At 46.4% G+C, this 72,089-nt stretch overlaps 7 non-coding genes across 7 annotated transcripts; all 7 read right to left on the reverse strand.

Moving 5' to 3' along the window:
- Positions 1-16,745: 16,745 nt before the first annotated feature.
- Positions 16,746-16,820, reverse strand: Trnas-gga. Its single transcript has one exon. It is a non-coding gene; the product is annotated as a tRNA-Ser (tRNA).
- A 5,342-nt stretch (positions 16,821-22,162) lies between these two features.
- On the reverse strand, positions 22,163-22,237 carry Trnas-cga. Its single transcript has one exon. It is a non-coding gene; the product is annotated as a tRNA-Ser (tRNA).
- Positions 22,238-23,968: 1,731 nt separating this feature from the next.
- Positions 23,969-24,043, reverse strand: Trnas-cga. Its single transcript has one exon. It is a non-coding gene; the product is annotated as a tRNA-Ser (tRNA).
- A 5,042-nt stretch (positions 24,044-29,085) lies between these two features.
- Positions 29,086-29,160, reverse strand: Trnas-cga. The gene has a single exon. It is a non-coding gene; the product is annotated as a tRNA-Ser (tRNA).
- A 1,130-nt stretch (positions 29,161-30,290) lies between these two features.
- Trnal-caa lies at positions 30,291-30,365 on the reverse strand. The gene has a single exon. It is a non-coding gene; the product is annotated as a tRNA-Leu (tRNA).
- Positions 30,366-32,697: 2,332 nt separating this feature from the next.
- On the reverse strand, positions 32,698-32,772 carry Trnal-caa. Its single transcript has one exon. It is a non-coding gene; the product is annotated as a tRNA-Leu (tRNA).
- Positions 32,773-33,902: 1,130 nt separating this feature from the next.
- On the reverse strand, positions 33,903-33,977 carry Trnas-cga. Its single transcript has one exon. It is a non-coding gene; the product is annotated as a tRNA-Ser (tRNA).
- Positions 33,978-72,089: the final 38,112 nt, after the last annotated feature.

Below are 72,089 nucleotides of genomic sequence, written 5' to 3' on the forward strand. Positions count from 1 at the left end.
AAAAGCTTGCCTACAGGTCTGTCTTGGTGGTATTTTTGCAATGCATCTCACTGCCCTTTTCTGAATTGTGAATATTCTTTTTAGGTAGCCAGCTTGTGCATTTCCCCATATATGAACCGAATAAGACAAATGTGGGAAGACAAGTCCATAATACATTGATCTGAGGACTTTATCATCCACAGTCTTAGCTGTTTTATGCATGATGAAGATCTGTTTGTTTATCTTTTTACACAGTGCATCTATGTGCTCCCCCCATGCCAAATGTTTGTCTATTATAGTTCCTAGAAAATTTGTGCTGGTTACTTCTTTAATAGTGTTTCCATTTATATTAACATTTATATTATAATTTTCACTATGCTTGGTCTGAAATACTACATTCATTGTTTTAGACTGATTCATAAACAGGTTGTTTTGTGTTAAATATTTATTTGCATTTTCAATAGTCAGGAGTGCTTCCTTCTCAAGCTCCTCCTTTGTGTCAGCTGTGCAAATGATTGTTGTGTCATCAGCATACATAATAAGTTTCTGATTTATATAGTTGGGGAAGTCATTTACATAGAGTATAAATAGTATTGGCCCAAGCACAGACCCTTGCGGCACACCGTGTTTAACTGTTTGTAATTCTGATATGTAGTTTGTTATGTTTCCCCCACTAGTATGTCTGATTTCTGTACATTGTTTCCTATTTGTAATGTATGATTTAAGTATGTCATAGCATTTTCCTCTAATTCCATACTGATATAATTTCATCATTAATTTTGAGTGGTTCACACAATCAAATGCCTTAGATAGGTCCATAAAAATCCCGCAAGTCTTTTGTTGCCTGTCAAGTAAATTAAGAATGTGCTCAATTATATCTGTTGATGCTGTTTCTGTTGACTTCCCTTCTCTGAAACCATGTTGTGATGAATGCAGTATACTGTACTTTGTTATAAAACTTACAATTCTATTCTTTATTATCATTTCATAGATTTTAGCAAATGTTGAGATCAATGATATTGGCCTGTAATTTCCTAATTCATCCCTGTTCCCTTTCTTAAATATTGGCTTCACTTTACTTACTTTCAGTGAATCTGGAAATATACCTTCTTCTATCGCAGCATTCAGCATGTGTGTCAATGGTTTTAATATACATTCTCTGCATTCCTTTATGAGATGTGATGTGACACCATCCAAGCCAATAGAAGGTTTAATTTTAAGTTGTTTTATTAGGTTTGACACTTCTGCATCTGTTGTAGGTATGAAAACCATAGTATGATTTGTATGTGGGGGGTTTAACAATTTACTTACTGCATTTGTTTTATTTTGACTTATTAATTCGTCTGCTACAGTAATATAATATCTGTTAAAAGTATTGGCTACTTCTAGAGGGTTTGCGTTGCTTTTCCCACTCATCAGTGGGCAGATGTCCTCTGCCCGATTTGCTACTTTTCCTCTCTCTCCATTAATGAACGACCATAAACCTTTTGAGTAGTTCTTTCCCTTATCTATAGACATCCTGATGAATGATGCTTTAGTTTCTCTGATAAAACTACAGTACTCTTTCTTTTTTATTTTATACAGTGTGTTGTAGGCCTCATTATTTTTTTGTTTGGAGAGGTCATAATACACTCTCAGATTATTTCTGGCATGGATTACTTCTCCAGTCACCCAGCTTTTCTTTTTTTGTTGCTGTTTGACAAGCCTTTTACTAACAGGACATGTAACATCATAATAATAATTGAATAAAGAATAAAACTGGTTCCATTTGGTGTTTGCATCTTTAGCTGCATATATTGTTTCCCAGTTTTCTGCCTCTGTAATTGTAATTTATAGATATTAAGCTGAATTGACAGCCTTTAGATTTATGTACGAGGGTTATTCCAAAAGTAAGGTCCGATTGATTGCCAAATTGAAACCACAGTGAACATCAGAAATGTTTTACTTGTAACAATTAGCTACACCTTTCAGCTACTTCTCTACGTAGTCGCCGTTCTGACTTAGACTTTTGTCATAGCGTTGTACCAACTTTTCAATAGCCTCATCATAGAAGGCAGCCGCCAGTGCTTTCCGCCAATTCTCCACGCTGGCCTACACCTCGTTGTCTGTGTCAAAATGTTGTCTTCAAAGACAGCGGTTCATGTGACCAGAGATGAAACTCAGGGGGAGACAATTGCAGACTGTATTGTGGGTAATCTAACATTTCCATTTGAAAACGATGCAGGAGCATCTTCATTGACCAGAGATGAAACTCAGGGGGAGACAATTGCGGACTGTATTGTGGGTAATCTAACATTTCCATTTGAAAACGATGCAGGAGCATCTTCATTGCCCCTGCAGAATGCGGCTGAGAATTGTCGTGAAGACGAAACAGCACGACAGTTATGTAATGTTGGCTGCATAGCTTCAGGCGAAATTTCTCACCAGGCCCTCGTACTTGGCGGCAGACACTATTTTCTAGACATCTTTACGCACTCACTGCGAGCTCAGAAATGAGAAGAGCGACGTGATGCTAACTGGGGTTATACTAGAGACACTACCCAACACATCTGTGCAAAGCTTTATCGGATTTTCATAGTCGTTTCCATTTCGCGACCGATCGGACCTTACTTTTGGAATAACCCTCGTATTATGAAACTGAAATTTAGTCGATATCTTTTTGTACTCATGTGGATGGTCTCACTTCTCCTTATTGAAAGACAATTGCCACTCTTTGAACCATACAAATATCTTGTCTAAATCATTTTGCAATTAGGTTTGGTCACCTGATGACTTTACATGACTTTAAATGATGGCATCATCTGCTAACCTTGATAAAACCCAACAACTTTTACTGAGTTATTGCCTATGTGATTTTATTTTCCCATTAAAATTCTTAGGTACTTATATTGCCTCAAAACTCTATTTGGAGGAACATGTCGAGGTATGCCACTCAGGATATTTTTTCACATACATGATTATCTTGAAACTAGAGAGGAAGTGAGCTTGGGGTACCTTAGGGTGACATAATTTGGGCTATTCCAGTCACATACGTCATATGGTCTGATTATATAGGGGCACTCCCCTCACATCAAGAACATCTTGAAATTACACACACACACACACACACACACACACACACACACACACACACACACACACACACACACAAAAAAACCTTATGCATAATATGTAAAAGAAGTCATAGGGAGCACTGTTGTCATGTCATGCTCTTTTTCACAGACTCAGAATACTCACAATTACATATTTGTGTGTCTGTACTCTATACTAAAAATAATATTTCAGAATTTATTGCCAGAGGCAAAATCTATGAAAACAACACCAGAGTTAATGGTAATTTAGACATACCACGCCACAGATTAGCAAGAACAAGAAATTCCCACAAAGTAAATCCGCTCAGAATGTTCAAAAAACTGCCAATTCATGTTCAGTCTACAGATATATATATATTTTTTAACTTAAGCAGTACAGCTGGCTGTCAGATCATCCATTTTATGACATTAAATAATTCTTTGAGGTGCCTGAGAAGGATGTTGTTGTTGTTGTTGTGGTCTTCAGTCCTGAGACTGGTTTGATGCAGCTCTCCATGCTACTCTATCCTGTGCAAGCCTCTTCATCTCCCAGTACCTACTGCAACCTACATCCTTCTGAATCTGCTTAGTGTATTCATCTCTTGGTCTCCCTCTACGATTTTTACCCTCCACGCTGGCCTCCAATACTAAATTGGTGATCCCTTGATGCCTCAGAACATGTTCTACCAACCGATCCCTTCTTCTGGTCAAGTTGTGCCACAAACTTCTCTTCTCCCCAATCCTATTCAATACTTCCTCATTAGTTATGTGATCTACCCATCTAATCTTCAGCATTCTTCTGTAGCACCACATTTTGAAAGCTTCTATTCTCTTCTTGTCCAAACTACTTATCGTCCATGTTTCACTTCCATACATGGCTACGCTCCATACAAATACTTTCAGAAATGACTTCCTGACACTTAAGTCTATACTCGATGTTAACAAATTTCTCTTCTTCAGAAACGTACCTTGTAATTGGAGTAGGTTTAATAATGAATAGGAAAATAGGAATGCGCCGGCCGAAGTGGCCGTGCGGTTAAAGGCGCTGCAGTCTGGAACCGCAAGACCGCTACGGTCGCAGGTTCGAATCCTGCCTCGGGCATGGATGTTTGTGATGTCCTTAGGTTAGTTAGGTTTAACTAGTTCTAAGTTCTAGGGGACTAATGACCTCAGCAGTTGAGTCCCATAGTGCTCAGAGCCATTTGAACCATTTGAAAATAGGAATGCGGGTAAGCTACTACAAACAGCATAGTGAATGCATTATTGTGGCCAAGATAGATACGAAGCCCACACCTACTACAGTACTACAGTAGTACTGAGAAGGATATTAACATTTAAAAGTTTTCTGTAGTTAATATATTTATTGTGTGCTTTCGTTAATAGTGTGTAATTACATAACGTATACAATACACTGTGTACAGGGTATACTATATTACTGTAGAGCTTAGTGTATTAACTATTAGAATCTATCCTAGTGTAATCTGGTACACTGCCATGCTTAAAATGCATACTGTAATTTATTGACATTAATTTATTTTATTAATATGTATATGATACTACATCCTATATGACAAAGCCAATATCATCGTAAAATGATCTATGGTGAATAAATTTCTTGATTCCTGAACAATGTAAGAGGACTGCTCAGACTGTCTCCTAAATCATTTGTGTAGAACAGTGAAGGGCCTATAACACTCCCTTGGAGATCACCAGATGTTACTTCTCTTTTACTTGATGACTTTGCATAAATTGCTATGATCTATGACCTCTCTGATAGCAAATGGTAAATGCAGCACACAACTAAAAGAATAGCATGGCTGTGTATTATCGAGAAGTCGCGTATGAGGAGTAGTCTTCAAATGTAAATCTAAAAATACTGAATCAGTTTGAGATCCCCTGTCGATAGCACTCATTACTTTCTGAAATCAAAACACTAGTTGTGTTACACAAGCAAGATATTTTCTGAGTTCATGCTGACTGGGTGTTAACATATCATTTTCCTTGAGATAATTCACGATGTACAAACATAGTTGAGGTCCCAAAATCCTCCTGCAAATCTCCATTAGCGATGTGGATGTGTAATAGAATGAATTACTCCTGTTTCCTTTATTGGGTACTGGTGTGCCTTGTGCAACTTTACACTCTTTACACATGGATCTTTCAAAGAGTGAACGGTTGTATCTGAAACGAACCTGACTGGTATATAATATCGACCAGAGGCCTTGCTTTTATCAAGTGATGTAAGCTACTTCTCAACACAGAGGATACCTGTTACTAAGACAGTCATGTAGGCTGTCATTCTTGATTTTAATACTGGAATATCTACTTGGTTTTCCTAAATTCTTTCAATAAAGGAAACTATGTTTGGTAACTCAGCTTTAGTGGCACTTCACCAGTAGCATCTCCTTTTTTATTATGCAGTGAAGGTATTGATTGTGTCTTGGTGTTGTTGTACTTTATATACAACCAGAAACTCTTTGGACTCTCCCAGATTTCATGGCAGGTTTGTAGACGCTATTAAAAGGCTCTCACACTGAAGGTTGTGTTAAATTTCCAGCTTTTGTAAGACTTTTTTTTGCCAGTGTTGGGATTTTACATTCTTTTACATTTGGCATGCCTTTCTTCATAATTTCTGTAACAGCGTTCTGACCTGTTCTGTGTACCATGTGGGATCTCTTATTAATTTATTTGGTATACATCACTCAACTGCCATTGATTCTATTTATTTTATTCGAAGCAATGTTTGGTCTAGGCTTATATAGTCAGATCAGAGGGAGTGGAGTCTGTCTCTTAGAGAGGCATCAAGCGGATTTTTATTTGCTTTTCTAAATATATATACTTTTGTTTAGTTTTGATGGGTTTGATTTGATTTGGTTTATTTCATGTTCTATAGGTCCGACTGTGTTGGATACACAAGGACGTGGAACGAATCAGTTTTTTACAAATACAATCTGATAATCTTATAGCACATACAGAAATTTGAGTACATAATTGTATAAAAATTTATACAGTAAATTCTTTGGGCCGCAATACAGAAAATGAAAATATATATTTTCTTAGAATCATTAAAACACTACAGAAAACAGATACAGAGCGCACACAGATACAGATCTGTCAACTTGTATAATATAATATTAAAATATTACAATTTATTTAGTTAAAAATTCATCTAGACTGTAAAAAGCTTTTTCTAGCAGAAATATTTTTAGTGTTTTCTTAAACTTACTCTTGTTATGTATCTCTGTCTTTATTTAGGGAGGAAGAGAATTGAAGAGTTTTGCTCCAGTGTAGTGGACACCCTTTAGTGCCAAGCTCAAATTTCTAAGTTCACTGTGTATGTCATTCTTCCTCCATGTGTTATGCTCATGATAATTACTGTTTGGTTGAAATATCTCTATATTTTTACAAACAAAACACATGAGAGAAAAAATATATTGGCATGTAGTTGTGTATATTTTAAGTTTACGAAAACTATTTCTACACGAGTCTCTTGGGTGCAATCCACATATAATTCTTAAAGCTCACTTCTGTGCAATGAACACTTTCCTTGCTAATGGCTGGTTACCCCAAAAAATAATTCCGTACTCAATGAGAGAATGAAAATAGCCATAGTATGCCACTTTTGCAGTGTTAGGTTCAACACATGTAGTGACAACCCGTAAAGCATAGGTAGCAGAGCTAAGCCTCATACAGAGATCAATAATATGTGAAGACCAGTTCATTTTCTTGTCACTGTGATCTCCAAGAAATTTTTTTGTTTCCATTCTAACTATTGTTTGATTACCACATGTCACACTTCTCTCTCTCTCTCTCTCTCTCTCTCTCTCTCTCTGTTTTTGTACAAAATTGAATAAAGCTGGTCTTACTGAGAGTATGTGATTAATGAGTTCCTCAAGATTGTATTCTGTTCTACTGCTCATAAAAATTGTGGTATCATCAGCAAATAATGTAAATTTACATGCAGGCTTGTACATGATGGTAGATCATTTATAAAACATCGGGAATAATAGTGGCCCAAGAATTGAGCCATGAGGCACCCAACATGTAATGGAACTACGTTCAGAATCAGAGAAAGTGTCACATACTCCACCCGAGCTATTCAAGACAACTTTTAGTTTTCTGTCTTGGAGGTACGACTGTAGCCAATTGCCTGCAACACCACTTATTCCTACTAATTTTGCTTTTTGCAAGAAAATCTGGTGATGAACACAGTTAAACGCTTTGGATAAATCACAGAAGACACCAAGTGCGAGCATTTTTTCATTAAGGGTTTCTAGGACTTCATTTGCAAGTGCCTAGACTGCGTCTTCTGTTGAACGGCCCTTTTGAAAGCCAAATTGGCTTTTGCTGAGAACTCCATTCTTCATGAGATGATCAGTAATTCTTACATGTATTAGCTTTTCTAGAATTTTGGAGAAAGCTGTCAGCAAAGAGATAGGTCGATAGTTAGTTAGTTCAGCTTTATCGCCCTTTTTGTACAGGGGCTTCACAATGGCATACTTAAGTCTACTGTGAACAACACCTTTCTGAAGGGAAGCATTGAAAATATGACAGAGAATGTCCCTTATCCACACGCAAGAATGTTTCAATAAATTACTAGATATATTATCAACCCCTGCAGAGTTCGTACTTTTTAGAGACATGATGATTTTTTGAATTTCTTCTACAGTGACAGGATTAAGGTGCATTTCTGAAATTGTGTTTGAATATACTGCTTGACAAAGAGTTACAGCTTCATCAACATTGGGCTTGCAACCAATCTGTTGAGTTACTGATAGGAAGTGTTTATTACAAATCTCAGCCACTGTTTTGGGGTTATCTGCTAGGGTACCTTCATATCTGATATTATACATCTTCTTTACTTATTGTATCTCTTCCTGTTTCTTTTTTTACAATGCTCCAAATTGTTTTTATTTTATTATTAGAATTATCTGTTTTTTTCTCATAATAAAGGGCTTTCGATTTCTGTATTAGTTTCTTCAAAATTTTACAGTATAATTTATAGTGTTCCCATTTTTCTACATCTTTACAGAATCTTATTTGCAGCATAAGTTTGCCATTTGGTTTTAAATGACTGTTTTATACCTTTTGTAATCCAAGGTTACTTACAGAATTGGAAGCACTGTTTCTGACCCATTTCTTGGGAAATATTTCTTCAAAAAGAGCACAGAATTCATTTATAAAACAGTTAAATTTAGAGTCAACATCATCATGGCTATATATTAAAGACCAATCCATTTGCTGCAACCTGTGGTTGAAAGTTCCTTTTGCCCCTTCATTTATTACTCTTATGAATTTCCATTGAGGAAATTCTTTTTTGAACAGATTATTGTCATAAAGAGTGAGAATTTGTCCATCATGATTTGAAAGCTCACTTATAACCTGCCTGAAAATATAATTCTGATGTCTATTTACATCTAAAAAATGTTGTCTATCATAGTTTGGCACTTGGATGTAATTCTTGTTGGGAAGTTTATTACTGATGTCAGATTATGTAAGGTAATCACAATCTCAAAGTCTATTTTATTCTTATTTTCTGTCATAAAGTTTATATTGAAATCACCTAAAACTACAATATCCTCTGCTTTTGAAAGTAACCCTGACAGAAGCAGTTCCATTGAATGCAGAAAAGTTTTTATGTCACCTGAAGGTGCCCTGTAGACAGCCAACACTATTATTGGGTAGAATTTAGTTATTATTTCTGTGGCACATGCCTCAAATTGTTGTTCCACACAATATATTTTAATATCTATAGCTTTGTATGCTACACTATCCTTAACATAAATTGCTACTCCACCTTTATCTTTACTTTCCCTACAGTAGTATGTTACTAAACTATAACTTACTATGGATGGCAAGGCACATTTATCAGTAATATGGTGCTCAGTTAAGCACAAAATCTGGGCATTATTTATACTGTCCTTTTCACTAATGTTAATAAGAAGTTGATCTGTTTTGTTTAAGAGGCCCCTTATATTTTGATGAAAGAAAGAGATGCCTTCCTCTTGCTTTTTTATTCTATTAGTGCTATTACCTGACTGAGAATCCATTAGAGTCTGTCTTGAGACAGGAGAGAGGAGACTTGACACTACCTTCTGTTTCCAGAATGAGATTTTCACTCTGCAGCGGAGTGTGTGCTGATATGAAACTTCCTGGCAGATTAAAACTGTGTGCCCGACCGAGACTCGAACTCGGGACCTTTGCCTTTCGCGGGCAAGTGCTGTACCAACTGAGCTACCGAAGCACGACTCACGCCCGGTACTCACAGCTTTACTTCTGCCAGTACCTCGTCTCCTACCTTCCAAACTTTACAGAAGCTCTCCTGCGAACCTTGCAGAACTAGCACTCCTGAAAGAAAGGATATTGCGGAGACATGGCTTAGCCACAGCCTGGGGGATGTTTCCAGAATGAGATTTTCACTCTGCAGCGGAGTGTGCGCTGATATGAAACTTCCTGGCAGATTAAAACTGTGTGCCCGACCGAGACTCGAACTCGGGACCTTTGCCTTTCGCGGGCAAGTGCTCTACCAACTGAGCTACCGAAGCACGACTCACGCCCGGTACTCACAGCTTTACTTCTGCCAGTACCTCGTCTCCTACCTTCCAAACTTTACAGAAGCTCTCCTGCGAACCTTGCAGAACTAGCACTCCTGAAAGAAAGGATATTGCGGAGACATGGCTTAGCCACAGCCTGGGGGATGTTTCCAGAATGAGATTTTCACACTGCAGCGGAGTGTGCGCTGATATGAAACTTCCTGGCAGATTAAAACTGTGTGCCCGACCGAGACTCGAACTCGGGACCTTTGCCTTTCGCGGGCAAGTGCTCTACCAACTGAGCTACCGAAGCACGACTCACGCCCGGTACTCACAGCTTTACTTCTGCCAGTACCTCGTCTCCTACCTTCCAAACTTTACAGAAGCTCTCCTGCGAACCTTGCAGAACTAGCACTCCTGAAAGAAAGGATATTGCGGAGACATGGCTTAGCCACAGCCTGGGGGATGTTTCCAGAATGAGATTTTCACTCTGCAGCGGAGTGTGCGCTGATATGAAACTTCCTGGCAGATTAAAACTGTGTGCCCGACCGAGACTCGAACTCGGGACCTTTGCCTTTCGCGGGCAAGTGCTCTACCAACTGAGCTACCGAAGCACGACTCACGCCCGGTACTCACAGCTTTACTTCTGCCAGTACCTCGTCTCCTACCGTCCAAACTTTACAGAAGCTCTCCTGCGAACCTTGCAGAACTAGCACTCCTGAAAGAAAGGATATTGCGGAGACATGGCTTAGCCACAGCCTGGGGGATGTTTCCAGAATGAGATTTTCACTCTGCAGCGGAGTGTGCGCTGATATGAAACTTCCTGGCAGATTAAAACTGTGTGCCCGACTGAGACTTGAACTCGGGACCTTTGCCTTTCGCGGGCAAGTGCTCCACCAACTGAGCTACCGAAGCACGACTCACGCCCGGTACTCACAGCTTTACTTCTGCCAGTACCTCGTCTCCTACCTTCCAAACTTTACAGAAGCTCTCCTGCGAACCTTTCAGAACTAGCACTCCTGAAAGAAAGGATATTGCGGAGACATGGCTTAGCCACAGCCTGGGGGATGTTTCCAGAATGAGATTTTCACTCTGCAGCGGAGTGTGCGCTGATATGAAACTTCCTGGCAGATTAAAACTGTGTGCCCGACCGAGACTCGAACTCGGGACCTTTGCCTTTCGCGGGCAAGTGCTCTACCAACTGAGCTACCGAAGCACGACTCACACCCGGTACTCACAGCTTTACTTCTGCCAGTACCTCGTCTCCTACCTTCCAAACTTTACAGAAGCTCTCCTGCAAACCTTGCAGAACTAGCACTCCTGAAAGAAAGGATATTGCGGAGACATGGCTTAGCCACAGCCTGGGGGATGTTTCCAGAATGAGATTTTCACTCTGCAGCGGAGTGTGCGCTGATATGAAACTTCCTGGCAGATTAAAACTGTGTGCCCGACCGAGACTCGAACTCGGGACCTTTGCCTTTCGCGGGCAAGTGCTCTACCAACTGAGCTACCGAAGCACGACTCACGCCCGGTACTCACAGCTTTACTTCTGCCAGTACCTCGTCTCCTACCTTCCAAACTTTACAGAAGCTCTCCTGCGAACCTTGCAGAACTAGCACTCCTGAAAGAAGGGATATTGTGGAGACATGGCTTAGCCACAGCCTGGGGGATGTTTCCAGAATGAGATTTTCACTCTGCAGCGGAGTGTGCGCTGATATGAAACTTCCTGGCAGATTAAAACTGTGTGCCCGACCGAGACTCGAACTCGGGACCTTTGCCTTTCGCGGGCAAGTGCTCTACCAACTGAGCTACCGAAGCACGACTCACGCCCGGTACTCACAGCTTTACTTCTGCCAGTACCTCGTCTCCTACCTTCCAAACTTTACAGAAGCTCTCCTGCGAACCTTGCAGAACTAGCACTCCTGGAAGAAAGGATATTGCGGAGACATGGCTTAGCCACAGCCTGGGGGATGTTTCCAGAATGAGATTTTCACTCTGCAGCGGAGTGTGCGCTGATATGAAACTTCCTGGCAGATTAAAACTGTGTGCCCGACCGAGACTCGAACTCGGGACCTTTGCCTTTCGCGGGCAAGTGCTCTACCAACTGAGCTACCGAAGCACGACTCACGCCCGGTACTCACAGCTTTACTTCTGCCAGTACCTCGTCTCCTACCTTCCAAACTTTACAGAAGCTCTCCTGCGAACCTTGCAGAACTAGCACTCCTGAAAGAAAGGATATTGCGGAGACATGGCTTAGCCACAGCCTGGGGGATGTTTCCAGAATGAGATTTTCACACTGCAGCGGAGTGTGCGCTGATATGAAACTTCCTGGCAGATTAAAACTGTGTGCCCGACCGAGACTCGAACTCGGGACCTTTGCCTTTCGCGGGCAAGTGCTCTACCAACTGAGCTACCGAAGCACGACTCACGCCCGGTACTCACAGCTTTACTTCTGCCAGTACCTCGTCTCCTACCTTCCAAACTTTACAGAAGCTCTCCTGCGAACCTTGCAGAACTAGCACTCCTGAAAGAAAGGATATTGCGGAGACATGGCTTAGCCACAGCCTGGGGGATGTTTCCAGAATGAGATTTTCACTCTGCAGCGGAGTGTGCGCTGATATGAAACTTCCTGGCAGATTAAAACTGTGTGCCCGACCGAGACTCGAACTCGGGACCTTTGCCTTTCGCGGGCAAGTGCTCTACCAACTGAGCTACCGAAGCACGACTCACGCCCGGTACTCACAGCTTTACTTCTGCCAGTACCTCGTCTCCTACCTTCCAAACTTTACAGAAGCTCTCCTGCGAACCTTTCAGAACTAGCACTCCTGAAAGAAAGGATATTGCGGAGACATGGCTTAGCCACAGCCTGGGGGATGTTTCCAGAATGAGATTTTCACTCTGCAGCGGAGTGTGCGCTGATATGAAACTTCCTGGCAGATTAAAACTGTGTGCCCGACCGAGACTCGAACTCGGGACCTTTGCCTTTCGCGGGCAAGTGCTCTACCAACTGAGCTACCGAAGCACGACTCACGCCCGGTGCTCACAGCTTTACTTCTGCCAGTACCTCGTCTCCTACCTTCCAAACTTTACAGAAGCTCTCCTGCGAACCTTGCAGAACTAGCACTCCTGAAAGAAAGGATATTGCGGAGACATGGCTTAGCCACAGCCTGGGGGATGTTTCCAGAATGAGATTTTCACTCTGCAGCGGAGTGTGCGCTGATATGAAGCTTCCTGGCAGATTAAAACTGTGTGCCCGACCGAGACTCGAACTCGGGACCTTTGCCTTTCGCGGGCAAGTGCTCTACCAACTGAGCTACCGAAGCACGACTCACGCCCGGTACTCACAGCTTTACTTCTGCCAGTACCTCGTCTCCTACCTTCCAAACTTTACAGAAGCTCTCCTGCGAACCTTGCAGAACTAGCACACCTGAAAGAAAGGATATTGCGGAGACATGGCTTAGCCACAGCCTGTGGGATGTTTCCAGAATGAGATTTTCACTCTGCAGCGGAGTGTGCGCTGATATGAAACTTCCTGGCAGATTAAAACTGTGTGCCCGACCGAGACTCGAACTCGGGACCTTTGCCTTTCGCGGGCAAGTGCTCTACCAACTGAGCTACCGAAGCACGACTCACGCCCGGTACTCACAGCTTTACTTCTGCCAGTACCTCGTCTCCTACCTTCCAAACTTTACAGAAGCTCTCCTGCAAACCTTGCAGAACTAGCACTCCTGAAAGAAAGGATATTGCGGAGACATGGCTTAGCCACAGCCTGGGGGATGTTTCCAGAATGAGATTTTCACTCTGCAGCGGAGTGTGCGCTGATATGAAACTTCCTGGCAGATTAAAACTGTGTGCCCGAGCGAGACTCGAACTCGGGACCTTTGCCTTCCGCGGGCAAGTGCTCTACCAACTGAGCTACCGAAGCACGACTCACGCCCGGTACTCACAGCTTTACTTCTGCCAGTACCTCGTCTCCTACCTTCCAAACTTTACAGAAGCTCTCCTGCGAACCTTGCAGAACTAGCACTCCTGAAAGAAAGGATATTGCGGAGACATGGCTTAGCCACAGCCTGGGGGATGTTTCCAGAATGAGATTTTCACTCTGCAGCGGAGTGTGCGCTGATATGAAACTTCCTGGCAGAATAAAACTGTGTGCCCGACCGAGACTCGAACTCGGGACCTTTGCCTTTCGCGGGCAAGTGCTCTACCAACTGAGCTACCGAAGCACGACTCACGCCCGGTACTCACAGCTTTACTTCTGCCAGTACCTCGTCTCCTACCTTCCAAACTTTACAGAAGCTCTCCTGCGAACCTTGCAGAACTAGCACTCCTGAAAGAAAGGATATTGCGGAGACATGGCTTAGCCACAGCCTGGGGGATGTTTCCAGAATGAGATTTTCACTCTGCAGCGGAGTGTGCGCTGATATGAAACTTCCTGGCAGATTAAAACTGTGTGCCCGACCGAGACTCGAACTCGGGACCTTTGCCTTTCGCGGGCAAGTGCTCTACCAACTGAGCTACCGAAGTACGACTCACGCCCGGTACTCACAGCTTTACTTCTGCCAGTACCTCGTCTCCTACCTTCCAAACTTTACAGAAGCTCTCCTGCGAACCTTGCAGAACTAGCACTCCTGAAAGAAAGGATATTGCGGAGACATGGCTTAGCCACAGCCTGGGGGATGTTTCCAGAATGAGATTTTCACTCTGCAGCGGAGTGTGCGCTGATATGAAACTTCCTGGCAGATTAAAACTGTGTGCCCGACAGAGACTCGAACTCGGGACCTTTGCCTTTCGCGGGCAAGTGCTCTACCAACTGAGCTACCGAAGCACGACTCACGCCCGGTACTCACAGCTTTACTTCTGCCAGTACCTCGTCTCCTACCTTCCAAACTTTACAGAAGCTCTCCTGCGAACCTTGCAGAACTAGCACACCTGAAAGAAAGGATATTGCGGAGACATGGCTTAGCCACAGCCTGTGGGATGTTTCCAGAATGAGATTTTCACTCTGCAGCGGAGTGTGCGCTGATATGAAACTTCCTGGCAGATTAAAACTGTGTGCCCGACCGAGACTCGAGCTCGGGACCTTTGCCTTTCGCGGGCAAGTGCTCTACCAACTGAGCTACCGAAGCACGACTCACGCCCGGTACTCACAGCTTTACTTCTGCCAGTACCTCGTCTCCTACCTTCCAAACTTTACAGAAGCTCTCCTGCAAACCTTGCAGAACTAGCACTCCTGAAAGAAAGGATATTGCGGAGACATGGCTTAGCCACAGCCTGGGGGATGTTTCCAGAATGAGATTTTCACTCTGCAGCGGAGTGTGCGCTGATATGAAACTTCCTGGCAGATTAAAACTGTGTGCCCGACCGAGACTCGAACTCGGGACCTTTGCCTTTCGCGGGCAAGTGCTCTACCAACTGAGCTACCGAAGCACGACTCACGCCCGGTACTCACAGCTTTACTTCTGCCAGTACCTCGTCTCCTACCTTCCAAACTTTACAGAAGCTCTCCTGCGAACCTTGCAGAACTAGCACTCCTGAAAGAAAGGATATTGCGGAGACATGGCTTAGCCACAGCCTGGGGGATGTTTCCAGAATGAGATTTTCACTCTGCAGCGGAGTGTGCGCTGATATGAAACTTCCTGGCAGATTAAAACTGTGTGCCCGACCGAGACTCGAACTCAGGACCTTTGCCTTTCGCGGGCAAGTGCTCTACCAACTGAGCTACCGAAGCACGACTCACGCCCGGTACTCACAGCTTTACTTCTGCCAGTACCTCGTCTCCTACCTTCCAAACTTTACAGAAGCTCTCCTGCGAACCTTGCAGAACTAGCACTCCTGAAAGAAAGGATATTGCGGAGACATGGCTTAGCCACTGCCTGGGGGATGTTTCCAGAATGAGATTTTCGCACTGCAGCGGAGTGTGCGCTGATATGAAACTTCCTGGCAGATTAAAACTGTGTGCCCGACCGAGACTCGAACTCGGGACCTTTGCCTTTCGCGGGCAAGTGCTCTACCAACTGAGCTACCGAAGCACGACTCACGCCCGGTACTCACAGCTTTACTTCTGCCAGTACCTCGTCTCCTACCTTCCAAACTTTACAGAAGCTCTCCTGCGAACCTTGCAGAACTAGCACTCCTGAAAGAAAGGATATTGCGGAGACATGGCTTAGCCACAGCCTGGGGGATGTTTCCAGAATGAGATTTTCACTCTGCAGCGGAGTGTGCGCTGATATGAAACTTCCTGGCAGATTAAAACTGTGTGCCCGACCGAGACTCGAACTCGGGACCTTTGCCTTTCGCGGGCAAGTGCTCTACCAACTGAGCTACCGAAGCACGACTCACGCCCGGTACTCACAGCTTTACTTCTGCCAGTACCTCGTCTCCTACCTTCCAAACATTACAGAAGCTCTCCTGCGAACCTTGCAGAACTAGCACTCCTGAAAGAAAGGATATTGCGGAGACATGGCTTAGCCACAGCCTGGGGGATGTTTCCAGAATGAGATTTTCACTCTGCAGCGGAGTGTGCGCTGATATGAAACTTCCTGGCAGATTAAAACTGTGTGCCCGACCGAGACTCGAACTCGGGACCTTTGCCTTTCACGGGCAAGTGCTCTACCAACTGAGCTACAGAAGCACGACTCACGCCCGGTACTCACAGCTTTACTTCTGCCAGTACCTCGTCTCCTACCTTCCAAACTTTACAGAAGCTCTCCTGCGAACCTTGCAGAACTAGCACTCCTGAAAGAAAGGATATTGCGGAGACATGGCTTAGCCACAGCCTGGGGGATGTTTCCAGAATGAGATTTTCACACTGCAGCGGAGTGTGCGCTGATATGAAACTTCCTGGCAGATTAAAACTGTGTGCCCGACCGAGACTCGAACTCGGGACCTTTGCCTTTCGCGGGCAAGTGCTCTACCAACTGAGCTACCGAAGCACGACTCACGCCCGGTACTCACAGCTTTACTTCTGCCAGTACCTCGTCTCCTACCTTCCAAACTTTACAGAAGCTCTCCTGCGAACCTTGCAGAACTAGCACTCCTGAAAGAAAGGATATTGCGGAGACATGGCTTAGCCACAGCCTGGGGGATGTTTCCAGAATGAGATTTTCACTCTGCAGCGGAGTGTGCGCTGATATGAAACTTCCTGGCAGATTAAAACTGTGTGCCCGACCGAGACTCGAACTCGGGACCTTTGCCTTTCCCGGGCAAGTGCTCTACCAACTGAGCTACCGAAGCACGACTCACGCCCGGTACTCACAGCTTTACTTCTGCCAGTACCTCGTCTCCTACCTTCCAAACTTTACAGAAGCTCTCCTGCGAACCTTGCAGAACTAGCACTCCTGAAAGAAAGGATATTGCGGAGACATGGCTTAGCCACAGCCTGGGGGATGTTTCCAGAATGAGATTTTCACACTGCAGCGGAGTGTGCGCTGATATGAAACTTCCTGGCAGATTAAAACTGTGTGCCCGACCGAGACTCGAACTCGGGACCTTTGCCTTTCGCGGGCAAGTGCTCTACCAACTGAGCTACCGAAGCACGACTCACGCCCGGTACTCACAGCTTTACTTCTGCCAGTACCTCGTCTCCTACCTTCCAAACTTTGCAGAAGCTCTCCTGCGAACCTTGCAGAACTAGCACTCCTGAAAGAAAGGATATTGCGGAGACATGGCTTAGCCACAGCCTGTGGGATGTTTCCAGAATGAGATTTTCACTCTGCAGCGGAGTGTGCGCTGATATGAAACTTCCTGGCAGATTAAAACTGTGTGCCCGACCGAGACTCGAACTCGGGACCTTTGCCTTTCGCGGGCAAGTGCTCTACCAACTGAGCTACCGAAGCACGACTCACGCCCGGTACTCACAGCTTTACTTCTGCCAGTACCTCGTCTCCTACCTTCCAAACTTTACAGAAGCTCTCCTGCGAACCTTGCAGAACTAGCACTCCTGAAAGAAGGGATATTGCGGAGACATGGCTTAGCCACAGCCTGGGGGATGTTTCCAGAATGAGATTTTCACTCTGCAGCGGAGTGTGCGCTGATATGAAACTTCCTGGCAGATTAAAACTGTGTGCCCGACCGAGACTCGAACTCGGGACCTTTGCCTTTCGCGGGCAAGTGCTCTACCAACTGAGCTACCGAAGCACGACTCACGCCCGGTACTCACAGCTTTACTTCTGCCAGTACCTCGTCTCCTACCTTCCAAACTTTACAGAAGCTCTCCTGCGAACCATGCAGAACTAGCACTCCTGAAAGAAAGGATATTGCGGAGACATGGCTTAGCCACAGCCTAGGGGATGTTTCCAGAATGAGATTTTCACTCTGCAGCGGAGTGTGCGCTGATATGAAACTTCCTGGCAGATTAAAACTGTGTGCCCGACCGAGACTCGAACTCGGGACCTTTGCCTTTCGCGGGCAAGTGCTCTACCAACTGAGCTACCGAAGCACGACTCACGCCCGGTACTCACAGCTTTACTTCTGCCAGTACCTCGTCTCCTACCTTCCAAACTTTACAGAAGCTCTCCTGCGAACCTTGCAGAACTAGCACTCCTGAAAGAAAGGATATTGCGGAGACATGGCTTAGCCACAGCCTGGGGGATGTTTCCAGAATGAGATTTTCACACTGCAGCGGAGTGTGCGCTGATATGAAACTTCCTGGCAGATTAAAACTGTGTGCCCGACCGAGACTCGAACTCGGGACCTTTGCCTTTCGCGGGCAAGTGCTCTACCAACTGAGCTACCGAAGCACGACTCACGCCCGGTGCTCACAGCTTTACTTCTGCCAGTACCTCGTCTCCTACCTTCCAAACTTTACAGAAGCTCTCCTGCGAACCTTGCAGAACTAGCACTCCTGAAAGAAGGGATATTGCGGAGACATGGCTTAGCCACAGCCTGGGGGATGTTTCCAGAATGAGATTTTCACTCTGCAGCGGAGTGTGCGCTGATATGAAACTTCCTGGCAGATTAAAACTGTGTGCCCGACCGAGACTCGAACTCGGGACCTTTGCCTTTCGCGGGCAAGTGCTGTACCAACTGAGCTACCGAAGCACGACTCACGCCCGGTACTCACAGCTTTACTTCTGCCAGTACCTCGTCTCCTACCTTCCAAACTTTACAGAAGCTCTCCTGCGAACCTTGCAGAACTAGCACTCCTGAAAGAAAGGATATTGCGGAGACATGGCTTAGCCACAGCCTAGGGGATGTTTCCAGAATGAGATTTTCACTCTGCAGCGGAGTGTGCGCTGATATGAAACTTCCTGGCAGATTAAAACTGTGTGCCCGACCGAGACTCGAACTCGGGACCTTTGCCTTTCGCGGGCAAGTGCTCTACCAACTGAGCTACCGAAGCACGACTCACGCCCGGTACTCACAGCTTTACTTCTGCCAGTACCTCGTCTCCTACCTTCCAAACTTTACAGAAGCTCTCCTGCGAACCTTGCAGAACTAGCACTCCTGAAAGAAAGGATATTGCGGAGACATGGCTTAGCCACAGCCTGGGGGATGTTTCCAGAATGAGATTTTCACACTGCAGCGGAGTGTGCGCTGATATGAAACTTCCTGGCAGATTAAAACTGTGTGCCCGACCGAGACTCGAACTCGGGACCTTTGCCTTTCGCGGGCAAGTGCTCTACCAACTGAGCTACCGAAGCACGACTCACGCCCGGTACTCACAGCTTTACTTCTGCCAGTACCTCGTCTCCTACCTTCCAAACTTTACAGAAGCTCTCCTGCGAACCTTGCAGAACTAGCACTCCTGAAAGAAAGGATATTGCGGAGACATGGCTTAGCCACAGCCTGGGGGATGTTTCCAGAATGAGATTTTCACTCTGCAGCGGAGTGTGCGCTGATATGAAACTTCCTGGCAGATTAAAACTGTGTGCCCGACCGAGACTCGAACTCGGGACCTTTGCCTTTCGCGGGCAAGTGCTCTACCAACTGAGCTACCGAAGCACGACTCACGCCCGGTACTCACAGCTTTACTTCTGCCAGTACCTCGTCTCCTACCTTCCAAACTTTACAGAAGCTCTCCTGCGAACCTTGCAGAACTAGCACTCCTGAAAGAAAGGATATTGCGGAGACATGGCTTAGCCACAGCCTGGGGGATGTTTCCAGAATGAGATTTTCACTCTGCAGCGGAGTGTGCGCTGATATGAAACTTCCTGGCAGATTAAAACTGTGTGCCCGACCGAGACTCGAACTCGGGACCTTTGCCTTTCGCGGGCAAGTGCTCTACCAACTGAGCTACCGAAGCACGACTCACGCCCGGTACTCACAGCTTTACTTCTGCCAGTACCTCGTCTCCTACCTTCCAAACTTTACAGAAGCTCTCCTGCGAACCTTGCAGAACTAGCACTCCTGAAAGAAAGGATATTGCGGAGACATGGCTTAGCCACAGCCTGGGGGATGTTTCCAGAATGAGATTTTCACTCTGCAGCGGAGTGTGCGCTGATATGAAACTTCCTGGCAGATTAAAACTGTGTGCCCGACCGAGACTCGAACTCGGGACCTTTGCCTTTCGCGGGCAAGTGCTCTACCAACTGAGCTACCGAAGCACGACTCACACCCGGTACTCACAGCTTTACTTCTGACAGTACCTCGTCTCCTACCTTCCAAACTTTACAGAAGCTCTCCTGCGAACCTTGCAGAACTAGCACACCTGAAAGAAAGGATATTGCGGAGACATGGCTTAGCCACAGCCTGGGGGATGTTTCCAGAATGAGATTTTCACTCTGCAGCGGAGTGTGCGCTGATATGAAACTTCCTGGCAGATTAAAACTGTGTGCCCGACCGAGACTCGAACTCGGGACCTTTGCCTTTCGCGGGCAAGTGCTCTACCAACTGAGCTACCGAAGCACGACTCACGCCCGGTACTCACAGCTTTACTTCTGCCAGTACCTCGTCTCCTACCTTCCAAACTTTACAGAAGCTCTCCTGCGAACCTTGCAGAACTAGCACTCCTGAAAGAAAGGATATTGCGGAGACATGGCTTAGCCACAGCCTGGGGGATGTTTCCAGAATGAGATTTTCACACTGCAGCGGAGTGTGCGCTGATATGAAACTTCCTGGCAGATTAAAACTGTGTGCCCGACCGAGACTCGAACTCGGGACCTTTGCCTTTCGCGGGCAAGTGCTCTACCAACTGAGCTACCGAAGCACGACTCACGCCCGGTACTCACAGCTTTACTTCTGCCAGTACCTCGTCTCCTACCTTCCAAACTTTACAGAAGCTCTCCTGCGAACCTTGCAGAACTAGCACTCCTGAAAGAAAGGATATTGCGGAGACATGGCTTAGCCACAGCCTGGGGGATGTTTCCAGAATGAGATTTTCACTCTGCAGCGGAGTGTGCGCTGATATGAAACTTCCTGGCAGATTAAAACTGTGTGCCCGACCGAGACTCGAACTCGGGACCTTTGCCTTTCGTGGGCAAGTGCTCTACCAACTGAGCTACCGAAGCACGACTCACGCCCGGTACTCACAGCTTTACTTCTGCCAGTACCTCGTCTCCTACCTTCCAAACTTTACAGAAGCTCTCCTGCAAACCTTGCAGAACTAGCACTCCTGAAAGAAAGGATATTGCGGAGACATGGCTTAGCCACAGCCTGGGGGATGTTTCCAGAATGAGATTTTCACTCTGCAGCGGAGTGTGCGCTGATATGAAACTTCCTGGCAGATTAAAACTGTGTGCCCGACCGAGACTCGAACTCGGGACCTTTGCCTTTCGCGGGCAAGTGCTCTACCAACTGAGCTACCGAAGCACGACTCACGCCCGGTACTCACAGCTTTACTTCTGCCAGTACCTCGTCTCCTACCTTCCAAACTTTACAGAAGCTCTCCTGCGAACCTTGCAGAACTAGCACTCCTGAAAGAAAGGATATTGCGGAGACATGGCTTAGCCACAGCCTGGGGGATGTTTCCAGAATGAGATTTTCACTCTGCAGCGGAGTGTGCGCTGATATGAAACTTCCTGGCAGAATAAAACTGTGTGCCCGACCGAGACTCGAACTCGGGACCTTTGCCTTTCGCGGGCAAGTGCTCTACCAACTGAGCTACCGAAGCACGACTCACGCCCGGTACTCACAGCTTTACTTCTGCCAGTACCTCGTCTCCTACCTTCCAAACTTTACAGAAGCTCTCCTGCGAACCTTGCAGAACTAGCACTCCTGAAAGAAAGGATATTGCGGAGACATGGCTTAGCCACAGCCTGGGGGATGTTTCCAGAATGAGATTTTCACACTGCAGCGGAGTGTGCGCTGATATGAAACTTCCTGGCAGATTAAAACTGTGTGCCCGACCGAGACTCGAACTCGGGACCTTTGCCTTTCGCGGGCAAGTGCTCTACCAACTGAGCTACCGAAGCACGACTCACGCCCGGTACTCACAGCTTTACTTCTGCCAGTACCTCGTCTCCTACCTTCCAAACTTTACAGAAGCTCTCCTGCGAACCTTGCAGAACTAGCACTCCTGAAAGAAAGGATATTGCGGAGACATGGCTTAGCCACAGCCTGGGGGATGTTTCCAGAATGAGATTTTCACTCTGCAGCGGAGTGTGCGCTGATATGAAACTTCCTGGCAGATTAAAACTGTGTGCCCGACCGAGACTCGAACTCGGGACCTTTGCCTTTCGCGGGCAAGTGCTCTACCAACTGAGCTACCGAGGCACGACTCACGCCCGGTACTCACAGCTTTACTTCTGCCAGTACCTCGTCTCCTACCTTCCAAACTTTACAGAAGCTCTCCTGCGAACCTTGCAGAACTAGCACTCCTGAAAGAAAGGATATTGCGGAGACATGGCTTAGCCACAGCCTGGGGGATGTTTCCAGAATGAGATTTTCACTCTGCAGCGGAGTGTGCGCTGATATGAAACTTCCTGGCAGATTAAAACTGTGTGCCCGACCGAGACTCGAACTCGGGACCTTTGCCTTTCGCGGGCAAGTGCTCTACCAACTGAGCTACCGAAGCACGACTCACGCCCGGTACTCACAGCTTTACTTCTGCCAGTACCTCGTCTCCTACCTTCCAAACTTTCCAGAAGCTCTCCTGCGAACCTTGCAGAACTAGCACTCCTGAAAGAAAGGATATTGCAGAGACATGGCTTAGCCACAGCCTGGGGGATGTTTCCAGAATGAGATTTTCACTCTGCAGCGGAGTGTGCGCTGATATGAAACTTCCTGACAGATTAAAACTGTGTGCCCGACCGAGACTCGAACTCGGGACCTTTGCCTTTCGCGGGCAAGTGCTCTACCAACTGAGCTACCGAAGCACGACTCACGCCCGGTACTCACAGCTTTACTTCTGCCAGTACCTCGTCTCCTACCTTCCAAACTTTACAGAAGCTCTCCTGCGAACCTTGCAGAACTAGCACTCCTGAAAGAAAGGATATTGCGGAGACATGGCTTAGCCACAGCCTGTGGGATGTTTCCAGAATGAGATTTTCACTCTGCAGCGGAGTGTGCGCTGATATGAAACTTCCTGGCAGATTAAAACTGTGTGCCCGACCGAGACTCGAACTCGGGACCTTTGCCTTTCGCGGGCAAGTGCTCTACCAACTGAGCTACCGAAGCACGACTCACGCCCGGTACTCACAGCTTTACTTCTGCCAGTACCTCGTCTCCTACCTTCCAAACTTTACAGAAGCTCTCCTGCGAACCTTGGAGAACTAGCACTCCTGAAAGAAGGGATATTGCGGAGACATGGCTTAGCCACAGCCTGGGGGATGTTTCCAGAATGAGATTTTCACTCTGCAGCGGAGTGTGCGCTGATATGAAACTTCCTGGCAGATTAAAACTGTGTGCCCGACCGAGACTCGAACTCGGGACCTTTGCCTTTCGCGGGCAAGTGCTCTACCAACTGAGCTACCGAAGCACGACTCACGCCCGGTACTCACAGCTTTACTTCTGCCAGTACCTCGTCTCCTACCTTCCAAACTTTACAGAAGCTCTCCTGCGAACCTTGCAGAACTAGCACTCCTGAAAGAAAGGATATTGCGGAGACATGGCTTAGCCACAGCCTGGGGGATGTTTCCAGAATGAGATTTTCACTCTGCAGCGGAGTGTGCGCTGATATGAAACTTCCTGGCAGATTAAAACTGTGTGCCCGACCGAGACTCGAACTCGGGACCTTTGCCTTTCGCGGGCAAGTGCTCTACCAACTGAGCTACCGAAGCACGACTCACGCCCGGTACTCACAGCTTTACTTCTGCCAGTACCTCGTCTCCTACCTTCCAAACTTTACAGAAGCTCTCCTGCGAACCTTGCAGAACTAGCACTCCTGAAAGAAAGGATATTGCGGAGACATGGCTTAGCCACAGCCTGGGGGATGTTTCCAGAATGAGATTTTCACTCTGCAGCGGAGTGTGCGCTGATATGAAACTTCCTGGCAGATTAAAACTGTGTGCCCGACCGAGACTCGAACTCGGGACCTTTGCCTTTCGCGGGCAAGTGCTCTACCAACTGAGCTACCGAGGCACGACTCACGCCCGGTACTCACAGCTTTACTTCTGCCAGTACCTCGTCTCCTACCTTCCAAACTTTACAGAAGCTCTCCTGCGAACCTTGCAGAACTAGCACTCCTGAAAGAAAGGATATTGCGGAGACATGGCTTAGCCACAGCCTGGGGGATGTTTCCAGAATGAGATTTTCACTCTGCAGCGGAGTGTGCGCTGATATGAAACTTCCTGGCAGATTAAAACTGTGTGCCCGACCGAGACTCGAACTCGGGACCTTTGCCTTTCGCGGGCAAGTGCTCTACCAACTGAGCTACCGAAGCACGACTCACGCCCGGTACTCACAGCTTTACTTCTGCCAGTACCTCGTCTCCTACCTTCCAAACTTTACAGAAGCTCTCCTGCGAACCTTGCAGAACTAGCACTCCTGAAAGAAAGGATATTGCGGAGACATGGCTTAGCCACAGCCTGGGGGATGTTTCCAGAATGAGATTTTCACTCTGCAGCGGAGTGTGCGCTGATATGAAACTTCCTGGCAGATTAAAACTGTGTGCCCGACCGAGACTCGAACTCGGGAACTTTGCCTTTCGCGGGCAAGTGCTCTACCAACTGAGCTACCGATGCACGACTCACGCCCGGTACTTACAGCTTTACTTCTGCCAGTACCTCGTCTCCTACCTTCCAAACTTTACAGAAGCTCTCCTGCGAACCTTGCAGAACTAGCACTCCTGAAAGAAAGGATATTGCGGAGACATGGCTTAGCCACAGCCTGGGGGATGTTTCCAGAATGAGATTTTCACTCTGCAGCGGAGTGTGCGCTGATATGAAACTTCCTGGCAGATTAAAACTGTGTGCCCGACCGAGACTCGAACTCGGGACCTTTGCCTTTCGCGGGCAAGTGCTCTACCAACTGAGCTACCGAAGCACGACTCACGCCCGGTACTCACAGCTTTACTTCTGCCAGTACCTCGTCTCCTACCTTCCAAACTTTACAGAAGCTCTCCTGCGAACCTTGCAGAACTAGCACTCCTGAAAGAAAGGATATTGCGGAGACATGGCTTAGCCACAGCCTGGGGGATGTTTCCAGAATGAGATTTTCACTCTGCAGCGGAGTGTGCGCTGATATGAAACTTCCTGGCAGATTAAAACTGTGTGCCCGACCGAGACTCGAACTCGGGACCTTTGCCTTTCGCGGGCAAGTGCTCTACCAACTGAGCTACCGAAGCACGACTCACGCCCGGTACTCACAGCTTTACTTCTGCCAGTACCTCGTCTCCTACCTTCCAAACTTTACAGAAGCTCTCCTGCGAACCTTGCAGAACTAGCACTCCTGGAAGAAAGGATATTGCGGAGACATGGCTTAGCCACAGCCTGGGGGATGTTTCCAGAATGAGATTTTCACTCTGCAGCGGAGTGTGCGCTGATATGAAACTTCCTGGCAGATTAAAACTGTGTGCCCGACCGAGACTCGAACTCGGGACCTTTGCCTTTCGCGGGCAAGTGCTCTACCAACTGAGCTACCGAAGCACGACTCACGCCCGGTACTCACAGCTTTACTTCTGCCAGTACCTCGTCTCCTACCTTCCAAACTTTACAGAAGCTCTCCTGCGAACCTTGCAGAACTAGCACTCCTGAAAGAAAGGATATTGCGGAGACATGGCTTAGCCACAGCCTGGGGGATGTTTCCAGAATGAGATTTTCACTCTGCAGCGGAGTGTGCGCTGATATGAAACTTCCTGGCAGATTAAAACTGTGTGCCCGACCGAGACTCGAACTCGGGACCTTTGCCTTTCGCGGGCAAGTGCTCTACCAACTGAGCTACCGAAGCACGACTCACGCCCGGTACTCACAGCTTTACTTCTGCCAGTACCTCGTCTCCTACCTTCCAAACTTTACAGAAGCTCTCCTGCGAACCTTGCAGAACTAGCACTCCTGAAAGAAAGGATATTGCGGAGACATGGCTTAGCCACAGCCTGGGGGATGATTCCAGAATGAGATTTTCACTGTGCAGCGGCGTGTGCGCTGATATGAAACTTCCTGGCAGATTAAAACTGTGTGCCCGACCGAGACTCGAACTCGGGACCTTTGCCTTTCGCGGGCAAGTGCTCTACCAACTGAGCTACCGAAGCACGACTCACGCCCGGTACTCACAGCTTTACTTCTGCCAGTACCTCGTCTCCTACCTTCCAAACTTTACAGAAGCTCTCCTGCGAACCTTGCAGAACTAGCACTCCTGAAAGAAAGGATATTGCGGAGACATGGCTTAGCCACAGCCTGGGGGATGCTTCCAGAATGAGAATTTCACTCTGCAGCGGAGTGTGCGCTGATATGAAACTTCCTGGCAGATTAAAACTGTGTGCCCGACCGAGACTCGAACTCGGGACCTTTGCCTTTCGCGGGCAAGTGCTCTACCAACTGAGCTACCGAAGCACGACTCACGCCCGGTACTCACAGCTTTACTTCTGCCAGTACCTCGTCTCCTACCTTCCAAATTTTACAGAAGCTCTCCTGCGAACCTTGCAGAACTAGCACTCCTGAAAGAAAGGAAATTGCGGAGACATGGCTTAGCCACAGCCTGGGGGATGTTTCCAGAATGAGATTTTCACTCTGCAGCGGAGTGTGCGCTGATATGAAACTTCCTGGCAGATTAAAACTGTGTGCCCGACCGAGACTCGAACTCGGGACCTTTGCCTTTCGCGGGCAAGTGCTCTACCAACTGAGCTACCGAAGCACGACTCACGCCCGGTACTCACAGCTTTACTTCTGCCAGTACCTCGTCTCCTACCTTCCAAACTTTACAGAAGCTCTCCTGCGAACCTTGCAGAACTAGCACTCCTGAAAGAAAGGATATTGCGGAGACATGGCTTAGCCACAGCCTGGGGGATGTTTCCAGAATGAGATTTTCACTCTGCAGCGGAGTGTGCGCTGATATGAAACTTCCTGGCAGATTAAAACTGTGTGCCCGACCGAGACTCGAACTCGGGACCTTTGCCTTTTGCGGGCAAGTGTTCTACCAACTGAGCTACCGAAGCACGACTCACGCCCGGTACTCACAGCTTTACTTCTGCCAGTACCTCGTCTCCTACCTTCCAAACTTTACAGAAGCTCTCCTGCGAACCTTGCAGAACTAGCACTCCTGAAAGAAAGGATATTGCGGAGACATGGCTTAGCCACAGCCTGGGGGATGTTTCCAGAATGAGATTTTCACTCTGCAGCGGAGTGTGCGCTGATATGAAACTTCCTGGCAGATTAAAACTGTGTGCCCGACCGAGACTCGAACTCGGGACCTTTGCCTTTCGCGGGCAAGTGCTCTACCAACTGAGCCACCGAAGCACGACTCACGCCCGGTACTCACAGCATTACTTCTGCCAGTACCTCGTCTCCTACCTTCCAAACTTTACAGAAGCTCTCCTGCGAACCTTGCAGAACTAGCACTCCTGAAAGAAAGGATATTGCGGAGACATGGCTTAGCCACAGCCTGGGGGATGTTTCCAGAATGAGATTTTCACTCTGCAGCGGAGTGTGCGCTGATATGAAACTTCCTGGCAGATTAAAACTGTGTGCCCGACCGAGACTCGAACTCGGGACCTTTGCCTTTCGCGGGCAAGTGCTCTACCAACTGAGCTACCGAAGCACGACTCACGCCCGGTAGTCACAGCTTTACTTCTGCCAGTACCTCGTCTCCTACCTTCCAAACTTTACAGAAGCTCTCCTGCGAACCTTGCAGAACTAGCACTCCTGAAAGAAAGGATATTGCGGAGACATGGCTTAGCCACAGCCTGGGGGATGTTTCCAGAATGAGATTTTCACTCTGCAGCGGAGTGTGCGCTGATATGAAACTTCCTGGCAGATTAAAACTGTGTGCCCGACCGAGACTCGAACTCGGGACCTTTGCCTTTCGCGGGCAAGTGCTCTACCAACTGAGCAACCGAAGCACGACTCACGCCCGGTACTCACAGCTTTACTTCTGCCAGTACCTCGTCTCCTACCTTCCAAATTTTACAGAAGCTCTCCTGCGAACCTTGCAGAACTAGCACTCCTGAAAGAAAGGAAATTGCGGAGACATGGCTTAGCCACAGCCTGGGGGATGTTTCCAGAATGAGATTTTCACTCTGCAGCGGAGTGTGCGCTGATATGAAACTTCCTGGCAGATTAAAACTGTGTGCCCGACCGAGACTCGAACTCGGGACCTTTGCCTTTCGCGGGCAAGTGCTCTACCAACTGAGCTACCGAAGCACGACTCACGCCCGGTACTCACAGCTTTACTTCTGCCAGTACCTCGTCTCCTACCTTCCAAACTTTACAGAAGCTCTCCTGCGAACCTTGCAGAACTAGCACTCCTGAAAGAAAGGATATTGCGGAGACATGGCTTAGCCACAGCCTGGGGGATGTTTCCAGAATCAGATTTCCACTCTGCAGCGGAGTGTGCGCTGATATGAAACTTCCTGGCAGATTAAAACTGTGTGCCCGACCGAGACTCGAACTCGGGACCTTTGCCTTTCGCGGGCAAGTGCTCTACCAACTGAGCTACCGAAGCACGACTCACGCCCGGTACTCACAGCTTTACTTCTGCCAGTACCTCGTCTCCTACCTTCCAAACTTTACAGAAGCTCTCCTGCGAACCTTGCAGAACTAGCACTCCTGAAAGAAAGGATATTGCGGAGACATGGCTTAGCCACAGCCTGGGGGATGTTTCCAGAATGAGATTTTCACTCTGCAGCGGAGTGTGCGCTGATATGAAACTTCCTGGCAGATTAAAACTGTGTGCCCGACCGAGACTCGAACTCGGGACCTTTGCCTTTCGCGGGCAAGTGCTCTACCAACTGAGCTACCGAAGCACGACTCACACCCGGTACTCACAGCTTTACTTCTGCCAGTACCTCGTCTCCTACCTTCCAAACTTTACAGAAGCTCTCCTGCGAACCTTGCAGAACTAGCACTCCTGAAAGAAAGGATATTGCGGAGACATGGCTTAGCCACAGCCTGGGGGATGTTTCCAGAATGAGATTTTCACTCTGCAGCGGAGTGTGCGCTGATATGAAACTTCCTGGCAGATTAAAACTGTGTGCCCGACCGAGACTCGAACTCGGGACCTTTGCCTTTCGCGGGCAAGTGCTCTACCAACTGAGCTACCGAGGCACGACTCACGCCCGGTACTCACAGCTTTACTTCTGCCAGTACCTCGTCTCCTACCTTCCAAACTTTACAGAAGCTCTCCCGCGAACCTTGCAGAACTAGCACTCCTGAAAGAAAGGATATTGCGGAGACATGGCTTAGCCACAGCCTGGGGGATGTTTCCAGAATGAGATTTTCACTCTGCAGCGGAGTGTGCGCTGATATGAAACTTCCTGGCAGATTAAAACTGTGTGCCCGACCGAGACTCGAACTCGGGACCTTTGCCTTTCGCGGGCAAGTGCTCTACCAACTGAGCTACCGAAGCACGACTCACGCCCGGTACTCACAGCTTTACTTCTGCCAGTACCTCGTCTCCTACCTTCCAAACTTTACAGAAGCTCTCCTGCGAACCTTGCAGAACTAGCACTCCTGAAAGAAAGGATATTGCGGAGACATGGCTTAGCCACAGCCTGGGGGATGTTTCCAGAATGAGATTTTCACTCTGCAGCGGAGTGTGCGCTGATATGAAACTTCCTGGCAGATTAAAACTGTGTGCCCGACCGAGACTCGAACTCGGGACCTTTGCCTTTCGCGGGCAAGTGCTCTACCAACTGAGCTACCGAAGCACGACTCACGCCCGGTACTCACAGCTTTACTTCTGCCAGTACCTCGTCTCCTACCTTCCAAACTTTACAGAAGCTCTCCTGCGAACCTTGCAGAACTAGCACTCCTGAAAGAAAGGATATTGCGGAGACATGGCTTAGCCACAGCCTGTGGGATGTTTCCAGAATGAGATTTTCACTCTGCAGCGGAGTGTGCGCTGATATGAAACTTCCTGGCAGATTAAAACTGTGTGCCCGACCGAGACTCGAACTCGGGACCTTTGCCTTTCGCGGGCAAGTGCTCTACCAACTGAGCTACCGAAGCACGACTCACGCCCGGTACTTACAGCTTTACTTCTGCCAGTACCTCGTCTCCTACCTTCCAAACTTTACAGAAGCTCTCCTGCGAACCTTGCAGAACTAGCACTCCTGCAAGAAAGGATATTGCGGAGACATGGCTTAGCCACAGCCTGGGGGATGTTTCCAGAATGAGATTTTCTCTCTGCAGCGGAGTGTGCGCTGATATGAAACTTCCTGGCAGATTAAAACTGTGTGCCCGACCGAGACTCGAACTCGGGACCTTTGCCTTTTGCGGGCAAGTGCTCTACCAACTGAGCTACCGAAGCACGACTCACGCCCGGTACTCACAGCTTTACTTCTGCCAGTACCTCGTCTCCTACCTTCCAAACTTTACAGAAGCTCTCCTGCGAACCTTGCAGAACTAGCACTCCTGAAAGAAAGGATATTGCGGAGACATGGCTTAGCCACAGCCTGTGGGATGTTTCCAGAATGAGATTTTCACTCTGCAGCGGAGTGTGCGCTGATATGAAACTTCCTGGCAGATTAAAACTGTGTGCCCGACCGAGACTCGAACTCGGGACCTTTGCCTTTCGCGGGCAAGTGCTCTACCAACTGAGCTACCGAAGCACGACTCACGCCCGGTACTCACAGCTTTACTTCTGCCAGTACCTCGTCTCCTACCTTCCAAACTTTACAGAAGCTCTCCTGCGAACCTTGCAGAACTAGCACTCCTGAAAGAAAGGATATTGCGGAGACATGGCTTAGCCACAGCCTGGGGGATGTTTCCAGAATGAGATTTCCACTCTGCAGCGGAGTGTGCGCTGATATGAAACTTCCTGGCAGATTAAAACTGTGTGCCCGACCGAGACTCGAACTCGGGACCTTTGCCTTTCGCGGGCAAGTGCACTACCAACTGAGCTACCGAAGCACGACTCACGCCCGGTACTCACAGCTTTACTTCTGCCAGTACCTCGTCTCCTACCTTCCAAACTTTACAGAAGCTCTCCTGCGAACCTTGCAGAACTAGCACTCCTGAAAGAAAGGATATTGCGGAGACATGGCTTAGCCACAGCCTGGGGGATGTTTCCAGAATGAGATTTTCACTCTGCAGCGGAGTGTGCGCTGATATGAAACTTCCTGGCAGATTAAAACTGTGTGCCCGACCGAGACTCGAACTCGGGACCTTTGCCTTTCGCGGGCAAGTGCTCTACCAACTGAGCTACCGAAGCACGACTCACGCCCGGTACTCACAGCTTTACTTCTGCCAGTACCTCGTCTCCTACCTTCCAAACTTTACAGAAGCTCTCCTGCGAACCTTGCAGAACTAGCACTCCTGAAAGAAAGGATATTGCGGAGACATGGCTTAGCCACAGCCTGGGGGATGTTTCCAGAATGAGATTTTCACTCTGCAGCGGCGTGTGCGCTGATATGAAACTTCCTGGCAGATTAAAACTGTGTGCCCGACCGAGACTCGAACTCGGGACCTTTGCCTTTCGCGGGCAAGTGCTCGACCAACTGAGCCACCGAAGCACGACTCACGCCCGGTACTCACAGCATTACTTCTGCCAGTACCTCGTCTCCTACCTTCCAAACTTTACAGAAGCTCTCCTGCGAACCTTGCAGAACTAGCACTCCTGAAAGAAAGGATATTGCGGAGACATGGCTTAGCCACAGCCTGGGGGATGTTTCCTGAATGAGATTTTCACTCTGCAGCGGAGTGTGCGCTGATATGAAACTTCCTGGCAGATTAAAACTGTGTGCCCGACCGAGACTCGAACTCGGGACCTTTGCCTTTCGCGGGCAAGTGCTCTACCAACTGAGCTACCGAAGCACGACTCACGCCCGGTACTCACAGCTTTACTTCTGCCAGTACCTCGTCTCCTACCTTCCAAACTTTACAGAAGCTCTCCTGCGAACCTTGCAGAACTAGCACTCCTGAAAGAAAGGATATTGCGGAGACATGGCTTAGCCACAGCCTGGGGGATGTTTCCAGAATGAGATTTTCACTCTGCAGCGGAGTGTGCGCTGATATGAAACTTCCTGGCAGATTAAAACTGTGTGCCCGACCGAGACTCGAACTCGGGACCTTTGCCTTTCGCGGGCAAGTGCTCTACCAACTGAGCTACCGAAGCACGACTCACGCCCGGTACTCACAGCTTTACTTCTGCCAGTACCTCGTCTCCTACCTTCCAAATTTTACAGAAGCTCTCCTGCGAACCTTGCAGAACTAGCACTCCTGAAAGAAAGGAAATTGCGGAGGCATGGCTTAGCCACAGCCTGGGGGATGTTTCCAGAATGAGATTTTCACTCTGCAGCGGAGTGTGCGCTGATATGAAACTTCCTGGCAGATTAAAACTGTGTGCCCAACCGAGACTCGAACTCGGGACCTTTGCCTTTCGCGGGCAAGTGCTCTACCAACTGAGCTACCGAAGCACGACTCACGCCCGGTACTCACAGCTTTACTTCTGCCAGTACCTCGTCTCCTACCTTCCAAACTTTACAGAAGCTCTCCTGCGAACCTTGCAGAACTAGCACTCCTGAAAGAAAGGATATTGCGGAGACATGGCTTAGCCACAGCCTGGGGGATGTTTCCAGAATGAGATTTTCACTCTGCAGCGGAGTGTGCGCTGATATGAAACTTCCTGGCAGATTAAAACTGTGTGCCCGACCGAGACTCGAACTCGGGACCTTTGCCTTTTGCGGGCAAGTGCTCTACCAACTGAGCTACCGAAACACGACTCACGCCCGGTACTCACAGCTTTACTTCTGCCAGTACCTCGTCTCCTACCTTCCAAACTTTACAGAAGCTCTCCTGCGAACCTTGCAGAACTAGCACTCCTGAAAGAAAGGATATTGCGGAGACATGGCTTAGCCACAGCCTGGGGGATGTTTCCAGAATGAGATTTTCACTCTGCAGCGGAGTGTGCGCTGATATGAAACTTCCTGGCAGATTAAAACTATGTGCCCGACCGAGACTCGAACTCGGGACCTTTGCCTTTCGCGGGCAAGTGCTCTACCAACTGAGCCACCGAAGCACGACTCACGCCCGGTACTCACAGCATTACTTCTGCCAGTACCTCGTCTCCTACCTTCCAAACTTTACAGAAGCTCTCCTGCGAACCTTGCAGAACTAGCACTCCTGAAAGAAAGGATATTGCGGAGACATGGCTTAGCCACAGCCTGGGGGATGTTTCCAGAATGAGATTTTCACTCTGCAGCGGAGTGTGCGCTGATATGAAACTTCCTGGCAGATTAAAACTGTGTGCCCGACCGAGACTCGAACTCGGGACCTTTGCCTTTCGCGGGCAAGTGCTCTACCAACTGAGCTACCGAAGCACGACTCACGCCCGGTAGTCACAGCTTTACTTCTGCCAGTACCTCGTCTCCTACCTTCCAAACTTTACAGAAGCTCTCCTGCGAACCTTGCAGAACTAGCACTCCTGAAAGAAAGGATATTGCGGAGACATGGCTTAGCCACAGCCTGGGGGATGTTTCCAGAATGAGATTTTCACTCTGCAGCGGAGTGTGCGCTGATATGAAACTTCCTGGCAGATTAAAACTGTGTGCCCGACCGAGACTCGAACTCGGGACCTTTGCCTTTCGCGGGCAAGTGCTCTACCAACTGAGCTACCGAAGCACGACTCACGCCCGGTACTCACAGCTTTACTTCTGCCAGTACCTCGTCTCCTACCTTCCAAATTTTACAGAAGCTCTCCTGCGAACCTTGCAGAACTAGCACTCCTGAAAGAAAGGATATTGCGGAGACATGGCTTAGCCACAGCCTGGGGGATGTTTCCAGAATGAGATTTTCACTCTGCAGCGGAGTGTGCGCTGATATGAAACTTCCTGGCAGATTAAAACTGTGTGCCCGACCGAGACTCGAACTCGGGACCTTTGCCTTTCGCGGGCAAGTGCTCTACCAACTGAGCTATCGAAGCACGACTCACGCCCGGTACTCACAGCTTTACTTCTGCCAGTACCTCGTCTCCTACCTTCCAAACTTTACAGAAGCTCTCCTGCGAACCTTGCAGAACTAGCACTCCTGAAAGAAAGGATATTGCGGAGACATGGCTTAGCCACAGCCTGGGGGATGTTTCCAGAATGAGATTTTCACTCTGCAGCGGAGAGTGCGCTGATATGAAACTTCCTGGCAGATTAAAACTGTGTGCCCGACCGAGACTCGAACTCGGGACCTTTGCCTTTCGCGGGCAAGTGCTCTACCAACTGAGCTACCGAAGCACGACTCACGCCCGGTACTCACAGCTTTACTTCTGCCAGTACCTCGTCTCCTACCTTCCAAACTTTACAGAAGCTCTCCTGCGAACCTTGCAGAACTAGCACTCCTGAAAGAAAGGATATTGCGGAGACATGGCTTAGCCACAGCCTGGGGGATGTTTCCAGAATGAGATTTTCACTCTGCAGCGGAGTGTGCGCTGATATGAAATTTCCTGGCAGATTAAAACTGTGTGCCCGACCGAGACTCGAACTCGGGACCTTTGCCTTTCGCGGGCAAGTGCTCCACCAACTGAGCTACCGAAGCACGACTCACGCCCGGTACTCACAGCTTTACTTCTGCCAGTACCTCGTCTCCTACCTTCCAAACTTTACAGAAGCTCTCCTGCGAACCTTGCAGAACTAGCACTCCTGAAAGAAAGGATATTGCGGAGACATGGCTTAGCCACAGCCTGGGGGATGTTTCCAGTATGAGATTTCCACTCTGCAGCGGAGTGTGCGCTGATATGAAACTTCCTGGCAGATTAAAACTGTGTGCCCGACCGAGACTCGAACTCGGGACCTTTGCCTTTCGCGGGCAAGTGCTCTACCAACTGAGCTACCGAAGCACGACTCACGCCCGGTACTCACAGCTTTACTTCTGCCAGTACCTCGTCTCCTACCTTCCAAACTTTACAGAAGCTCTCCTGCGAACCTTGCAGAACTAGCGCTCCTGAAAGAAAGGATATTGCGGAGACATGGCTTAGCCACAGCCTGGGGGATGTTTCCAGAATGAGATTTTCACTCTGCAGCGGAGTGTGCGCTGATATGAAACTTCCTGGCAGATTAAAACTGTGTGCCCGACCGAGACTCGAACTCGGGACCTTTGCCTTTCGCGGGCAAGTGCTCTACCAACTGAGCTACCGAAGCACGACTCACGCCCGGTACTCACAGCTTTACTTCTGCCAGTACCTCGTCTCCTACCTTCCAAACTTTACAGAAGCTCTCCTGCGAACCTTGCAGAACTAGCACTCCTGAAAGAAAGGATATTGCGGAGACATGGCTTAGCCACAGCCTGGGGGATGTTTCCAGAATGAGATTTCCACTCTGCAGCGGAGTGTGCGCTGATATGAAACTTCCTGGCAGATTTAAACTGTGTGCCCGACCGAGACTCGAACTCGGGACCTTTGCCTTTCGCGGGCAAGTGCTCTACCAACTGAGCTACCGAAGCACGACTCACGCCCGGTACTCACAGCTTTACTTCTGCCAGTACCTCGTCTCCTACCTTCCAAACTTTACAGAAGCTCTCCTGCGAACCTTGCAGAACTAGCACTCCTGAAAGAAAGGATATTGCGGAGACATGGCTTAGCCACAGCCTGGGGGATGTTTCCAGAATGAGATTTTCACTCTGCAGCGGAGTGTGCGCTGATATGAAATTTCCTGGCAGATTAAAACTGTGTGCCCGACCGAGACTCGAACTCGGGACCTTTGCCTTTCGCGGGCAAGTGCTCTACCAACTGAGCTACCGAAGCACGACTCACGCCCGGTACTCACAGCTTTACTTCTGCCAGTACCTCGTCTCCTACCTTCCAAACTTTACAGAAGCTCTCCTGCGAAACTTGCAGAACTAGCACTCCTGAAAGAAAGGATATTGCGGAGACATGGCTTAGCCACAGCCTGGGGGATGTTTCCAGTATGAGATTTCCACTCTGCAGCGGAGTGTGCGCTGATATGAAACTTCCTGGCAGATTAAAACTGTGTGCCCGACCGAGACTCGAACTCGGGACCTTTGCCTTTCGCGGGCAAGTGCTCTACCAACTGAGCTACCGAAGCACGACTCACGCCCGGTACTCACAGCTTTACTTCTGCCAGTACCTCGTCTCCTACCTTCCAAACTTTACAGAAGCTCTCCTGCGAACCTTGCAGAACTAGCGCTCCTGAAAGAAAGGATATTGCGGAGACATGGCTTAGCCACAGCCTGGGGGATGTTTCCAGAATGAGATTTTCACTCTGCAGCGGAGTGTGCGCTGATATGAAACTTCCTGGCAGATTAAAACTGTGTGCCCGACCGAGACTCGAACTCGGGACCTTTGCCTTTCGCGGGCAAGTGCTCTACCAACTGAGCTACCGAAGCACGACTCACGCCCGGTACTCACAGCTTTACTTCTGCCAGTACCTCGTCTCCTACCTTCCAAACTTTACAGAAGCTCTCCTGCGAACCTTGCAGAACTAGCACTCCTGAAAGAAAGGATATTGCGGAGACATGGCTTAGCCACAGCCTGGGGGATGTTTCCAGAATGAGATTTCCACTCTGCAGCGGAGTGTGCGCTGATATGAAACTTCCTGGCAGATTTAAACTGTGTGCCCGACCGAGACTCGAACTCGGGACCTTTGCCTTTCGCGGGCAAGTGCTCTACCAACTGAGCTACCGAAGCACGACTCACGCCCGGTACTCACAGCTTTACTTCTGCCAGTACCTCGTCTCCTACCTTCCAAACTTTACAGAAGCTCTCCTGCGAACCTTGCAGAACTAGCACTCCTGAAAGAAAGGATATTGCGGAGACATGGCTTAGCCACAGCCTGGGGGATGTTTCCAGAATGAGATTTTCACTCTGCAGCGGAGTGTGCGCTGATATGAAACTTCCTGGCAGATTAAAACTGTGTGCCCGACCGAGACTCGAACTCGGGACCTTTGCCTTTCGCGGGCAAGTGCTCTACCAACTGAGCTACCGAAGCACGACTCACGCCCGGTACTCACAGCTTTACTTCTGCCAGTACCTCGTCTCCTACCTTCCAAACTTTACAGAAGCTCTCCTGCGAACCTTGCAGAACTAGCACTCCTGAAAGAAAGGATATTGCGGAGACATGGCTTAGCCACAGCCTGGGGGATGTTTCCAGAATGAGATTTTCACTCTGCAGCGGAGTGTGCGCTGATATGAAACTTCCTGGCAGATTAAAACTGTGTGCCCGACCGAGACTCGAACTCGGGACCTTTGCCTTTCGCGGGCAAGTGCTCCACCAACTGAGCTACCGAAGCACGACTCACGCCCGGTACTCACAGCTTTACTTCTGCCAGTACCTCGTCTCCTACCTTCCAAACTTTACAGAAGCTCTCCTGCGAACCTTGCAGAACTAGCACTCCTGAAAGAAAGGATATTGCGGAGACATGGCTTAGCCACAGCCTGGGGGATGTTTCCAGAATGAGATTTTCACTCTGCAGCGGAGTGTGCGCTGATATGAAACTTCCTGGCAGATTAAAACTGTGTGCCCGACCGAGACTCGAACTCGGGACCTTTGCCTTTCGCGGGCAAGTGCTCTACCAACTGAGCTACCGAAGCACGACTCACGCCCGGTACTCACAGCTTTACTTCTGCCAGTACCTCGTCTCCTACCTTCCAAACTTTACAGAAGCTCTCCTGCGAACCTTGCAGAACTAGCGCTCCTGAAAGAAAGGATATTGCGGAGACATGGCTTAGCCACAGCCTGGGGGATGTTTCCAGAATGAGATTTTCACTCTGCAGCGGAGTGTGCGCTGATATGAAACTTCCTGGCAGATTAAAACTGTGTGCCCGACCGAGACTCGAACTCGGGACCTTTGCCTTTCGCGGGCAAGTGCTCTACCAACTGAGCTACCGAAGCACGACTCACGCCCGGTACTCACAGCTTTACTTCTGCCAGTACCTCGTCTCCTACCTTCCAAACTTTACAGAAGCTCTCCTGCGAACCTTGCAGAACTAGCACTCCTGAAAGAAAGGATATTGCGGAGACATGGCTTAGCCACAGCCTGGGGGATGTTTCCAGAATGAGATTTCCACTCTGCAGCGGAGTGTGCGCTGATATGAAACTTCCTGGCAGATTTAAACTGTGTGCCCGACCGAGACTCGAACTCGGGACCTTTGCCTTTCGCGGGCAAGTGCTCTACCAACTGAGCTACCGAAGCACGACTCACGCCCGGTACTCACAGCTTTACTTCTGCCAGTACCTCGTCTCCTACCTTCCAAACTTTACAGAAGCTCTCCTGCGAACCTTGCAGAACTAGCACTCCTGAAAGAAAGGATATTGCGGAGACATGGCTTAGCCACAGCCTGGGGGATGTTTCCAGAATGAGATTTTCACTCTGCAGCGGAGTGTGCGCTGATATGAAACTTCCTGGCAGATTAAAACTGTGTGCCCGACCGAGACTCGAACTCGGGACCTTTGCCTTTCGCGGGCAAGTGCTCTACCAACTGAGCTACCGAAGCACGACTCACGCCCGGTACTCACAGCTTTACTTCTGCCAGTACCTCGTCTCCTACCTTCCAAACTTTACAGAAGCTCTCCTGCGAACCTTGCAGAACTAGCACTCCTGAAAGAAAGGATATTGCGGAGACATGGCTTAGCCACAGCCTGGGGGATGTTTCCAGAATGAGATTTTCACTCTGCAGCGGAGTGTGCGCTGATATGAAACTTCCTGGCAGATTAAAACTGTGTGCCCGACCGAGACTCGAACTCGGGACCTTTGCCTTTCGCGGGCAAGTGCTCCACCAACTGAGCTACCGAAGCACGACTCACGCCCGGTACTCACAGCTTTACTTCTGCCAGTACCTCGTCTCCTACCTTCCAAACTTTACAGAAGCTCTCCTGCGAACCTTGCAGAACTAGCACTCCTGAAAGAAAGGATATTGCGGAGACATGGCTTAGCCACAGCCTGGGGGATGTTTCCAGAATGAGATTTCCACTCTGCAGCGGAGTGTGCGCTGATATGAAACTTCCTGGCAGATTAAAACTGTGTGCCCGACCGAGACTCGAACTCGGGACCTTTGCCTTTCGCGGGCAAGTGCTCTACCAACTGAGCTACCGAAGCACGACTCACGCCCGGTACTCACAGCTTTACTTCTGCCAGTACCTCGTCTCCTACCTTCCAAACTTTACAGAAGCTCTCCTGCGAACCTTGCAGAACTAGCACTCCTGAAAGAAAGGATATTGCGGAGACATGGCTTAGCCACAGCCTGGGGGATGTTTCCAGAATGAGATTTTCACTCTGCAGCGGAGTGTGCGCTGATATGAAACTTCCTGGCAGATTAAAACTGTGTGCCCGACCGAGACTCGAACTCGGGACCTTTGCCTTTCGCGGGCAAGTGCTCCACCAACTGAGCTACCGAAGCACGACTCACGCCCGGTACTCACAGCTTTACTTCTGCCAGTACCTCGTCTCCTACCTTCCAAACTTTACAGAAGCTCTCCTGCGAACCTTGCAGAACTAGCACTCCTGAAAGAAAGGATATTGCGGAGACATGGCTTAGCCACAGCCTGGGGGATGTTTCCAGAATGAGATTTTCACTCTGCAGCGGAGTGTGCGCTGATATGAAACTTCCTGGCAGATTAAAACTGTGTGCCCGACCGAGACTCGAACTCGGGACCTTTGCCTTTCGCGGGCAAGTGCTCTACCAACTTTTTTTTTTTTTTTTTTTTTTTTTTTTTTTTTTTTTTTTAACATTTGCGCCAATTCGTAATAAGAAAGAATGAACAAAGTGTATATGATTGCTAGGCTGCCGTAGCGCAATATAAGAAATGAAATGTCTTCTTGAGGTTTTTTTTTTTTTTTTTTTTTTTTTTTTTTTTTTTTTTTTTTTTTTTTTTTTGACCAAGTAGTAAACAGAAATTGTTATGGTGCACAAAAGACTATCACTTCATAATTGAAGGAAGGTTGCTCCGCTCGTTCTGCGAGAGAAGCGAGAAGGGAAATGTGAAAGCGAAAATGGGAAAGAAAAAATGCCTTCTGCATTGGTGAGCATCTGAATAGTATCGTAAAATTGCGGCAAGTGCTAAAGTCCCAGGAAGCAAATGGGAGTCATACATACAGGTCACTGGCAACCTCTGCGATCCGAAAGATTGTATTTGAAGTATTTAACCGTTAATTATGATGTTCAGCATATTTCCAAATATCCTCCTGTAGTCACAGTGTTGTCTCATTTTAAAGTGTTCAATTTCTATGTAAGAATAATAGTCGAGGAAAGTAGCATGCCTATTCTGCATAATAAACGATGCTGTGTGGCCCATGATCCACGTTGCAGCGTTGTTTTTTGCTCGTGGATATCTCAGTTTTTGTGGCTGAATGATCTCTAAAAGATCTACACCACAGGGCGTCGTACGGTCTATCACCGACAATCGTTGACGAAGAAATGTAGTAATTTCTTCTGCATGTCCGCACGTGAACCTATGAAGAAGCGTATCGACCCTTCCGCATGCGTCACAGTTGGGCGTTGGATGAAGGCCAATTTTATGTAGCTTTTCATTCGTTGCTACTTTATCGTTGACTGTTAGATACCAGTCGGCTATGACGCGTGACGGTAACACGTCGCTGTGCACATTCCGCCATACTATACTCCAATGTGTATGTGGATGTTTTTCTTCGAGACGATTCCTGTGGTTTGTTGTCGTGAGAAGGCCATAAAGCTTCCTGTTCGTCAGGCTTCCGTTATCGACGATGTTGTGTCGAATGTAGCTCATTTCCATGTAGTACAGTCGCACATGTCGGTAAGAAAGTGGAATGCCGGCGATATTAACGGGTGGGTCAAGGCTATGAGGCTTCCACCGCTGAATGAGGTTTGCGATGATACTGGTCCTCCGGGTACGGAACTCCTTCCTGATGCGATTTAGGAGCAGGGTGACACATTTTTTGTGTACTTTAATGAGGTTAAGGCCACCTTTGAACGAAGGTAAGGTTAAGGTATCGAATTGAACTTTGAAAATGTGCCCCCTAAAAAGAAACCAACATAACGCTTGTTGTATACTCTTGGCTAGATGGTCGGAGATTGGAAGAATTTGCGCCAAATAAGTCATCTTGCTCGTAATGGCGATCTCGATGGTCTTAACTTTCTGTAGTATGTTCAAGTCACGGTCGGAGTGAAGTATCAAAGCAGCACGTAATTTATTAAGCATGTGTGACCAGTTCTTCGTCAGGAATGTGTCTGGTTTGGCCTCAAAAGTAACACCGAGGGTTGTGTGAGAATCCTTGACCTTGCACCAGGTAACATGGGATATGTCTCCGATACCGCCACCGATCTGCAAAGCTGTGGTTTTAGTTCTATTGAGTATTGCTCCTGAAAGAAACGTGAATTTTTGTAAAAGAGTTTCCGCTGACAGAAGTTGTTGCGATGATGACACAGTTACGCATACATCGTCAGCATACGCAATGCATGGGATAGTGACAGACTGGACGCTAAGTCCGATCCCGCTATGCGCCAAGTTGTTCAGTAGCGGCTCCACTGCAATGGCGTACAAAATCATTGACAGAGGACATCCTTGGCGGACGGATTGCTCAATGGAAACTTCTTTTGTAAAATGGCCATTAATGAGAATCCGTGAAGAGGCGTTTGTAGTAAGTTTGCGAATTAATTCTATGAGATGAAGTCCAAAACCTAGTTTCTTCATGCTTTTAAAGAGGAAGTCATGACGTACACGGTCATAAGCCTTCTCAAAATCTAGAAAGATCAGAGCGCCCTGTCCTTTGGTTTCAGCATACGAACAGATGATGTCCCTCAAATCGCAGGCTGCTGAGATTGCACTTCGGCCTTGCACTGCACTGTACTGGTAACTGCCCAAAACCTTGTACATAACGGTTTGCATCCTTAGCTTAATCGATCTGGTGATGATTTTGAAATCGGCATTCAGGAGTGTGATGGGTCGCATGTTTTCGACCTTCCTGCTGTTCCCTTTTTTCGGTAAGGGCAGGATGATACCTTCCGTAAATGCCTTGGGTATAACTTCCAGGTGCCAGAGTTCATTCGCTATCTCGAGGAGTGTAGGACCGAGGAGGTTCCAGTAACGCTGGTAAAACTCAGCGCTGAGACCGTCGGGTCCTGGTGACTTCCCTTTCTTTGCACTGTGGACCGCCAGTCGGATTTCGTCCTCTGTGAAAAGAGATTCCAGATTTGCAGTATCCTGTTGCGACAAGCGACAGCTCAAGGTCCTAAGAAAATCGTCGCACGAGTGTTCATCAACGGCTTGCTTCTTGTAAAGTTGACTATAATAGTCGTAGACGTGCGAGATGATGTCACGTTGCTTCGTGATGGCATTCTCAGCGTCATCAACAACGGCTTCAATCAACATGGCTTTACACCGTTTCGTCGTTCTCAGGATGTGGTACAGAGAGGCCCGTTCTTCGGCGGCAACGGCCTTTGGGTGGGCTCGCACGATGATGCCTTGCATTCGTTGGCGTTGTATCGCCGTGATTTTCGCTTTATATCGTTTGATCTTGATGTCGATATCGCCAGAAGGATTGTTAGCGCGACTGTACAGTTCTCTCAAACAGCGATAATAAAACTCAATAGTCTGTTTCTGCCAAAAGCTTTTTTGTCGGGCGTAACTCATGAGGGTGAGGCGTAATTTAGGCTTAGCACACTGAGTCCACCACTGGAGAGCGCTATCGTAACGACGTCGTTGCCGCTGGAGCTGTTGCCACGTCATGTTCACCTCCTCTTCAAGTTGGGCATCCTGCAGAAGGCTGACATTCAATTTCCAGTAGCCTTTCCCGCGGTATATTTGCTGGCGGTGTAGGTTAAGGTAACACTGATACGCACAATGGTCGGAGATGTTGACAGGAGCTATGTCACAGTTCACAGCGTGCCGCTGGAGGGCCTCGGACACATAGATCCTATCCAACCGACTGGCAGAATGACTAGTTACGAAGGTGTACGCTACCCGTTCACCGTGCAGTTGTTGCCATGTATCGTGAAGACGCATGCCATGAATTAAATGTTCAAGTTCGATACATCTGTTCGTGTGAGGAGTTTGGTCTCTGTCGTTAAGCACACAATTGAAGTCACCACCGAGGATGAGATGTGCACGATAAGCGCTAAGAAGAATGGGAACCTCGTTTTTATAAAATGTTGAGCGATCTCTCTTATGAGTGCTACCTGAGGGAGCGTACACGTTAACAATCTGCACACCATTCACTCGAAGAGAAATGCCACGACCACTAGGCAGCCGCTGCGCATCCGTAAATGGTATACCGTCACGCAGAAGTATGGCAGTGCCTACAGCATCCTGGAGGTTGATGTTATCAATGAGAACGTAACCAGGCACTTCTAAGACTGTGACTACCTCCTGTAGGAGGGCAATGTCAACGCTGGTACCATACAAGAAATCAGTTAGCGAACGGAGTTTCACTGCACTTTGAATTCTATTGACGTTAAGTGTGGTAACGTTGTAGGTTTGGCTATCGCACATGATGGTTCAGAGGACAATGAGCTCTGTGTTGGATCGTCCTTCTGGTCGTCTTTGAATCAAACTCGTTGGGAACGTCTGGAGTACTCAGAGAGTGGAAATGTCGCAGCGCGATGGTCATGCGCGAGAGCAGCTACTGCTGCATCTCCTCGTCCTGCTGCCACCACGGCTCATTGCTGTCGGGGTGCTTCGCGGTGCGCGCGCCGCCCTGCCCGCCACCGCCGGCTGAGTCTGTCAACGTGGTCGCGTCCGCCTGACCACCACGCGGGGCTGCGACGGACGTCAGCGAGTTCCTGCGGGAGCGCTGCTGCAGCTGCTCGCTGCTCTGCTCGCTCTTCCTCTTAGCCGTTACGGTGCTCTGTTCCCTCTCAGCGCTCAGTAGTGCCTTCAGGTGTGTGGTCTGTTCACGAATGCGTTCTTGCCTCGCGGTGTCCTCGCAGCGCACGGAGCAAGAAGATTGAGGTTCAGTCTCGCTGCCACTTTCTGACATGTGTACGGGTCTCAAATCATCCGACTTTTCCTCTTTGCTACTATTCCCTTTGCTTCTCCTTCGGCGGCCTTTCTTCGTGTCTGCTGCAGTCTCTACCGATAGGGGCGGTTCAGGCAAACTGATCTGCACCCGCTCCTGTATCTCACACGGCTTAGTTTCAGAGGTGGCTGGCGCATCGTTGTTATCCAGCGATAACTGCCCCGGTGAGGATGACGGTGCCGGATCGACGTCCGTCCTACCGCAAATATCTTGGGCACTGCATTCCACCTGAACTGGTATCTCCGCCTCGCTAACACGTTCCGGCTGCCGAGGTGGTGGTACCGTCCCCGCGACTACCTCACTCAATAGCGGAACAAACTTTTCACTACCGTCTGCAGGACGTTCCCGTGGAAGTTGAAATGGACGTCGACGTGTACAGTTCATCCGCAGATGTTCTGTTGAATGGCAGATCGAACAGGTAGGGGGTTGTCCAATGTAAGTTACCTGTGCACGACAGCCGCCAATGGTAACATACGAAGGTATATGCTTTTTTAAGTCCACACGGACACTTCGCACCCCGCTGTTAACTTGGTAGCGATATGCACTCGACCATTTTTCATTGGTAACCGACAAAACAACGCCGTACAGTGACAGAGAACGTGCTATCAGGTCATTAGGGCACTCAGGTGGCACATTAAATACCCTGACGGTTCTCACTCCGTATCCCGAAGGCACGATTTGGACATTGCTAATACTGCCGTCATTATGACGAAATGGTCTCACACCAGCATGCTCCTCAACGAATTTCTCATAAGTGTCACTCGAAATAAATTTGATAAATAATGAGTACTGCACAAAGTCCAACTGGAACGTGTCGACTATATCTTCCGGCAATTTCAAATCCTCAAAAATCCACTCATGGATTTCGAAAGCCGTCGGTCGCAAGGCAGCACGATCGAAAACACACTGAACGCTGTTCGCTCTGTTAATTGTCGACATCTTACTTACAACAGTGGTACAGAAACAAACGTTAACAGCGCTCGCACACGCTGCGCAGCTCTCCACCGCAGCACTGCTCGCGACGTAAACACTGGTCCGCGCTACCGCCCGTCACCGCGCGATGTGCACTGGCCGAGTGCCTGAGCACGACTGTCCAACTGAGCTATCGAAGCACGACTCACGCCCGGTACTCACAGCTTTACTTCTGCCAGTACCTCGTCTCCTACCTTCCAAACTTTACAGAAGCTCTCCTGCGAACCTTGCAGAACTAGCACTCCTGAAAGAAAGGATATTGCGGAGACATGGCTTAGCCACAGCCTGGGGGATGTTTCCAGAATCAGATTTCCACTCTGCAGCGGAGTGTGCGCTGATATGAAACTTCCTGGCAGATTAAAACTGTGTGCCCGACCGAGACTCGAACTCGGGACCTTTGCCTTTCGCGGGCAAGTGCTCTACCAACTGAGCTACCGAAGCACGACTCACGCCCGGTACTCACAGCCTTACTTCTGCCAGTACCTCGTCTCCTACCTTCCAAACTTTACAGAAGCTCTCCTGCGAACCTTGCAGAACTAGCACTCCTGAAAGAAAGGATATTGCGGAGACATGGCTTAGCCACAGCCTGGGGGATGTTTCCAGAATGAGATTTTTTTTTTGTTCTGCAAGGTTCGCAGGAGAGCTTCTGTAAAGTTTGGAAGGTAGGAGACGAGGTACTGGCAGAAGTAAAGCTGTGAGTACCGGGCGTGAGTCGTGCTTCGGTAGCTCAGTTGGTAGAGCACTTGCCCGCGAAAGGCAAAGGTCCCGAGTTCGAGTCTCGGTCGGGCACACAGTTTTAATCTGCCAGGAAGTTTCATATCAGCGCACACTCCGCTGCAGAGTGAAAATCTCATTCTGGAAACATCCCCCAGGCTGTGGCTAAGCCATGTCTCCGCAATATCCTTTCTTTCAGGAGTGCTAGTTCTGCAAGGTTCGCAGGAGAGCTTCTGTAAAGTTTGGAAGGTAGGAGACGAGGTACTGGCAGAAGTAAAGCTGTGAGTACCGGGCGTGAGTCGTGCTTCGGTAGCTCAGTTGGTAGAGCACTTGCCCGCGAAAGGCAAAGGTCCCGAGTTCGAGTCTCGGTCGGGCACACAGTTTTAATCTGCCAGGAAGTTTCATATCAGCGCACACTCCGCTGCAGAGTGAAAATCTCATTCTGGAAACATCCCCCAGGCTGTGGCTAAGCCATGTCTCCGCAATATCCTTTCTTTCAGGAGTGCTAGTTCTGCAAGGTTCGCAGGAGAGCTTCTGTAAAGTTTGGAAGGTAGGAGACGAGGTACTGGCAGAAGTAAAGCTGTGAGTACCGGGCGTGAGTCGTGCTTCGGTAGCTCAGTTGGTAGAGCACTTGCCCGCGAAAGGCAAAGGTCCCGAGTTCGAGTCTCGGTCGGGCACACAGTTTTAATCTGCCAGGAAGTTTCATATCAGCGCACACTCCGCTGCAGAGTGAAAATCTCATTCTGGAAACATCCCCCAGGCTGTGGCTAAGCCATGTCTCCGCAATATCCTTTCTTTCAGGAGTGCTAGTTCTGCAAGGTTCGCAGGAGAGCTTCTGTAAAGTTTGGAAGGTAGGAGACGAGGTACTGGCAGAAGTAAAGCTGTGAGTACCGGGCGTGAGTCGTGCTTCGGTGGCTCAGTTGGTGGAGCACTTGCCCGCGAAAGGCAAAGGTCCCGAGTTCGAGTCTCGGTCGGGCACACAGTTTTAATCTGCCAGGAAGTTTCATATCAGCGCACACTCCGCTGCAGAGTGAAAATCTCATTCTGGAAACATCCCCCAGGCTGTGGCTAAGCCATGTCTCCGCAATATCCTTTCTTTCAGGAGTGCTAGTTCTGCAAGGTTCGCAGGAGAGCTTCTGTAAAGTTTGGAAGGTAGGAGACGAGGTACTGGCAGAAGTAAAGCTGTGAGTACCGGGCGTGAGTCGTGCTTCGGTAGCTCAGTTGGTAGAGCACTTGCCCGCGAAAGGCAAAGGTCTCGAGTTCGAGTCTCGGTCGGGCACACAGTTTTAATCTGCCAGGAAGTTTCGTATCAGCGCACACTCCGCTGCAGAGTGAAAATCTCATTCTGGAAACATCCCCCAGGCTGTGGCTAAGCCATGTCTCCGCAATATCCTTTCTTTCAGGAGTGCTAGTTCTGCAAGGTTCGCAGGAGAGCTTCTGTAAAGTTTGGAAGGTAGGAGACGAGGTACTGGCAGAAGTAAAGCTGTGAGTACCGGGCGTGAGTCGTGCTTCGGTAGCTCAGTTGGTAGAGCACTTGCCCGCGAAAGGCAAAGGTCCCGAGTTCGAGTCTCGGTCGGGCACACAGTTTTAATCTGCCAGGAAGTTTCGTATCAGCGCACACTCCGCTGCAGAGTGAAAATCTCATTCTGGAAACATCCCCCAGGCTGTGGCTAAGCCATGTCTCCGCAATATCCTTTCTTTCAGGAGTGCTAGTTCTGCAAGGTTCGCAGGAGAGCTTCTGTAAAGTTTGGAAGGTAGGAGACGAGGTACTGGCAGAAGTAAAGCTGTGAGTACCGGGCGTGAGTCGTGCTTCGGTGGCTCAGTTGGTAGAGCACTTGCCCGCGAAAGGCAAAGGTCCCGAGTTCGAGTCTCGGTCGGGCACACAGTTTTAATCTGCCAGGAAGTTTCATATCAGCGCACACTCCGCTGCAGAGTGAAAATCTCATTCTGGAAACATCCCCCAGGCTGTGGCTAAGCCATGTCTCCGCAATATCCTTTCTTTCAGGAGTGCTAGTTCTGCAAGGTTCGTAGGAGAGCTTCTGTAAAGTTTGGAAGGTAGGAGACGAGGTACTGGCAGAAGTAAAGCTGTGAGCACCGGGCGTGAGTCGTGCTTCGGTAGCTCAGTTGGTAGAGCACTTGCCCGCGAAAGGCAAAGGTCCCGAGTTCGAGTCTCGGTCGGGCACACAGTTTTAATCTGCCAGGAAGTTTCACTACCTTCTGTTGTCCCTTCTTTTTCTTCAGGCCCACACATAAAAAATCGTTGAGATGAGAAGGAGGCTCAGCATTTCTTCTGTCCCCCTTCCTTCTATGTGTTGTTGTCGATGGTAATGCTGTTTCTGACACTTCAAATGTTGGTTCTGCCACTACTGATGTGTTTCCTTGTGAACTTGAAGTCTTCTCGTATTTGTTATTTTCGTCTAAACTAATATTTGGCTGATGAGGAACGGTAGTCCTTTTGTCATTGAAATCGATGTCCACTGTTCTTCCTGTTAAAATTTCATCTTCTTTTACATGTTTTGCTGGTGCTAATGATGTTTCTAATAAATTTTTTTGAAGTGTTTTCGTTATGGAGTCAGGCGATGGCAATGTAATTATCATTTTGGTTTTGAATTTATTTTGGTGGTTTTTTATTACCTTGGTTATTAGGCTTGTCAGATATTCTTTCCCCAAGCCTTTCAGGTGAAGTCCTTGTTGCATGTGGAATCTACGTCCAATACTGCTTATATCAACACATTTCACGTTTTTGAAATGTCTGCAGATTTTTGCAAACTGACTGTTGGCACTTTTTATTTCCCTGTTAACACATGACCATCTTACAAGATCGTAGCGATGTGGAATATTGACAAGTATTACATTAGTGTGAGTGAGGTTCCTCAGACACTGTTTAAGATCGCGCGTTGCATTCGCTGTTTGGATATTATGATATTTAGAGTCGCTCCAATAAGTGTGTGGACACTAACCCATATATCCTTCATGATGCTCCGTATTTGCTGAGGATGATTTATTGCTAAGAGGTCAACTATGCTTTTCCAGCAATTTATGCTTAAAGTGGGCCCCTGAACTAATAATTACACTGGGGAACAGGCATTTTGTTGTCCTAGGTCTGTGACTTGTTCTTAACTAATTTTTGATCCCTGAATTCAAAACTGTTAGCAGTTTTTCTCTATCATGTCAAGTTTTTAAACTATAGGATACTCTCTCTCTTTACCCTAAAAGTCATTAAAACTGGGCATACAAAGGAAAATAAAGTGGGCACTAACCAAACGCAGTAGAATATTAGAACATTTATTCATTAATAGGTTATTTTAATATTCAAAGTTACATTGTGTTTATACAAATAATAAAAACAAAAATATTAGGGTACAAATTTTTGCTTATAACTTTTCCTACAAGGCTTCTCCATCTGGGGACATTCTCGCTTGATGCTCCAACAGTAGTCATCCATCATACCAACATCCCATCTACCTTGATAGCTTGCTTCTATGACCAAATCTTGGTGGAATCGCTCACCCTGTTCATCGCTAACAGCACTAAGATTTTCTGGAAAGTTAGCAAGACGGCTATAAAAGAAATGCAGTTTGATACTCGTGTAACAGGCAAGCTTTTTAAAGCTCCCTAAGAGTTGTTGAACAATTTTGATGTAATTCTGGGCTCCTGTATTTCCTAAAAAATCCTTGACAATACTTTTGCATGCCAACCAAGCATTCTTTTCAAGTTCAGTCATTGTTTCTATCAAATGTTCATCTTTAATAAGTTGCTGAATCTATGGCTCATCAAAGACACCAACCTCCATTTTCTCATATGACAAGCTAGGAAATGCCAAAATGATGTACTTAAAAGAGTCCCCTTCAGTTGACAGAGCTCTAACAAATTGCTTCAGGAGACCTAGTTTTACACGCAAAGATGGAAATACAATGTTTTTTTCTGTCAACAAGTGGATCATTTACAATGTTTGGATCACTAGGTTTTGGGTCAGATCTTGGCAGCCACTTTGACTGCACCCAATGCTTCTCATGTGCTCTGCTGTCCCACATACACAGAAAACATGGATACATGGTATATCTGCATTGCTGGCCAAGAAGGAAAGAAACCATTTTAAGGTCAACACAGATGACCCATAGGTGCAAGTTATATTGCAACAAGTCAATGATCTTCTTTATTTCTTCGTATTTTTCATGCTGGAAAACTGAATGGCCTATTGGGACTGAACCGTATAAATTTACGTTGCGGAGGAGAACACACTTCAAGCTACATTTTGAGTTATCTATAAACAATCGCCATTTGGTTGCATTATAGTTTGAAATTCCCAATTCCTTCATTAAACCAGTTAGGTTGTGGCAATACACAAATCCATCAGCACTCTGAAAGAATTGCAGAAATGCACTTTCTCTTGATCGGAGTAGGTAATTTTAGCTCCTTTATCTAACAAGTTTTTTTTTCATGCAGTCTTGATGCTAGAAGTTCTGATGCTTTTTTGGACTGTCCCAAATCCCATACCAAGTCATTTAAATCCTACTGATTAAATCCTTTATGAACAGAATCATTGTCACGTTTAAAATGTTCATTGGGGTGATCACTTCCATCTTCGACCAACGCATCTTCTTGTATATCCAAAGAGGGTAATTTCTGAAACACTGGCACTGGAATTTCATCTGAATGCAGCACAGGGTGTATAGCTGATATATATAATCCTGATGTTTTTACTATACAAAAGTAACAATCACTGAAGTGATCTTTGGGTTCTCGCCAAAACATTGGTATACCAAACGGAAGTTTATCGCATGTTCCTTTTGTGCACTTTCTCAAACCCTCCACACACTGCTTGCAGACTTTGTGAGGGGCCCATGATTTTTCTTGGTCACCAATTTTTACTTTAAAATAAGCAAAATAGGCTTCCCTGACAAAATTACTGATGTTTGTCCGTTGACTGGGTATGGTAAAACTGCCACATATATAACAAAATGAATCAGGGCTGTTTAAGCACTTACGATGCAAACTACCAGTGGCAGACATAAAGAAACTTTCTCGTTCATATATAAATAAGAAGTAAATACTGCTAATCTTGTGTAAATACAAATTATTGTACTATGCGTCGGAAACCGGCTTCACTATGTCAGAGTGACAAGGACCCCTGTTTACTACAGCATCTCATGCATAACTCACCACATTAGTCTAGACATTATGAGTCTAAATGTGTCATGTGGCATCACTATCCCACCCCAGTCATCACTGGTCTAAGGTTCACCAACAGAGTGCAGCACTGCTTTCTGTAACAAACAAGTTACCTGTCAGAAGCGTAATCGCATGTGCAACAACTGTAGAAACAAAACTTTATGTGATAAGAAAAAATTAATTACAGTTTTGGAATCAGCATGTCCATTTACCTCTGAAACAGCCTAGCAATCGAAGTCAACAGAAATTAAGTTACAAATTGTTCCCCAGTATTATTGTGCAGAATACTTCTCTGAGAAAGCATTCAGTACAATTTTGGATGATGTCTTATTGAGACGCCCGCTAAACCCGCTGGGTAGAACAGGTGACTAGTATTGTAGAAAGGGCCAAATAATGTGTCGGTCAGTTTCACTTCAAAATATTAATTTATTGTAATTTAATAACACCTTCAAACCAAAACAGCACGTAGCCAAACCTTTACAACTATGAGTTTCAAAATCCAATTCTTTCACGGCTGAAGGCCTACAAACAAGGAATCTTAAAAAGCAACAAGATAAATTTCAAGTGACACAAGGTGCAATACAAATGGCTGAAGGCCACAATTAAATTTCAAAATTTTGAAATATATTACCATCATCTTTTAAGGCAGAATGCCATAATGTTTTTGCTTAAGAGGAAATTTTGAGAATAAGATTTTCAGAGGCTGAAGGCCCACAGTTGATTTTCCAAAAATTCAAAAATACCTTAACCTTTACGTTTTCAATAACACTACATAAAAAAGCAATGCAACAACAATAACTAAATTTAAGAATAAGGTTTTAAGTGGCTGAAGGCCCACAATTGGTTTACATAAAACACAATAATTTTTTTTCTTTCAAAGCATTAGCTATAGTAGATTACCAACAGACCATTAAACACCCATGAAAACCAACCAAAAACCAACCAACCGACTACCTGCAGACCCCCTAGCTGGAAACTACATGCACAAGACCAAAGATGGTACAAAGTGCAGTATCGATACACATTGCTACTGCCACACATAGGAGGAGGAAGAACCATGGCATAATCCACGACAATGATGGGAAACCAAACACAGTTAGACAGCCAAGTTCAAGGAAATGCATAGTTTACAGTGAGCATGGCTCAATCCCCCCCCCCCCCCCCCCCCCCCCCTCAAACTTAACCCAGGAAGGGGTTAATTCAAACCCTGAGCCATTTGAACTTAACTTGACCAAGGTGAACCTGATATTGCTTGCCTGAGCTGTTCTCCTTAACCAACAGATTTCCTGGGCCTAATATATGCATAATACTGCAAGGCCCCAGAAAACGAGGAGTAAATTTACTAATGTTACCGCCACGCACCTGCCTCCTTTGGAAATTGCAGACATAAACTTGATCCCCCTGCCTACCTTTAAAGGTTTCCCAATTACGATTATAATGCTCACATTTCTTATTATGAGCTCTGAGTGTATTACAACTGGCCCAGTTCCAGATTTCCTTGATGACCCACGGATTAACATTAGGTGGAATAAGATCCTGAATTCCCCACAAGTTGGAAAGAGGGGAATTATCTGGGTAGGAAAACATCAAAGATGCAGGCATAACTTGTGAGGCTTCATAAATGGCGGTATTAAAGGCAAAACTGAGCCAGGGAAGACTGGAGTCCCATTTCCTGGATGTTTTCTGATGATAAATAATCAAAGTGGACGTAAGATTCCGATTAACCCTTTCCGCAAAGGTCCCCTGGGGATAATGCAGGGTGGTGGTGACTGCTTAACACCCTTCTGAAAGAAGAAGGCGTTAAAGGGGCGCAAAAGAAACACAAGCATGTTATCACTAACCAGCTGCTTAGGTGGCCCGAAAACACTAAAGACACTATTCAAGTGATTAATTGTGCTGGTAGCGGTAATGTTATGGCTTGGAAGCAGTCAAGTAAACCTAGAAAATGCATCAATCATAACGAGTACATATCGATGACCCCTTTTAATCTGAGGTAAAGGCCCCAAATAATCAATATAGAGCTAGTGCATGAGAGAGGACTCTCATTCAGAACTCAAGCAGCCTTGTTGAAGGGCATTATTGGGTTTGGCTACATTACACAATCGGCATTGAGCTATCATTTGTCTAACATCCTGGACCATAGAGGGCCAAGTTAAATGCTTCTTGATCTTTTGGAGCGTCTTACAAGTCCCTAAATGGCCACCCACCAATGAATCATGAAAACAACAGAAGACCTGATGCACCAAGGTAGCTGGCAAACAGATGTTAGACTGCTTAGCATTGCCCACCTTCCTGCAAATAATCCCCCTCTTAATCTTATATTCTTCCAAGAGCTCTCCTGCCAACACACATTGCTTAATACCAGCCCACGGGGGGTCCTGATCCTGATGGTGGGCAATGTCTTCCTCCAAAAGGGGAATTTCACCTAACACCATACAATTAAGATTGTCACCGTCTTCCTGTTTGCTTCCCTGACTAGACACGTCTTTGGTAAACATCCTGCTGAGAACATCTGCCAAGACATTTTCAGAACCTTTAACATGTTTAACTTTGAACTGAAGTGCCGATATACATACCGCCCACCTGGCAATACGGCCGGTCTTAGGCGGTCTCACCAGTACCCAGCTCAACACTTGATTGTTGGTTTCCAATTGGAGAACTCGATGCTCAAGGTAGAACTAATATTTTTCTAAGGCAAACAAAATGGCCAAAGCCTCACCCTCATAGACAGAGTACTTAAGCTCAGAATCTGTTAACCACTGAGACACTAAGCTAATGGTTGTCTCTGCCTCTCAAATTTCTGGAGAAGAACAACTGAAATACTGGCATTAGAAGCATCAGTCTGTACGATAAACCTTTTGCTAAAATCGGGTACCCCAAGAACCAGCGGGTTGGTTATCACTGTCTTAATATGCTCAAAGGCGACCTCCTGGGCAGGTCCCCATTCAAAATGCATGCCTTTACGGCGTAACTGATTTAAGGGTGCTGCCAACTGAGCAAAACTAAGCACAAAACACCTAAAGTAATTTCACATGCCTATAAATCTAGTGATTCCCTGCTTATCAGCAGGAGAAGGCAATGCCCGCAGGGCTTTCGTCCACTCTTGGTCAATGCAAATACTCTGACCTGAGGCTATATGGCCTAAGAAAAATACCTCCTGCCTAGCTAGGGTACCTTTACTAGGTTTAACAGTTAGACCAGCTCACTGTAACCTCAAAAGAACTTGCTGGATATGCTCCAAATGATCCTCAACACAGCCGAAGGTCAAGTCCCCAAGAATATTATCCAGTAAACGAGTAAGCACTGCTGCTCCGGTAGCTAATCCAAAGGGGACTCTGTTAAACTCGAACAAGTTCCAAACAGTACTAAAGGCATTGACATTTTACATTCTTCAGCCAACACAACTTGATAATAGGCCTGATTCAAATCAAGAACAGTAAACCAGTTAGCGGTAGCAAACCAAGTAAAAGAATTACGCAAATCGGGCAAAGGTACTGTTAGAGTACAACCTTGGTGTTCAAATGCCGGTAGTCTATGACAGGTCTGAAATCCCACCCCTGATCCTTAGGTACAAGAAAAATGGGAGAAGCATAAGCAGAAGTAGAGGGTCTGATGACTCCTTGTTGCAGCATCTGAGATATCTTAGTACTGAGTATCTTAACCTTCGGGCCAGATCAAATTCATTAGCTGCAATCTCTACGCCGAAGGTCCCGGTGGTTCGCCATACACCAGGTTTAGTACACTTTCTAATGTCAAACTTCTCACCAGAAGAGAACTTAAAGGAAAATGTGCACCTGTAATAATCCAAGATGAGCCCAGTTTTATGAATGAAATCACACCCCAATATTAGATTAACAGGCAGTCCCTTAACCAAAGCTAAAGATACAGGCCAGGAAAAATCAGCATCCAATACACTCTCTCGGACCCAACCCTGCAAAGGTAACACCTGGCCATTGCCCACCTGACATCTCTGCCCTGGGGACGGGACCAAACGAATTTTAGTAAGATGCCCAAATTCCAAAAACCACTCGAAACTCAATAATGACAAGGAACTACTGGAATCCAAGAGAGCACAAACAGGCTTGCCACCTACCTGAGAACAAACATAAGGCAAAGGGGACGATGTGGGGGTGACCATGTGAGTACACTAAGGCCTAAAGGTTCGAACCCAGGTTCGCATGCCAACCCAGCGTCGTCTATTAGCTCTAAAAGCACGAGGCTGATCACAAGAGCATACCAAACGAGCTGTACTGCCACATCTGAAATAACACCTGGGTTCCCTTTTGCTAAGTTGAACAGATGTGGATAATCCAGAATCGGCCCCTATGTTGCACCCTGCAACATCCCGACACCCGTGGCTCTCAAGGGGTAATGCGGATGCTGCTACAACCACATCACAGAGTTCTTCCCAGGTCTCGGGCTGCTTACGGAAAACAAAATGCAACTTATCCGCTGCACACATTCCCTTGAGAATGATAGAAACTAATTCATGTCCAGGTAATTCAATCAGCAAGGCCAAGGAGGCTGTGTGGATTCTATCGACATACTGATATAACTGCTCGTCATCCCTCTGCACTTCCCAAATGTGGTAGCACTCAAGTTGTTTGTGAAACCCAGTGGCTAATCTTTGACTAATTACAAGCCCCCTTAATTGATGCAAGGTAAACTCTTCTGTCATGGCTCGTGAGAGGATGTTCTGCAACTCACCTATAGCAAGCGGGTATAGCAATGATAGGATCACGTGGTGTGGAACACGAAAAGCGGCCACGTGCTGTTCAAGACAAACCAACAACCACAATAGATTTTCTACTTGATCAATTCGCTCTACAATCAATTCGGTCAGACACTGAAAGAAATGAGGCAAAGGGTTAGGCAACTTAGCAAATATGGCATCTAACTTAACAGCCGCTGGAACAATGCCACCCCAGCCTGGCCCACATGTTCCCCCTGATAGCGCAAGTCACTATCTTCGAAATTCTTCCCATCCAACTCCAAGCATGTAAGCTTAAACTGCAACATTCTCACCAGAGTTCCCAACTCAGCAGCCGCACAGTATTGCATTGGACCAGAATTTTCACTTTTTCTGTTAGTGGTATTGCCTTGGACATATACTGTGCAGGAATTGTCCACAACAAAGAACTGGACAGAGAAACGTGGAAAGAATGAGAGACAGAGGTAGGAAGAGAATTTGAGTGAAGGACAACATTAGATGAGGACAGGCATACAAAGAGATCTCAGTTCTGTCTCAGATATATTTTTGCAGCAATATTAGACATAAGTGAACAGTGCCACAAACAGCAGTACTGATACGTCTGCCGATTAAGAGTTGAATGATGTGCAACTTGTATGTGCTTTCAGCAAACACAGAAGAGGGCATAGTGACATTACTGCTTGGTGTTTCTGCGTCAATGGCAGCCACATCCTTGTTTGGTTTGTGTGTTGCAGCCTTAATCTGTGTTTCATGAGTTGTACATTTTGATAATTGCATATTGTTCATTGTTGTAAAGAGCTCTTTACTGAAACAAAGGTAATATGTCTAACAAGATGAATAAATTATAGTTATATTAATCCATGTCACTCGCTACTGGAGACTGTAGATCTGTTATACCAAAATATTCAGACAGTACACCAGTACAACTTTGAAGTTCATCAGAGTTCTGGTTCACCCTGTATAATTTCTCCAACTCCAAACATTTTGGGGCAACTGTTTTCACCTTAAGTTAATTTGTTCAGGAAATATCATTATTTGGATACATATCAAATTCACCCCCCAGGGTGCTCACCACTCTTTGGCGGGTTTGTGCTTGGCTACCACAGGGCCCCATTGGCTACGACACATCCCAGCCTGTGCAGCATCTTTTCCCTTCCATGCTGCAGGTCTATCCTCTTGCTATTCTTTTTCCCCCCACTTGGGGAATGTTTATGGGATGTCATTGGGAATGTTCTGCATTGCCTGTCATTGACATAACAACAGTCTCACCACTGTTTTCCATTCCATTTTCCTCTCTTTGTTTACCTACTCCTAGCCTTCCTCCATTTTGGTGTTTGAGGTTCCTCTTTTTCTTGTTCCTCCTTGTACAGTCCTGAAGGCTGACCCATGTGTCTTATGTGTAACAGATGACTGGGTAATGCGTAATTCCCAGCCCTGGTTCGACAGGTAGGTTTTGCATGTACACCCTGGTAGAGGCCAGGCCCAGGGAGGAGTGATTGGACAGAGGGACCAGTCAGCAATTTGCCTCAGCTGCTACCTTCCCAGTGTTCTGGAGGTGTGAACTGAGGTGTGAACAGTCACCTAAGGTGGGTGTGCCCCTTCTTGAAGGGGGCCCCCAGGAGTGGGCCATTGTAGATGCTGGCAATCATGGGGGATTTTCTCACAATGAGCCAGTCGTCTACACAATCAATGTCTACAAAACATAAGTGAAATGAGGCTAACAATTCAATGACCCTTCCAGCTACACTACTGTTCCTGAAGACAGTCAGTCCTTTGCAGTGGTAAATCTGTTTATTATTCAGTAAAGTGTTGATGCAATTAGCCCTGTGAAGTCCTGCTCTTGTTAGTGGAATGTTACTTTGTGCTTGAGAGTAAGTAGTAGTCTACAAAAGCAATTGCTTGCTGCTTTGCTTCTTCATGGCTATCCTGTTTGTGTCGAGGCCTGTAGGACTCTGAATTCTTCTTATAGCATTATTTACAATAGGCTGCTCAGCGGTCTGACTGAGGCCAAAATCCAATTGTACCTCTCTGATCAGGGTGTCATTGCGGTCTATCAGGTGATGATAAAGGTAGATTCCTCCTTAGTGCCCACACACGCTCTTTTTCTCACCTTTAATAGACTGGTGCTCCTGTCCAAGATCAAAGCAGGCTATGAAATTATGAGAGTCCAACCATACATTCCCACCCCGATGAACTGCTACCAGTGTCACATTTGGCCAGGTGTCAACAAGACACTCATGTGTGGTTGAAAATATGTCACCTGTGGTAGATATGCACCTGAGGGCGATTGTCTGCCTCTTTCTTCCCACTGCATGAACTGCAAATAGTGGCTATGCTGCTTCTTCTCAAGATTGTCCAGTGTATCTCAATGAGTGGGCTGTCCAGGAGATTTGTGTGAAGGAAAAAGTCCCTTGCCTGGTTGCTCACAAGTTATTGGCTAATTGCAAACCCTGCATTCCACTGTCTGGCACTTATAGTACTGTTCTTGCTACATCTCGCTCCATGAAGGGCATGGTCACGTGTACATGTGACCTCTAATTCAGCTCTGAGGTTGTGAAATTTCCCATTGTCCCCTCGTCCAGCTGTGAAACATGCCATCAAATGCTCACCTCAAGGAGCAAAGTTACCAAGTACACAACTGGCAGGCTGGAAAGGACAGGAGAAGTACTCCTGTGAAGACATTCAATGGCCCTTCAGCCAACCAACACCTGAGTCTTCCTCAGCTAACTGGAAGACTCAAAGAATTCTGACAAAAGCAAACGGTCTTCTCCCTCGCCGACTTGAAGATCCTGTTCGACGGTGTCGCCACATGATGCCTTCACCCGGTTGGCCTCTGTGTTGCCAGTGTGCACTAATAACCATTTTTCTTGTTGGACTCAGCAGATCAACTGCGCAGAAGGGCTGATGCTTCTGTGGACCCCATGGAACAGGATCCTCCTGCCTCTGTGCCCTGTAGAAGAGTGTCTTCGCAAGCTGGCACTCGGCAGCTGCCGAGGTGACAGCCCCTAATTTGTCCTCATCATGACTCTCCTCCAATGAAATCACAGTGTCCCCTTGTATTCTGCCTTCAGGAAACAAAATTGAGTCCTCACAACCACTTTCAGCTTTTGCATGTCTTCCCTCTGAGATCGGCATTCCATCTCATGGAGGAGTCTTGATGCTCATGAGGGATGACATACATTGTTACCCCATCTCTCTGACTACCCATCTTCAAGACGTTGCAGTTCGCCTTTTCCTTCCTCATCTGACTTTTCCCTTTATACCATTTATATCCCTTTGTTATCCAATGTCACCAGGGCAGACTTCCTTCAGCTTATTGGGCAGCTACCTCACCCATTCCTGCTGCTTGGTGAATCTACGGTTCTTCAAGAAGCTGTGAGAGAGGTGCCATCTTGGTTGACATTCTTAACCAACTTAACCTCTTCTGCCTTAACACAGAAGCACCCACATTCCTTTCCAACTCTTCACACACCTATTCCCATTTGGATTTATCCTTCTGCACTGTCCAGCTTGCCCATCATCTCAAATAGTCTGTTCCTTCTGACACCTACTCGAGTGACCATTTCCCATGTGGTATCCATTTGTTGGCTCCTGCCCCACCTGCATGCACACCAAAATGGCAGCTTACTATGGCTAACTGGTGGCTTTACTCCTTCCTGGCTACCTTCGAAGAACAAGGTTTCCCCAGTTACTGTGACCAGTCAGAATATCTTACAAATAGTATCCTTACTACTGCAGAACATTCCATTCCTTACACTTCCTCTTTACCACACTGTGTTCCAGGTCCTTGGTGGGCTGAGGCATATCACAACTCAATTCACATGTGAAGATGTGCTCTCCACATTTTTAACCTTCATCCTATGATGTCAAACTGTGCACTCGTCTGTCTATAATGAATGCAGGATCGTCACGTTCTTTGGGATAGCAGAAAAGCTAGCTGGATTTCATTCACTAGTTCTTTTAACAGTTCCACCCCTTCCTCTGTCATGTGGACCAAACTCTGATAGCTCTTTGGGACCAAGATTCGTTCCCCAATTTCTGGCCTGACAGTAGCAGACGATTTCATTGCAGAGCCTATTGATAACTCCAACACCTTGGTCCACCATTTTAGTGAAATTTCAAGCTCTTCCCACTATCACCCTGCCTTCCTCCATCAGAAATGAGTGGAGGAGGTTTGGGTGATAACCTTTTCTTCTCAGGATTGAGTGCTACAATGCTGCCCATACTCTGAGGGAGCTAGATCATGCTCTCAGTTCATCTTGATCCTCCGCATCAGGGTCAGATGCTGTTCATATTCAGATGTTGCAGCATCTGTCTCTTGAGGGCAAGTACTTTCTGCTTAATGTGTACAATGATATCTGGGCAAAGGGCATGTTTCCCAACTGCTGGCTTGAAGCCACTATCATATCCCCACTTAAGCCCAGTAAGGACAAACATCTCCCTTCTAACTATCATCTCATCTCACCTCTCTCACGAACTGTGTTTGCAAAGTCAGGGAATGTATAATTCTTTCCAGGCTGGTATGGTGGCTAAAGTCTCACAATCTACTAACTGCTGCACAGTGTGGATTATGATTGCTGCATTCTGCAGTTGACCATTTTGTTACTTTGTCCACCCATGTCATGAATGGGTTTCTGCAGAAATCCCAGGCTGTGGCTGTGTTTTTCGATTTGTAGGAGGCCTACAACAGCTGTTGGAGAAATGGTATTCTTTGTACTCTTTACATGTGGGGCTTCCGTGGCTGCCTGCCATGTTTTCTTCTGGAATTTTTAAAACACCCAGTTTTCAAGGTAAGTGTGGATTCTGCCTTGTCAGACACCTTTATCCAGGAACACAAAGACAGCCAAAGATGGCAGATTCCCAGTGAGAGAGGCAAAGGGAAGTGTGCCATGTGGTAGAAGTCTCCTGGACAGCCCGAATTTATTAGATGGGCAGTAGCCTCCAAAGAGTCGGCCCATGATTTATGTCAAATCCCTTTTGCTCAAATATGCAAATCCACCTCAAAACTGGTCATTGAAAATGGGGATACGTGGCTGACCCCCCCTCTCAGCCAATCAGTAAGTTCATTACCAGGAATACCCATGTGGCTGAGAAGCCAAAGGATATCAACCAAAGAAGCACCGCCACCGCCGCCGCCACCACCACCACCACCACCACCACCACCACCACCAACAAGGTGGTCACAGATGGCATAGACCAAGAGGTGTTGAGAAAAATTCCGAGTAATAGCCTGTACGAGATTGAGTCGATACATAACAAAGACTGCGTAATGAAGCAGAGTACCTGATAGATGGCCATCAGTTCCTCAGTAAACACCCCACATGTGGCAGACAAGAGATGGTGTTCCATGCCACCAGATGATCTGCAGACATATCCAACATGATCGGGAGATGTAGAACAGTAGATTTCTGAAACTTATATAAGAGTATTCAGTGGAAACAACAGAATATTATTGGACTGATGGAGGCTTTTGGACCCCAGAAGAGATCCATCCAAATCCAGGGCTGAGGAACTAACCAAGGCAGGGAGGGCATCGAGAGAGAATATGGGGAAGAGGACAGGGAGGGTAGATTGAGGTCACAGGAGAGAGAGCCCAACTGGTACACACACCCAAGGGTACACATGGGCAGGCAATGGCCCAAAGCCAAGAAAACAGTAGAATAGGAGGGATGAGAAGGGGAGGAGTGGATAATGATGGCATAGGAAAGAAGTAACTGGGACTGCCGAATGGAAAGGGCAGAAATTCCAGTGTCAATTAGAAGACTATTGATAGGGCTAGTGCAAAATGAACCCATGGGTAAACTAATACTGTGCTGGTGAACTGGGTCCAAGAGGTGCAGTGTGGAAGGGGCACTGATCCATCAACTTAACAACCATAGTCCATTGAGACAGAACCAGTGCCCAGTAAAAATCGAGAAGATTCAATGATGAAGTAGTGTGGGCAAGAACGCAAAGAACATTGAGTTAATGGAAACAGCCATCCTTAAGATGACAAGCAGTGACAAAGTAAGCTTGTAGTGAAAAAGAAGACCCATGGAACTGAACTTTGGGTCCATGGTCAGGCTCCGAATCAGGATGGTGACAGAAATACATACCCTTGACTTAAAGGGGTAGAACAAAAACCATGCAAAAATGTCCATGTGGAAGTGTGCTGGATGGCATCCTGGAGCAGAGGATACAGAAATCATCCACGTACAGAGCAAGGCTGACCAGCAGTCTCACAAAGACCATAAGCCCACTAATAGTGATTAGCTAATATACAGTCCTGCAGACCACCATTCTCTTGGGTCTGCACAGAGCTGAGAACAGTGCCAACTAGTCACTAAACAACCAGGGGGCAGGAACTGGCTACTAAAAATAGGGAGGAAAGCCATGAAGACCCCACTTATTAAGTGTAAGGATGGTGTAATGATTCCACCACAGTCTTTGTTGTAGGTCTTACAATGATTGAAGAAAACTGTGACGAGATGACACTGCTGAGAAAAGGTCTGTAGATCAGCAGACTCCAATCAGAGCAGATCATTGATCAGAGACCATCCCTCCTGAAAGCTGCACTGGTAAGGAGATAAAAGGTCTCGAGATTCAAGGACCCAACTGATCCAATGAGGCACCATCAGTTCTAGTAATGTGCATGAGACAATGGTCAAGTTGCCTGGCTGTGCCAAAGTGCCGAAGTATGTTGCTTAATCAAACAAATACATTTAAAGGTAATAAGACTGGCAGAGCACAGGTGCTGCTTAAGATGTTGCAAGACATGATGATGATGATCATGGACAGTAGTAATACAGGGTCCGGCATAAAAAACTCCCCGATTACAAAGTAACGTGCAGCGGACAGTAGAAGGAGCAGACTGGTGGGGGGCGCGTCGTTAAGTAGCTGCCTATGTGCCGTTTTCAGTGTACGCCATGGCGTGGTCTGGTGAACATCGTGCCTTCGTAGTGGAAGATTTTATTCAAAATGGCGAATCGCCTATTAATACTCAACGTGCTTTTTGCGTTCGCTTTGCGCTCGGACGATGGGACCCTGTTCCCGATAAGAAAACAATTTATTCTTGGGTTGCTAACTTTCGTGAGACAGGTTCCGCATTAAAAAGGAAACCACCTGGACGACCACGGACTGCAACAGGCCCCGGAAATGTTGATGCAGTTAGAGCTTCAGTTCAACAATCTCCTCGACGATCCGCTAAAAAGCATGCGGCAGCATTACGGATATTTGATCGAAGTGTGAGAAGAATCTTGCATCGAGATCTTAAAATGCATCCTTACAAACTTGTAACTACGCAGGAACTGAGTGAACGAGACTGTGGTGTCCGTGTACGTTTGTGCCAAGACCTTCTTCGGAACATTCGTCCCAACGATATTGTGATTTTTTCTGATGAAGCACACTTTCACCTTGCCGGAACAGTGAACAGCCAAAATTGCAGGTACTGGTGTGACCACAATCCCCAAGAACTTCATCAACGACCACTTCATAGCCCTAAAGTAACAGTATGGTGTGCTGTTTACAATTCCGGAGTGATCGGTCCTTACTTTTTCGAAGAAAATGACAGGAATTTAACCGTCAACAGTGAACGCTATTGTGCCATGCTCCGCGACTTTCTCCAACCGCAACTAAGGGAGCTTTTTGGTGAAATAGAGAACGTGTGGTTCCAGCAAGATGGTGCTACAGCCCACACAGCACGGCAGTCACTGGCATTGGTGAAGGAAATGTTTCCTGGACATGTGATCTCGTTGCGTGGAGACATTGGCTGGCCCCCACGATCGCCGGACTTAACGCCCTGTGATTTCTTTCTTTGGGGCTATTTAAAAGCAAAAGTTTATGAACAACGTCCACAATCTTTACGAGCCCTGAAAGAAGCAATTACACAAGAGGTTGAAGCTATTCCACCTGAAATGACTCAAAGAGTAATGAATAACTTCAGGGAAAGACTCAATCAGTGTGTCGACAGTGCAGGAAGCCATTTAAGAGATGTTTTATTTAAAAAGTAAGACCATAAGAGTATTTTCTAAAATGGCATAATATGTACTTTTATTTAGTATAAATAAAATTGTTCTACCTTATTTGGTTTTGTTTTTATTAGCTTTCCTTAAAGGGGAGGTTTTTCTGCCGGACCTTGTAGCCATGCTCCACCGCAAAACTGGCCAATGGTGAATGGGGCTTGTCAAGCAGTGAATGGCAATGTGGGCAGCACAGAGTACCTAAATGGAGAAATCATGAATGACTTCATCAATACAACCTGACAAAGAAGGTTGAATAAGATCTGGAAGGTATATAGAGGCCAGTCAGCACAAAGGAAAGCCCCATGAGGTAACGTGGTCATCAGGACGTGGGAAGAGGTCTGTATCACAGAGGGCATCATGTGGTGAACAGTGTAAGGAAGAGAGAAGTGGAGGGGAAGAGTGGAAAAGAGCAATAGTAGAGAACTTACCTTGTGCGGCATTAAAATGAGTCAGTGAACCTTCCTTAAGGAGGCTCAGATCATAGTCTCAAAGAAACTGTTCAGTGAGGAGCCCCAGAACTGATGAAAAAGCACTGTTACACAGAGGATGATGTGCATTAAAATCCCCAGGTAGAAGGAAGGGTGGTAGGAGTTGCTGAATGAGGGCAGTTAGAGCAGCAGCTTTAGGTGGCCTGTCAGGAGGGGGGAAGATAGCAAACCGTGACTGCATAGTCGGCATGGACCTGTGTAAATTTTCACTTCTCTGTGCAGGATGTACCTTGAATCATTGGATTTGAGATGTACTTCTTTACTTGGCACTGGGCATCGCATCAAGTGTAGATTAGACACAGGTGAAGCAAGATTACATCAGTTCATGTGGAGTAGAATAGTGACAACCTCTGTTACATCAAGTCACCTGTGTGCTGCAAAGGGCCTTGCTGTATTTTTTGTGGCCTGGCTAGACACTGTTGTGTGGTAGCAGCTCAGCACTTAACCATGTTACTTGCATGGTGTACTGCTTCTTGCAACATTGAGTGATTCAAGAAATGATGCAGCAAACTGTCCTACAATGGGTGTAGTAACCCCGTTAAAACCATTTTTTCATCTAAGAGATTTAGTAAAGTTTGCACCCAATACAACTTGTCATTCACTATGCCACAAACATCTGTGAGGGTACGGTGAAGCGGCTTGGAGGGGGGCAGGGCGGAGGGGGAGGGGGGGGGGGAGGAGAGTAGTGCACTAATCCCCTAAATTTAGAAAAGTTAACTTGTATGACAACCGTGAGGACTGTGGTAGTCCATTATCTCTGCCTATTATCTATGACAATTGTGTACACAAATTATGAATCCAGTTATCATGTGCTTTAAAACAAATAAAGTGGTATTTGTAACACGATAATATGAAACAGGTGTCTCTTGTTCATAATTAGTAAGAGAGCTTCATAAAATAATTGTAATTTGCCTATTATAGTTAGCAATCTCTTTCATGTTCAAACTATCCTCAAGTAGTAGGATTTAGTGCAAAATCAGCTTGCAGTGTCAGAAACTGGTTAAAAAACCATTCAAATGACATCTCATTTATCCCCGTACAATTATTGTGTGTTGAGAAAAAGGGATGTCGGTTTGAGAAATAATATATATAAATAAAAATGGGTAGCTTTGAATAGTAAAGGTGGAACAGAATCAGATGGGCAAAAAGATGAGGCCCAGTGGAAGTCCCTAGATATCTTCGGAGATTATGAATTTAATTTATGAAAGGAGAAAATACTAAAATTCAGCAAATGAAGCAGCCAGAAGGGAACACAGGTGACTAAAAAATGAAACTGACAGAAAGTGCTAAATGACAAGGTGGGAATAACTAGAGGACAAAGGCAAGTCTATAGAAACATGTATAATTTGGAGACAAATAGGTAGCCTATTGCTTGTAGGAAAACTAAAGAGGTCTTTGGAGAGAAGCAATGCAGCTGTGTGAATCTAGAGCTCAGACGACAGGACAGAATTAAGCAAAGAGAGGAAAGGCAGAAGGAGTATACAGAAGGGCTATACAGATAAATAAATTTGAAGGCAACATTACAGAAAGGGAAGAGTATGTTGATAATTACAAGGTGGGAGATGTGATAATGTGAGAAGACTTTGACAGAGCAGTGAAAGACTTAAGTTGTAACAAAGACTCTGGCATTGTTGTGGTCTTCAGTCCTGAGACTGGTTTGATGCAGCTCCCCATGCTACTCTATCCTGTGCAAGCTCCTTCATCTCCCAGTACCTACTGAAACCTACATCCTTCTGAATCTGCTTAGTGTATTCATCTTTTGGTCTCCCTCTACGATTTTTACCCTCCACGCTGCCCTCCAATACCAAATTGGTGATCCCTTGATGTCTCAGAACATGTCCTACCAACCGATCCCTTCTTCTGGTCAAGCTGTGCCACAAACTTCTCTCCTCCCCAATCCTATTCAATACTTCCTCATTAGTTATGTGATCTACCCATCTAATCTTCAGCATTCTTCTGTAGCACCACATTTCGAAAGCTTCTATTCTCTTCTTGTCCAAACTATTTATTGTCCATGTTTCACTTCCATACATGGCTACACTCCATACAAATACTTTCAGAAATGACTTCCTGACACTTAAATCTATACTCGATGTTAACAAATTTTTCTTTTTCAGAAACGCTTTTCTTGCCATTGCCAGTCTACATTTTATATCCTCTCTACTTCAACCATCATCAGTTATTTTGCTCCCCAAATAGCAAAACTCCTTTACTACTTTAAGTGTCTCATTTCCTAATCTAATTCCCTCAGCATCACCTGACATAATTCGACTACATTCCATAATTCTCGTTTTGCTTTTGTTGATGTTCATCTTATATCCTCCTTTCAAGACGCTATCCATTCCATACAACTGCTCTTCCAAGTCCTTTGCTGTCTCTGACAGAATTACAATGTCATCGGCGAACCTTAAAGTTTTTATTTCTTCTCCATGGATTTTAATACCTACTCCGAATTTTTCTTTTGTTTCCTTTACTGCTTGCTCAATATACAGATTGAATAACATCGGGAAGAGGCTACAACCCTGTCTTAATCCCTTCCCAACAACTGCTTCCCTTTCATGTCCCTCAACTCTTATAACTGCCGTCTGGTTTCTCTACAAATTGTAAATAGCCTTTTGCTCCCTGTATTTTACCCCTGCCACCTTTACAATTTGAAAGAGAGTATTCCAGTCAACATTGTCAAAAGCTTTCTCTAAGTCTACAAATGCTAGAAACGTAGGTTTGCCTTTCCTTAATCTTTCTTCTAAGATAAGTCGTAAGGTCAGTATTGCCTCACGTGTTCCAGTATTTCTAAGGAATCCAAACTGATCTTCCCCGAGGTCGGCTTCTACCAGTTTTTCCATTTGTCTATAAAGAATTCGTGTTAGTATTTTGCAGCTGTGGCTTATTAAACTGACTGTTCGGTAATTTTCACATCTGTCAACACCTGCTTTCTTTGGGATTGGAATTATTATATTCTCCTTGAAGTATCAGGGTATTTCGCCTGTTTCATACATCTTGCTCACCAGATGGTAGAGTTTTGTCAGGACTGGCTCTCCCAAGGCCGTCAGTAGTTCCAATGGAATGTTGTCTACTCCCGGGGCCTTGTTTCGACTCAGGTCTTTCAGTCCTTTGTCAAACTCTTCACGCAGTATCGTATCTCCCATTTCATTTTCATCTACATCCTCTTCCATTTCCATAATATTGTCCTCAAGTACATCGCCATTGTATAGACCCTCTATATACTCCTTTCACCTTTCTGCTTTCTCTTCTTTGCTTAGAACTGGGTAGGTCTCTTTAATTTTCCTGTAGGCAGTATCTATCTTACCCCTAGTGAGATAAGCCTCTACATCTTTACATTTGTCCTCTAGCCATCCCTGCTTAGCCATTTTGCACTTCCTGTCGATCTCATTTTTGAGACGTTTGTATTCCTTTTTGCCTGCTTCATTTACTGAATTTTTATATTTTCTCCTTTCATCAATTAAATTCAATATTTCTTCTATTACCCAAGGATTTCTACTAGCCCTCGTCTTTTTACCTACTTGATCCTCTGCTGCCTTCACTACTTCATCCCTCAAAGCTACCCATTCTTCTTCTACTGTATTTCTTTCCCCCATTCCTGTCAATTGTTCCCTTATGCTCTCCCTGAAACTCTGTACAACCTCTGGTTCTTTCAGTTTATCCAGGTCCAATCTCCTTAAGTTCCCACTTTTTTGCAGTTTCTTCAGTTTTAATCTACAGGTCATAACCAATAGATTGTGGTCAGAGTCCACATCTGCCCCTGGAAATGTTTTACAATTTAAAACCTGGTTCGTAAATCTCTGTCTTACCATTATGTAATCTATATGATACCTTTTAGTATCTCCAGGGTTCTTCCATGTATACAACCTTCTTTCATGATTCTTAAACCAAGTGTTAGCTATGATGAAGTTGTGCTCTGTGCAAAATTCTACCAGGCGGCTCCCTCTTTCATTTCTTAGCCGCAATCCATATTCACCTACTATGTTTCCTTCTCTCCCTTTTCCTACTACCGAATTCCAGTCACTCATGAGTATTACATTTTCGTCACCCTTCACTATCTGAATAATTTCTTTTATTTCATCATACATTTCTTCAATTTCTTCGTCATCTGCAGAGCTAGTTGGCATATAAAGTTGTACTACTGTAGTAGGTGTGGGCTTCGTATCTATCTTGGCCACAATAATGCGTGCACTATGCTGTTTGTAGTAGCTTACCTGCATTCCTATTTTCCTATTCATTATTAAACCTACTCCTGCATTACCCCTATTTGATTTTGTGTTTATAACCCTGTAGTCACCCGACCAGAAGTCTTGTTCCTCCTGCCACCGAACTTCACTAATTCCCACTATATCTAACTTTAACCTATCCATTTCCCTTTTTAAATTTTCTAACCTACCTGCCCGATTAAGTGATCTGACATTCCACGCTCCGATCCGTAGAACGCCAATTTTCTTTCTCCTGATAACGGCATCCTCTTGAGTAGTCCCCGCCCAGAGATCCGAATGTGGGACTATTTTACCTCCGGAATATTTTACCCAAGAGAACGCCACCATCATTTATCCATACAGTAAAGCTGCATGCCCTCGGGATAAATTACGGCCGTAGTTTCCCCTTGCTTTCAGCCGTTCACAGTACCAGCACAGCAAGGCCGTTTTGGTTATTGTTACAAGGCCAGATCAGTCGATCATCCAGACTGTTGCCCTTGCAACTACTGAAAAGGCTGCTGCCTCTCTTCAGGAACCACACGTTTGTCTGGCCTCTCAACAGATACCCCTCCATTGTGGTTGCACCTACGGTACGGCTATCTGTATCGCTGAGGCACGCAAGCCTCCCCACCAATGGCAAGGTCCATGGGTCATGGTTCCTTGAGGAAGCCAGCCATGACAAAACTATCCCACCTGGTGTGCAACATGGGTGAGCCAGATGTAATGCCTTCAGATGTCAAGAAGAATATAAGAATTGCAATTGCAAAAAGGCAGCTACTGGCAGTTATGGATACTGTGAAGTAGCAATTTAATAAGTGATGGTTGCAAAATACTAACTTGATATAATTACAGAAGAAAGGAGAAACTGGTTCAAACTGATACCAGGAAAGGTCACTTTGGATTTGGGAGATGTGTAAGAACATGCGAAACAATACTGACGCTAAGGTTTATCATACAAGACAGGTTAAGTATAGTCAAACCTACATTTATAGTCTTTGTAGACTTAAAGAAAGTTTTGGTGATGTTGACTTGAATGCACCTTCCAAAACTCGGAAGGTAGCAGAGGTAACAAGTGGAGAGCAAAAGGTTGTATACAACTTTTACAGAAATCAGACAGTAGACATAGGAGATGAAAGCAAGATGCCTATTCCCAATGTTACTCACACTTCACATTGAACAAGCAGTTGAGGGAAGCAAAGAAAAATTTGAAGAAGGAATTAATATGCAATGAGATGAAATGAAAACTTTGAGATGAATGGAATATACAGTCTCTTCTGCGTTCACCATTAAGCTTCCTATCAAAACAAAGGTAATGGAATGTAGGCAAATTAAATCAGGCAAAGCTGAGGGATCTAGGTTAGGAATAGAGACACTGAAAGTAGCACTTAAGTTTTCCTATTTAAGGAGTAAAACAACTGTTGTAACCAAAGTGGAGAGGATATAGAATACAGACTAGCAATGGCAAGAAAAGCATTTCTGAAGAAGAAATATTACTTAACAGCAAATATAAATTTAAGTGTTAGGAAGTCTTTTTCTGAAGGCATTTGTCTGTAGTGTAGCACTGTAAGAAGTGCAATGTGGGCAGTTCAGACAAGGGGAGAAAACATCTGAAGTGCCGTCCTACAGAAAAATGCTGGATATTAGATGGGTAGATCACATAACTAATGCAGTAGTCAACAGACATGGGAGAAAAGCAATTTGTGACAGAACTTGGGAAAACTTGACTAAGAGAAGGGGTCGGCTGACAGGACACAGTCTGAGGCATCATAAAGGACTCATTAATTTAGTTTTGCAGGAAATTGCATTGGAAAAACTGTGCAGGAAGGCCAAGCATGCATGCCAGTTCAAATGATAGATAGCAGTAGCAATTCGGTGATGATGTGTGGATATAGTATTATGTATGTCTGCATCAAACCAGTCTTCAGATTCATGACATAAATGATGACAACAACAGCAGCAGTAACATAATCAGCATAATCAGCTTTTAGTGCATTACACATTCTCAGACTAGCAGAAAGAGTTGAATAAAAAGGATAATTCTCAACTTTTACCCCCCCCCCCTGCCCCCTCTTAGAAAAATTTCTATGGTTGACCATGAAGATGGGTCATGCCAGTTCTATAGGTCATGCCAGTTCTATAGTCAGTTTCTGTACTGCCCTTCTTTTATTAAATAGGTCATGTTCCAGATTTGTCACATGTTTTCTGCCATTCCACCATTGCCCTACTTGTATCTACTATTGCTTGTTCTTGTTGTAGCATTCTGTTCAGCTTCATAATGTCATCATTGTCCACTGTATTGAATACTTTCTTCAGCAGCTTCCCACCTGCATTTAACCATCTTCATTTCTTTTGAATCAGTGTTGTGGTACCACATCTACCACATGATGTAGATACTAATCCATCTTATCTTATGAAGAAAGTTGTACCCTACAATGTTCCTCTCACAGTTCTGCCTACTCTCATCCTTTCTCTGTCTCCTTCTGCAACTTCACTAATGCTTCTTGTTGCTTCCCTACTTCACTTATTACTTCCCAAAATCTCAGCTTCCTCCAGTGACTAGCAAGTAAGATGTCCATTTGTCTGGCAAATAATACTCCTGCTTCAAGGGGACCATTCCACAGTGCATTCACAACTCTTCTCCTGAAGAGGTATTATGTAATATTACATTTTGTGATGGAAAAAACTGTGTCATAGTGTGGTTATTGTGCTGTATGTAGGAATCAAAGATATGACTCCTTGCATAAGAAAAGTGAACATTTTAACTGCATTATCTCTGATATTTGTATTCTCTCTGTTGCTGAATATAATGTTAATGACTCTGATTTCTGGGATGTAATGTTAGTGAGCCCAATTTTGTTCATGCTCTGATAAAGATGAAGGAAACTTCTCACATGCAGAAAATGTGTGGTCTTCACCAGTCTTCCCGCATGTCAAACATTGAAAACTTTTTATGAATGTTATTGGCTACCAGTGGCTAGTGGAGGGGGATGCTCAGAATGGCTGAAAACTGGGCTGCCCCCTTACATGATGCGAACTTAAGCTGTTTACTACCTTCAGCAACTTGCTATATATGGATAATTAGCTCACCTTTTACTGTTACAATATCATTCTTACATTCTTGTTTTACATGGAAAATTTGTCCTTACATGCGTTCATTAAGCTGTGATATCTCATGTTTAAAGAATCACTTAAGCCTAATGCTCTGTAATCAATTTCCTTCTGAATTTCCTCTTTAAAATTTTTCAATTTATTATCAAACTGTTCTTACTGTTTTATAAACGCCTGACTAATTTCAGTAGCTAGCCCACTTGTTTTACTATTCACATCAGACCCAAGTTCATTTATTTTTGTATTTATGTTAGTTATATCTGTACGCAGTCCTTTTTATTTCATTACTCTGTCCATTTATCCCAGATCTCACTCGACTCATAATACTATTGCTAATACCACCCATCTGCTCCATAATGTTTTGGAACACAGCTGCAATGTTAACTTTCTGATCACCAACCTCCAATCCTTGCTCCTTTTTCGCTTCAGTAGCAGTAAATGCTACTAATTTCACCTTAGTATCAAGTGTCTGTTCCCTATTTATTTCTGGAATATGAGTTCTTATTTTTTCTCATCAACTTCAAAACTTGACTCCCTTTTTATTTCGTTCACAAGACCTGGTGCCACCCTAACATCAACTTCCACCGTATCTTGCTCTTTAATTGACTTATAAGTATCAGACACTGAATTTGGTAAACCACTGTCATTAATTTGAGACACATCAAAACTAAAATTCCTCCCATACTATCATCTGCAAGCACTGAATCATCAAAACCTACACCCTCCTTGCCGG

This window comes from Schistocerca americana, chromosome 7 (genome assembly GCF_021461395.2).
Source record: "Schistocerca americana isolate TAMUIC-IGC-003095 chromosome 7, iqSchAmer2.1, whole genome shotgun sequence".
NCBI classification, from domain to species: Eukaryota; Metazoa; Arthropoda; class Insecta; order Orthoptera; family Acrididae; genus Schistocerca; species Schistocerca americana.